Source organism: Tauraco erythrolophus, chromosome Z (assembly GCF_009769465.1).
Source record: "Tauraco erythrolophus isolate bTauEry1 chromosome Z, bTauEry1.pri, whole genome shotgun sequence".
NCBI classification, from domain to species: Eukaryota; Metazoa; Chordata; class Aves; order Musophagiformes; family Musophagidae; genus Tauraco; species Tauraco erythrolophus.
This window is the reverse complement of record NC_141496.1, coordinates 497052-566840: the sequence shown is the minus strand read 5'-3', so window position 1 is coordinate 566840 and position 69789 is coordinate 497052. Positions and strand designations below refer to the sequence as shown.

The 69789-nt window shown below is 47.8% G+C and overlaps 3 protein-coding genes across 5 annotated transcripts; all 3 read right to left on the bottom strand.

The window, feature by feature from the left end:
* Nucleotides 1-9898: 9898 nt before the first annotated feature.
* FECH (ferrochelatase) lies at nt 9899-27494 on the bottom strand. Of its 3 annotated transcripts, XM_086629117.1 has the most exons (12): nt 27448-27494; nt 27320-27363; nt 25304-25409; nt 23947-24066; nt 23432-23580; nt 17447-17581; nt 16904-17010; nt 15757-15855; nt 14935-15042; nt 13849-14013; nt 13359-13418; nt 9899-12906 (listed from the first exon to the last, which is right to left on the bottom strand). In XM_086629117.1, exons 1-12 carry the CDS (start codon nt 27492-27494, stop codon nt 12772-12774), a joined length of 1275 nt encoding a protein of 424 aa, XP_086485243.1. In that variant the 3' UTR covers nt 9899-12771. The 3 variants fall into 3 exon arrangements, with proteins under 3 accessions (XP_086485243.1, XP_086485242.1, XP_086485244.1); XM_086629116.1 differs by lacking the exon at nt 27320-27363 and having other exon boundaries at nt 27440-27494; XM_086629118.1 differs by lacking the exons at nt 25304-25409; nt 27320-27363; nt 27448-27494 and adding an exon at nt 25000-25040.
* A 1675-nt stretch (nt 27495-29169) lies between these two features.
* Nucleotides 29170-41435, bottom strand: NARS1 (asparaginyl-tRNA synthetase 1). The gene is made up of 15 exons (XM_086629355.1): nt 41376-41435; nt 40697-40779; nt 40521-40586; nt 40319-40411; nt 39809-39898; nt 38560-38638; nt 37485-37555; nt 37119-37205; nt 34922-35143; nt 34353-34552; nt 33772-33907; nt 32628-32741; nt 32117-32248; nt 31177-31308; nt 29170-30575 (listed from the first exon to the last, which is right to left on the bottom strand). Exons 1-15 carry the CDS (start codon nt 41416-41418, stop codon nt 30444-30446), a joined length of 1680 nt encoding a protein of 559 aa, XP_086485481.1. The 5' UTR covers nt 41419-41435; the 3' UTR covers nt 29170-30443.
* A 1198-nt stretch (nt 41436-42633) lies between these two features.
* ATP8B1 (ATPase phospholipid transporting 8B1) lies at nt 42634-68215 on the bottom strand. Its single transcript, XM_086629985.1, has 27 exons — nt 68035-68215; nt 64776-64873; nt 63377-63490; nt 62738-62836; nt 62569-62630; nt 62057-62129; nt 61891-61961; nt 60356-60438; nt 59048-59206; nt 58784-58872; nt 58037-58227; nt 56936-57144; nt 56042-56085; nt 55751-55907; nt 54787-54975; nt 53928-54040; nt 53347-53511; nt 52890-53001; nt 51724-51799; nt 50783-50915; nt 49333-49618; nt 48369-48592; nt 47338-47421; nt 46003-46248; nt 45604-45742; nt 44349-44479; nt 42634-43697 (listed from the first exon to the last, which is right to left on the bottom strand). The coding sequence occupies exons 1-27, from the start codon at nt 68213-68215 to the stop codon at nt 43467-43469; spliced, it is 3759 nt and encodes a 1252-aa protein (XP_086486111.1). The 3' UTR covers nt 42634-43466.
* Between the last annotated feature and the right edge of the window lie 1574 nt (nt 68216-69789).

Sequence of the window (69789 nt, the reverse complement as noted above, 5' to 3'; positions counted from 1 at the left end):
CCTTCTCCTTTATCACCTTCTTCTTCCTCCTTCATCATCTTCCCCTCCTCGTTCTTCTTTCTCCTTCTTCGCCATTGCCTTGTCCTCCTTCTTTCTCCTTCTCCTTCTCCTTCTCCTTCTCCTTCTCCTCCTCCTCCTCCTTGTCCTTCTCTATTTCTTCATGGTTCCAAAGCTTTATTATAAAACTGGGCATGTTGGCAACGCAGACCGTGCAATCCCTTACCGAATTTTCTCAGATATACCTCATAGAGAATAGTTGTTTAGAGTAATGTTATTATAGCGTATGTAATAAATTATTCACTGTTTCTTTTTGGTAACTGTGATTTAAAAAAAAAAAAAGAAAAAAGCTTTATACGTTTTAGGTTGTGCTTTTGTAATAGACGGAAAAGGTGCGCTTAAAGATGTACGTCAGTCTTTCTTCCCGTTGGGTTTTTTCTTTTGGTTTGTTACGGATTGGGGAAAAGTTGCAGAACGAGCCCAAAGTTTACAGTTTCATATTTTGCTGAAGAAACAATCTGTGTTAATTTGCTCTGTTGAAAAAAAAAAAGAAAAAAAAAAAAAAAGAAAAAAAAAAAAGATTATTTTCTACATTTGTGCTACTTGGTCTGAACAGCTAATTGTTCTGTGTGACGGTGTAGTATTATAATTAGCAACTGCCAATCAGCGCTACCGTTTTTATGCATGAGGCAAAACCTTAGCAGTGTGATGCATCGTGGTTCTTAATGGCAACTTCTTTTTTGGGATTTGAGAGTAGGTCTTTCTGTTGGGTGGTATTTATTTGTGCATGGAGCCTGGTACCTGTTAGCCGTCGTGGCGCCGTGGGGGACCCACTCCAGCTGCGAAAACACGCACAGTTTTGCCTCGTACAATTAACTCCTGCCAGGAACTGGTGCTTAGATCAGTCCTCAGCGATCCGTGTTCTAAACAACTGAATTCCCATTAAATTACATTTTTATTTGAGGAAGAGCATCCGACTGGCCCCAACCCATCGGCTCCAGGAGTCGGGCGCTCGGAAATACCCGTCTTGCTCAGAGCGGAGCCAACTGTGCGTTTTTTCCCAGGGCCGGGAGTTCCTTTGGCTTTGTGGCAGCGCCGCGGGCACGGCGCGGGGGTTGGCTGCGGTGGGCGCCTCGGGACCCTCGCGGCACCCCTCGCCCCGGCCAGCCGGCCCCGCGGGACGCCGATGGGCACGGGGTCAGCGATGCTCTCCCAGCCGCGTCGCCTGGGACGAGCCCACGGCTCCCGCTGCCACCGTCCTGCTGAGGGGGGAGCCCCCTCGCTCCCTGCCCACCCCTCTGGGTTCAGATTTATCGACATGTTTTATACCCCCTTTGATTTATCCCTCATGCCCTGACCCGGTGTCACGCTCAAGACCCCCCGGTTTTACGGTACCGCTGGCAGATCCATCGTCTTGTTACATCCGAGTCCGGCCCCAGACTCCGAAGGTACCGTCGGCTCCCGGATCGCACCGGACATAGAGCCAAACCAACTGCTAAACACACTTCACTCCGCGCGGAAAAGTGCCGCTCGGGGAACCGGAGTCGGGAAGTCGCAGTCTTCCACCGAGGCATGGGAAGGACCGGTGGCAGAGTGTTGATATTGTCTGTCATTAAGGATAATAATGAAGATGTGCTTTCATTAGTGCAAAGACATATTTTTATTTGGCCTTATCAGTAGATGGTGATAACGAAAGCTTTGTAATGTAGTCAGTTGATTTTTTTTCTTACCTGCCAAAGACAGCAACGGATACAAGAATTTTGAATAGTTTTGGGTTTGGTTTTTTGTGGGTTTTTTTTTTTTTTTTTTGTAAGACAGTTAATGATTGTAATAGTGGTTAATCTTCCAGAAAGCTTTATATGTTCTTCCGCAATAAGCAGACCCGACACTTGTTCCGGCAGACTCCGGCGCCCCGACACTGCTCAGCCGACGCGCGGTCGGCGTGGCACCGATGCGCTGAGCCCGCCCGGGCGTTTCGGGCCAGGGGCCAGGGGGGGATGTGAGATGATGGCAACGTTGGCTGCTGCGGCCAGCGGCAGCTGGTCCAGCTCGCTCCAGTTTGCCAAGGTACTCGCGTTAGGAAATTCCAGGTATATTTTATTATGTCATTTTTTTACCTTTGTGGAAGGTGGTATGTCGAACCGAGTGTAAGCTTTTTCAGACAAATGAAGTAGCTAAAGAGTGAATGTTATTTTATCATTAAAGGGTTTTTACTCGATGATTTGTGCCAATAGATGTCCTTTATCTTAATGACAAGTATTACACTGCTTTCAAAGTTTTATTTATAGCTATCGATGTAAACCCGCCCCCACACATATGATTTGCCAAAGTTCAATAAAGGAGGAAAACAATGCTTTTGCTTCCTTGTGCCATGAAAAGTTCCTGTTTTGTTTCCAGGTGCCTTCCCGGTGTCCGGCTGCTGACCACAGCCTGATCCTGCCCCGCGGGGTGGAGCGGAGCGGAGCTTTGCTGCCCAGGGCTCACGCAGCTGGGGGGGGACAAGTGGGGGCTCCAGACTGAGGCAGGACCACGTCCCGAAAAAGCCACGTTGCACGTAGGATCTGGCCAAAAATCAGCAAAAAGTGCTTGGAAAAAAAAAAAACAAACCACCCTGACACTTTCTTCTCTGAAGGCAGCCTTTCCTTCTCTGAAGGTGTTCCTTTCCCTGTTCCAGTGGCCTCTGGTTTTCCCAAGAACATTCCAAAAGTTGGTTCAGTCGGCTGTAACTCGCCGTCTGCAGTACAGCAGTGATGTTTGTTAAAGAAGAAATCACCTTGTATTTATGTAAATCATGGAATTCCATGATGCAATGCATCTCAAATTACCATAAAATGCAGTAAATTACCAGCCTTTTGTTCCCTGAAGTGGCACGACTGGAGCGGAGCGGGCAGGAGGTGCCTCGAGCCGAAAGTTCAGGGCGGGAGAATGTAGCGGGTTTGCATTAATTCATTCCTGTAATTCCAGCCACGGGCAAGGCTTTTTTTTCCCTTCCTCCTTGAGTAATCTCTTCACCAGTAGATGAAATGCAAAACTAAATGAACGAGGAAAAGCACTTTCCCATGTTTATTTCTTAAAAAAAAATACACCCTGGAAAAACGGCCCTTTTGGGCAACGCTGGATGCCATTCCTCCCTTGGCCCACCCCGATGGCACCGGCTGGGCACAGCCCTGGGAAGGGGGCACAGAGGCGGGGGAGACGCCGTGGCCCGGCTCCCGGTGAGCGCCGTGGCCGGGGAAAAGGCGCTGCGGGTTTTATTATCTAGAATCTGACCTCAGCACCGATTTGTAACCTTGGGGTTAATGAAAACACGGAATTCGTTTTCCTGCTCGTTCTCTTCGTATCCCTCTCTCGACGCCGAGCCGGATTCTGCCACTAATTAAATTCACGCTGCTTCGTCTCACTTGGCTGAGTGGCCAGCGGTGCCAACGACGGAAGCGCCGCCTCTTCAGCGTTTTCTGCCAAAGAGCCCAGAACGCTGCTGTTCCAGCCTCCTTCCCACCTTCCCCGGCCGGCTGGGGGGCGGTGGGGACCCCCGATCCCAGTGCTCCCACCAGCTCCTGCACTGCCTCCGGCCAGGCGCGGGGCTGAGCATCTCTCCGAGAATCCTTTAACAGCGAAACGCTAAAAGCGACGACGCTGAGCCTAATGCAGCCCACGGTAAGTCATTCCCATTTCACTCGCGGCATCGCTCCCCCGGGAACGCGTTTTCCGGGCACTTAGCGGTGGGCACATCTGGAAGGAGGAAACGGGGCCGTTTCATTCCGGTGACAAGAAGCTGAGGGGTGACCTGGGCGCGTGGCAGGACCTCAGCGGGCTGCAGCGCCGTACCGGTACGGCCGTTCCCCTTCTCCTGCTGGTGTATCAAAATCCCCCAGGCACAGGGATGCCTTCGGCTCTGCCGGTGCCCAGCTGTGCCGGCTCCGAAGCCACTGGGCAATGCGGGAGCTGCGGTGAGTTGGCGCAGCATCCCCGGAGCAGAGCTGCTTCCGTGCCCCCACTGTACCACTCCTGTTCCCCTCCACAGCTGGAAACCTCCCGAGACAGGAATCGCTGCCCTCTCCTTGTGTGGCTTTTCCCCGTGCCAGGCTGTGACTCCGCACCCTGCGGTGCGGGGATCAACCTCCCAGTCCCTCTTGGAGTAGCTCATTCCTGTGAATTCACCTCGACTCGCTCCTTCCTAACCCTGCCAGGGCTCACCCCATCATTCCAGCCTAAAATGCCCTTAAAAAACTCAGTTTTGCCACCAATGTTAAAAAACTCCCCCAAAGCCCCACACTTACACCATGGGGACACCCAGGCCAGGCTGGCTGGTGTCCCTGCTCCCTGGCTGCACTCCGTGGCACAAGGGGGGGAATCCTGGGGTGCTCCCCAAAACCTCACCCCCACCTGCAGGCAGGGCAGGGCAGCCCGGCCCCAAGGAGTGGGTGCCACGTTCCTCTCTTCCTCCTCCTCCTCTTCCTCCTCGGGCTCTCCGGCACGCAGCAGCACTGGGGTCAGCAGTGCATCCATCAGCCCGGACTCGACAGCACCGATCCGCGGTGCCGGAGCCGGCGGCGATGCCAGCACGGGTCCCTCCTGAGCGCAGATGAAGCGCTGGCAACGCGGGGTTGAACTTTTAACTTTTTCTTTTTGGGGAAAACAGCAGAAGCTTTGGCAGTGCCACTGATGATACATGTTTTTAGCACGTGTGGCACGGAGGTGCTTAAGCGAAACAGGAGGAAAAACCACTTGTGACAGGCAGCCCGGTGGGATCGTCGGCGTTCGGGGGGGGGAAACAACCGGCATCAGCGCACAGACACCCACAGAGAGGGGAAAAAAACTCTGCCTGCCACAAGATGTACCCACTGGAAAAATGCCTTTCAGCTGCTGCGCATAAAAAACCTCCGCGAGCGACTCCGGGGTCCATCTCGGAAAGGCGTAATGGCAGGAAGCCAGAACATCTTAAACCAGTAGATTAAAACAAACGGGAGCACTTTGGATCCTATTACACATCGCTTTCCTCACGCCTGGCACCGGGAGAAATCCAAGGCACTAAAAGACGACCGCCGACCATAATGGCCTCGTAACTGGGCGATAAAAGCGCGTGTGGGAGTTGGCTGCAGCGGCGGGGGCGCAGCCGCCCGGAGCCCGCGGCCCCCCAAGTGCTGCTCCACGGCTTCCTCGGGAACGCAGCACGGCGGAGACGGAATCGGGCCTCGTCGCGGGTGATGTTCACACGTTAAGAATGACTGAGGGCTCTGGATTCTTGCTCCCTCCCCATTGTCCCCAGGGAAAAACCAGCTCCTGGCAGCACACCCGCCCTGTCCCCCCTGGGGGGGGCCGGGCTGCTGGCACTGGCAGCGAGGGAGGGGTCCCCGATGAGCAGGAAATTATTCCAAGACTGTTCTGCCAACCAAAGGACAGCGGTCGCTCCGCGAGAGCAGGCGGCGGTGGAAACTCAGCCGGAATCACGACACCCACGGTGCCAACCCAGCCGCTCCGGTGGACCGGGGCCGGTTTGCGATGGCTGCCAAGGCGGTGGCAGTGCCCACCGTTCCGTACGCGCTCCTGAGGGCTCCTCAGGGACCCTCCCGTTCCGCTCTGCGTGCAGCAGTCTGTGCTCCATCTGCCAGTCTGTCCCCTCTGACCACGTGTGTTGGCATCACGGATTTCTGTGAAGCCCTGACGATCTTTCCACAGGTCCCAGTCCACGTCCCCTTCCTGCCGCCCGCTCCTGGTCCCCCCCCGGTCCCCGTCTGGTCTCTGAGCAAGGGCAGAGCTCACAGTAGATCAATCCGAGGCCATCTCCGTACGGAAAACGGGCTCACGTCACGATCCCCCTCTGTTTCCCATAACCCACTCGATGTTCCGCAGGCAAGACCTGCAGCTCCCACCAGTTGCCAGGCAGGGAGGCACCAGCGCTGGGAGCGCTGGGAAGGAATAAGCCCGGAGCAGGGCGTTTGCCCAACATGCCACTTCCATGCCGAGCACAGGGCGTTTTCCTGAAGAAACGTGGAATATGGAAAATGTTCCCGTGCGCGGCTGCCTCAGGCATCTTCTGAAGGGACCGGGACATAACGTGGATCGTCATGAAGGCAACAGAGGAGACAGACAGCAAAATCCTGGGATGTGCTGTCAGGCACCAGTATCCTCCTTGATCTTTTTGTGAAAGGAGCGTGTTTTGTCCATATGAGCATCCGTGTCGGAGGGAGCGCGTATGGCTCTAAACAACGCTGGAAACTACGGAGCTTGTGACTTATTCCCCGCGACCCCACCCTGACCACAGAGCCGTGGGAAGGAAAGAGCTCGACCTGCAACACCCCTTTGCCATCATCCAACCCCGCGCTCCTCCTCACCTCGGGGGCTGGCCGGTGCCCCCGGCACGGGAACATCCATCGATCCGGCAGGCGGCAGCCCGGCTCTCAATCCAACTCCTGGGAGCTGCAGTTAACCAACACGTTTTCGGGGGACGTCAGGACGTTGTTTACTGCAGGTTTAAGTCCCACCTGTCCCCGCTGCGTACCCTGAGCCCACCCCACACGGCGGCAGAGCTTTCCCAGGGGTTTGCCGTGTTTCTCCGCATCGGAGCGCGTGACGCCCAGCGTAGCAGCGGCTGCTCGGACCGACGCAACGAGGCTGCCGGGAAACAGCACGATGCCTGGCAGGATAATGTGAGGCACCGTGAGCCTAAACCATGTAATAAATCCCAAAATCTTCCTGAATATCCTGTTTTTCTCCAGAGCTTTCAGCTCTGCCCGAGTATTTCTGCTCTCGGCCGCTGTGCCAGGTTTTCCGTGCCACCACGGAGGGTAAACGTGCCTCCCGTGCATTTCCCAGATGCTGGCAACCTCGCCATAAATCTGCTCTTCGGTGCTCCCTGGATAATGTATTTTGACATCAAAGGTCACGAGGCAGAGGTTTGACTTCGCACTCCGCGTCCTGCGCAGCGGGTCCGGTGCCGGCAGGGACGAGCCCTCGCAGCCGGCTTGGCTCCGCGCTGCACCAGCCGCAGACGCCGCTGCACCCAGTTTGGGGCTGACCCCCTCCCTCCTGCAACACCCGGCCCTGCGCCCGCCATCGACCAGCATGCCGGCCACTTTGAAAGCAGGAACAGCACCAGTACAGCACTTGGCTTTTTAACGTTACTTATTCCAGCGTGGGATGCAGATTCCCAGTTACAAACACAGTGGGGCATCCTCATCCTCATCCCCATCCTCATCCTCATCCCCATCCCCATCCTCATCCCCATCCCCATCCCCATCCTCATCCCAGCTGGCCCTTTTTCCTGCCCCACGAGCGACGTGATCACGGGCACAGTCCCCTCCTCCGAGGGCAGCGGCAGCGACACCTTTAGCACTTTCTCCCCACGTTATGGCCTCGTGATCCCTTGGCCTTTGGGGTTCAGGTGTCAGCGGGCAGCTGCTCCCGAAGGAACCTGCAAGCCCGGGGGCATAAACGGCCACGTGTCTCAGAGACCATCTCCAGACCATCCATCTCCAGACCATCCATCTCCAGGCAGTCACGTAAAGGATGCCGTTCGGCCAGGCCAATGGATGCAAATTAAATAACCTTTTCCTGGCACTTCCTGATGAGCACAAATTTAGCAGGAAAACAAAAGGCAGATTTTAGATCTGGCCCAAAGTTAGGAATCCCTAACGAAACGAGAAGGGAAAAGCCAGCAGGGAGGTGACGGCCACAGGGGAACTGATCCGTGGCAATTTTATAGCCTACTGCAGCTTCCTAAATCTCCATTCCAAAGCCACTGGGCTGCCAAACGGCAGCGGGAGGGACTGAAGCACCAGAGGAAAGGAAGTCGAACCGCCGCTCTCCGTCCTTCTTCCCTCCTTCCATCCCTTCGTCTCTCCCCATCACGACCCAGTAATGAGAGCTCACTAATGGATCAGCTTAAGTATCCAGCAACTCTCATCACTGCTCTAGAAAATAATCAATCAAGCACTTAATTTTTAACATCAGAAATAAGCTGCCTAGAGACTGTTAATAGATAAATGAATAAATTAACGATCACAGGTGGGATTCAAAACCAGCCCAGGACATGCCCAACTGAGAAAAGGAAAGGAACAGAGAGGACATCAACCACCACCGTGTAGGGCTCTTCCTAAAGACACACAGCTCAGTTATTTCTTCCGAAAAATTTAATTGCAATTCCATCTTTATGGCAAATGGTACACAGTAAGATTATACAAATTGTGTTACATTAAGTGGAAGTCCTTGTTCAATCTGAAATACATACGTTGGACTAAAAGCAAGTATTTGTACACATCTGGCATTAAAAAATAAAAGGAACTTTTCTCTCTCTCTTGCATCTCACACTTTATATCGATTTCCAACTCTCTGGGTGTGGTAGAAAGGGAAAATAAAGGGAGCTTCTAGATATTCCTGGGAAAATCCCAGCCCCAGTGATAACACCCTGTGATCCGGGGGGAGCAGGAGGTTTGCTCACGGGCACGACCCACACCCCTTGTCAGATTACAGCACCACTTCTGGAAGCAATCACATTTTCTAAAATGCAGCCAGCAGTAAGGGAGATTCGATAAACTCCAAAAGAGGAAAAACTTCAACCAAAAAGAAAAGAAAAAACAAAACCTGCAGCGTTAAATCAGGAGGACAGCCTAATCATGAGCAAATTCTTCAAAACACTCCACCTGCAAACACCTTTACTTCCCTCTCGATTCCCTGAGGACTCCAAGGGCTCTGTTTCTCAATTCCAATCGATATCCTCAGGCCAGAGCTCCGCAGCACTGGGAGCACTGGTGTGAAGATCTCACCCCCTGGCTCCCAGTCCTGCTCCGAGGTGCAGCCGTTCCCCAGCCAGCACCGCACCCCGCACCCAGTGCCAGCAGCAGGGACTGGGCACCCTGGGCAAGGGGACAGCGGCACCGTGCCGTCCCCGGAGCCAAAGAAATCTTCAGCTACAACACTGCCTCACCACATCACTTAACGCTCTCTTCCAACTGGTCACTTTTTGTTGGGGCACACACATAAACGATCAACACTTGCAAAGGAAATCAAGTACTGCAACGGCTGATAACGAAAAAGTCAAACTGGATTATTGCCCGAGGACTGGAGTCTCCCAGATGCTGACACCCCTGTACGCTCCGGCCACCTCGGCCGGAGCAGAAAGTGCTCAGGATCTGACGAGACGGGGTCCTGAGTTAGTAGCACCAAACGTTTCAAACCTGCCAGAGGGGCAAACCGAACGCGTAGCGGTGGGTTCAAGCCTGCAACGTCCCAAATGCAGCGGCTACACGTCGCTGGCAGTGTGCTGGAGAAGGCACATAAATGGGTGGGATTCATCTCTCCTCGTGTCAGACACGCGCACAACGTCGCCAACCACCTCCGAGTCCGCGCGCCGCGCTCCCTCCGCAGTCGGGCAGCAACGGAGGGAAACTCATCCGACCCGTTGTGGGCATCTGCTTAGAGAGGAGACGAGTAATTTCTCAGAATCCCATGTTAAAACCCATCTTTTGACCATAAATAGTACCTAGGAGACCAGCTCAGACATCGACATCTACATCGGAAGCATCTCAAACAAGGTCAGCCCAATTCCACTGTTAGTGAGCGTAGTCAGAAACGCTCCCAAACGGAAAACCCAGGAGGAGGAGGTTTCAATGGCAGCAGAATTCCTGCTGTTACCTTTATTTCTATTCAAAATATTAAGCAGAGCTGCTGGCTGACTTGCTCAGGCAGTTTTTCAACGGGCTTTCGCTGCTGCACTAAGACAAAACGGTGAGTAGCGGGACAGAGCGACGTTACAGATGTGCTCAGCGGAACTAAGAGCCTCACCAACTAGGAGACAAGATCCATTTGCTAAAAGCTAGAAAATTAAGTGATTTCTACATTATGGCCTAATAGCAGCAACAGGCTTAGTAATTATCTCACTTGTGGTTAGCATACTAAAAAGTGAATTTTAAATACCTTTTATTAATGGGGACAAACATAATGCCCATAATTAGTGCCGGCTAATATTTTCAGTACTCTCTCCAGCATGGAAATAAAAAGCCAATCTACGTTTATAGCATCACAAGGTTCATATAAAGTTAACCTTCAGCTTCCAGCTTCAGCCACACTTCTAAATGTGCTGGTCACAACCTGGATTGGAAGGTTGGGAGGAAAGAGGGGTGAAGTTGAAAGATTTTACAAAACAGACTGTTTTCCACCGACCCAGAGGTGTCAAGCAGAGAAATGGGAACAGAGGAAAGAAGTTCTTTGTCCAACGAGAGACATAAGGCCAGTGTTCCCTTCCCACACATATTGCCGACATTTTTATTCTTTTGACATTGATTCAAAGCTTTTCCAGGAAAATTTCACCCTTCACACGTGATAACCCCACCTACTCTCCCTGAGCAAGGGCAGGAATCAGCTCTGTGTTCCTTTTTCCTGCCAAGGCAGTGAGCAGAGACCAGGAACGGAGCAAGAAAGGGAGCAGGGAGACGCACAGGGCGAGCTCCCTGCAGCGCTGACGAGGGCTGCGGGAATTCAGGTACCCTCCGTGCCCAGATGGACAACAGGACAAACTCAAATGAGAACTCAAAGACTTGAAGGCAACCAAAAGTCCTGGAGGGATCCAGCTGTGGCTAGGTAGTGTCGTGCTGTCACGCCACCGCTCCTGTTCCACAAAAGACAACAGCCTGGTCTCCGACACCTGGAAAAGTGGAAAAATTGTCCTACGGATTCTCCTACTGTTTGCAAACCATGTACCTCTGCTAGTCAGAGCGCGCTACAAACCCAGCAAGGTTCTGGAAGTGAAAGCCCTGGCCAGGGAGCCTGGTCTCACACGGCTGGCAGACCTGCCCCGGCTCCCTGCCGCTGGCAACAGGCACTGGTGCGAAGGAGGAAGGTGCCTTGAGGAAGACTCAGCTAAAGCAAGGGGGGACTGCAGTAACGTCGGGGTGTCTGGCACTGCAGGAATCGAAGTCCGTCTCCCCACAATCCCACTCGGAAGCTGCAGTACGGCAGTGGAGACGCGTCACCCAGCGCTCGGGACGCGCGAGGCCGCGGGCCCTAAGGGGGCCGGGCAGCAGGGCTGGCATCGCTCCGTGGCAGAGCTCGGCCCGCTGCCTGATCCCCAGAGCATCCGTCCGTTTCTTCAGTATCCCCTGTTTAATTCTGTTAACACAAACCAGACCAAGATAACCCCCTGCTGCACCAACAGAGGCACGTTTTCTTCCAAACAACCCTGTCCTTGAAAGATTAGAGGTTCAAACCTAGTTACACGAGCGAATAAAGCTGTCTGAGCAGCATGGCGTCTGCTCCTCAAAAAACAACCAGCATTGCCAAAGAACTGGCATTTCAGTGCTAATCCTGGCGAGTAAACATTTCCAGCCACGAAGCCGACGGCCAGACTAACGACGTATGGCTCAGGCCCACAGAACGGTCACAGCTTGGCTCCTCCGCCCTCCCTGCCGGGAGGAGAGGCCCCTGTGCCAGGGGACACTGCCCTGTGCCAGGGGACCACTGCCCTGTGCCAGGGGAACACTGCCCTGTGCCAGGGGAACACTGCCCTGAACTACTTCAAGTGCCACGCTCGGGCACGCCGCGTGGTGACCGGCCTTTCGGAAAAGCCTCCTCCTGGCCCAGGACTGACCCGGACACCGGTGCTGACAGTGAGGGAATACTGCCCCAAAAAGGTTTTCCACTCTACCCCTACTTAGGAGTGGAGTGGGCAGTGCTGGTGCACCCCACCACCTGCCAAACGAGAAGTCTGGCTGGGGTACGGGCGCGTGCTCCGCTCCTGACTTATCATCTCGGTTCTAGGTAACACCATCAGCTAAGCTACATCAATCCTGCCTATGGAATTCCATAGGCATCCCAAAAAACCACAGCACGGCGGCACAGTAGAAAGCACAGAGCAGATCTATAAACCTGCTGGAGAGCAAGTCTGACTTCCTAAATTTCCTTCACCAAACAGAGAAAGCCCTTCTTCATAATAATTTTACAAAGCCATTGGGCTTCAAGGATAATCCTGCGTGTTTCAGCGCCCGCTGCCGATGGCTCCTGGCTTTGGAACACGCACAGTTGGTTTCAACGGAGCGTTTCCTTCGGCATCGCCCAAGCAGACATTCATTTTATGCTCTTCAAAGGCAGAGGCTTTCCTGCAGCTGAGGAGTGGTTTTTCTAGAAAATGTAAACAAATCTTGTGCATCCTACTATGCCAGCTGAGCTTTCGCTGGAAGTTTCTGGCAAAAGAGAAAAATCAAACCAAAGCAAAGTCTTATCTTTATGGTCTAAAAACCCACACACATTATTTAAAAAGCATGAGAAGTCACTGGATCTTCAAACCCAACTGAAAAATCTCTCTCAGAAGGGACAACCGGTGACTATGATGGTTATAATGTACCTTAAGCACAAACAAACCAAAAAATCGTACGCTTGACCTGGAAATTAATGCACTCATGACAAAACTGCATCCAAATAAATCCCTGCATAGGAAATAGAAGCTAATTTGTAGAAAAGGTTTCTAAGTTTTTCAGTGCATACTCATGGGCTCATGCCAAGCTCAATGAGACTCAGACGAAACAAGATCTTTTCACATTTCACAGGATAAACGCCCTTATGTCCCTGCTCTCTACAAACTCTTCTCAAACAAAGAAAACATAAGGAAAAAAAAAAATCAAAAAACTCAAGTTCTCCGCAGTGTTACATGAGGTTAACATCACAGACTACCAGCCTGTCAGTACGTAACGGGAGGGTTTGGAAAAGCAGCTGCTTTCCTTTGCACTGCTTCCCCAGGGCAATTTTCCTGCAGAATCCAGCGGCGCTCTCCCAGTCCGCCCATCACAGCTGCTGGTTTGTGAAGAAGGCTTTGGTCTCCCTGCAGACAGGATTCACGCAGAGGGGACAGCAGAGGGTTAACTGCCTGGAGCAGATTTCGTTCGACTGGATATGGGAACAGACCAAGTCTGCCAGAGCCTGAAAGTTAATTAAAAATCAGAAGTGAGCAAACCTGCCTGCACGAAATAAAAACACGCTTTAAACGCGTCACACTGACTAGCGAGATTTCCAAACGGTGCATCCATCACACGACACTTTTGAAGCACCACCCTCCTTTCCCTTTACTTCAGGGGAAAATCCTGCTTTCAAAGTGCACTGCCATAATATCTTAAGAGAACTATTTCATTAAAAGGTTACCACAAACAAACACAAAACTGTTTTTCTCCTTTGTCGAATCAAACTTCTGAACTACTTTTTAAAACAAAGCACAAAGCGTGCTAAAAGCAAACACTTGGTGGCATACAGATTCAGTACAAGGGTTTCCCTTTTTGCTCTTAAGCTCAAAATACTTAAAATACTACAAGAAGACGTCCATAATCTGGTAGAAAACACACAACTGCAAACTTTCACAGCTATTGCAAAGAAGATACCTTGGAGAACAGTGGATTTCCATTCAGAGACTCTGCTCTTCTGATATTTTCAACTCCACACTGAATCAAAAACAAGGAGGAAAAAAAGTTAAGTCTGCTAGATCCTTCACTAGGTAGCCTTCAAAAATCTTTTCTACTTCATTCGGAAGTTGCCCCAAAATGACGGAACTAAATGCAATACTGTTTTTCAATACAGTAAAAATAATGATAACGCAAAATTTCATTTTGCTGTCAAAAAAATACAATTCTTTTTTAGTAAGGAAAATGGTGGCTTAAAGAGTTAAATCTAGAAAAACAAATTCCCACCTCTTTTGTGTAGCTAAAAATTAATTTGAGTTAAGCCGGTTCGGATTAATTTTCAGTTTACAGAAAAATAAAATTGACCCCAAATCATTTTACAAGAAGCAACTACAAAGCAGATTTCAAAGCAGGAAAAGTAATTTCGGAGGACCCTTATCCAAACAGTTATAAAAACTGTAAAAACATTCACCTCATTCGCTAAAACTTGGGCATACTCGATATCCAGTTCATAAAGCGTTTCGATGTGGTCGCTTGTAAATGCTATTGGGACCAACAACATGTTCTTCTTCCCTCTTTGGCACAGCCCTTTAATGGTCTCATCTGTCTGCGGACCGAGCCAAGGCATTGGTCCAACCTTTAAGAAATGCAGGAAGGAAATAAAATTTAAAGAAAAAAAAAAAAAAAGAGAGAAAAGAAACTTCATTAAATCATTCTTTGGAGCCAGTTATTTGTATTTCCCTGCATTTGGCAGCACCTCTTACTTTCTCCATTAAGTTTTTTATGAAGACATACTGTCCCACCATTTAAGTCCCAAAGAAACAGGACCTGGGCTGGCCTAAATGAGACTCTCACTAAAATAAATGAAAATTTAAATAAAAGCCTACTATTTTCAGTTCAATAAAACCCTGACCACCACTGCACAGGGTCTACCTGCCTTTCGAAGAAGCCAGCATTATGTCACAAACTGTACTTACCCTTTACTATCCATGAAGTATCCCGTGCTGATGTACCATAATATACAACTTTATGGACAAGATAACAATGGCATGATAGGTGGGATGTCCCTGGGACATCAGTTTACTCGTACTACATAATTCTGGTAAAACTTACATTCCTTGCTCTTGGCAGTAGTAACAGTAAGTGCAAAGTAAAGCAGTCTTTGTCAAGAATTACGAAGCCTGTTTGGATTAGGCTCATAAATTACTAAGAATGCCTAATTCCCAGTGATGACTTTGGAAAAATTGCTCAGAGATCCTCAAAGAGCAACACCTTAAAAATCCTTCCTTCTGACGGAGAAAGATAAATGCCAAACTAGATGTTATGAGAGCACAGGTTTTCTAACAGACATATGAAAAAAAAAAATCTACTTTAAAATGATGAAATATACAAAAAAGGTGTATAAGAAATGGTGGATAAACTTTTCTAGGAGAAATACTGGCTGCAAATGGGAAAAAGGCAGTGAGGTTATGATCTCCTTAAGTTGGAAGATCACAAACTCCATCACCTGAAGAGCTTTACAGTGGCAGGTGGCTTTACAGCGTCCCTGAGCACATACCTTGGACTGCCACACCAGCCTGTAAGGGTTGGAGTAGTTCAGCTTCTCCATGACTCTCTGGACAGTAGCTCCCACTTCTTGAGGGTACGGATCACCACGGTTCACTACCTTCAACACAAAAACACCAGACCTTTTGCTTCCAGCGAACACATTTGGGCAAAGACCACCTAAAGACGGGGGAATCATAGAATGGGTTGGGTTGGAAGGGACCTCAAAGATCATCTAGTTCCACCCCCCTGCCATGGGCAGGGACACCCTTCACTACACCAGGTTGCCCAAAGCCTCATCCAACCTGGCCTTGAACACTGCCAGGGATGGGGCAGCCACAACTTCTCTGGGCAACCTGTTCCAGTGCCTCACCACCCTCTGAGTGAAAAATTTCTTCCTTATATCCAATCTAAATCTGCCCTCTTTCAGTTTAAAGTCATTGCCCTGTGTCCTGTCACTACATGCTCTTGGAAAAAGCCCCTCTCCAGCTTTCCTGTAGCCCCTTTAGGTACTGGAAGGCTGCTGTAAAATCACCCCGGAGCCTTCTCTTCTCCAGGCTGAACAGCCCCAACTCTCTCAGCCTGTCTCCATAGCAGAGGTGCTCCAGCCCTCGGATCATCTTCGTGGCCTCCTCTGGGAAGGTGGCTCGTGTGCTGGAGAGTCACTGCGGCTCCGCGTCAGCCTTCCACCTGCAGCTCACTAACTCTCCTCCGTGCTTCTCTATTCGCTCGGCACCTCCACGGCTCCGCAGGCGTGGGAGCCACGTCCCTTCCACTCAGCCCAGCCAGCCTGACTCTGGTCTAACAACGACGGCAACGACCTGACGTAACTCACAGACATGGGCAGCGAGTGAGCGGAGAAGAGGATGACGACGTCTTTCCTTTTGTCAGGTGGAAACAGGTTCAGTTCCTTCTGGATGTGATCGGTGAAGCACTGTTCAGGGAAAAAAAGAGCAAAGACCTGAATCAGAAACACTGAGAGGCATCGTGCGCCCTCAAATGACCTGAGACAGGCAGCTCTCATGTTCCAGGTGGCCTTAAGAACTTGAGAACGTCCCTTTCGGTATGCGTGGGGCAATAAGGAAGGACGAAGAAGGCTTCCCCCAATTGCTCCTGCACAGCCAGTGCCGTGGCTAGAACCACCTCGGTGACACAATCCCAACGTGTGCTGACCACAGAGCTGCTCCGAGCAGGACTTTGGACTAATGACCTCTCGAGGTTCCTTCCAGCCAACACGGCTATGATAACGTGACTATGCTGTTCAAACAAGATGTGCACGGTGGCCACGGTCACTCATCGTCCTGCCAAAACATCTGGCGTGAAATAACCATCCTTCTGTAATTTCATGCTTAGTGGACAAGACACGTCATTACTGTAACTAAAATGTGCCCTCGAATTGAAGTATTCCTTTTATTCTTCTCAAAGTTTTTTGGTGTTTGTGGTTTTTTTTTTAAAAAAAGAAACTATATAATACAGCCTAAATCAGCAAATAGGTTTATCTTCTTTTAGTACATTCTATAGCTAAAAATCTTGTAAGGTTTGTAGGAAGCTAAGACTTGATCTCAGTGAAGTGTTTCCTCAGAATCTTTCTGTTGCTTAACATTGTACTGGTGTACAGTCTTTTTACTGGTAGCAAATATTTCGAAAAAGGAAACTCAATAAACATCCTTCTTTACTTAGTTCTTTGTTAAGTCAGCTGGCAATGCAAAGATACCAAGTTTCTCCCACATCAACCAACCTAAGAAAATCCCAGGGAATTCCCATTTGATAATACATCAGACCTGCTCGTAGAACAGAATCACGGAATGGTTTGGGTTGGAAGGGACCTCAAAGACCGTCCAGTTCCAACCCCCCTGCCACGGGCAGGGACACCCTCTACTACACCAGGTTGCCCAAAGCCTCATCCAACCCGGCCTAAACGTGCTCGGTTCACACCTCTCACTCTGACTGTGAACTTCAAAGGCTGTCACGCAGGTCTGTACCTGGATAAGAAGGGGATGTGTTGGCCATCGGTCAATTATACTCCACTTCATCTTCGGCTTCTCCCCTTTTTTATGATAGTAGCGATAAATGGCATTTAAACTGCTTCCTGAAACAGGGAGAATTAGGAACAGGAGTTCAGCCAAGGCACTGGGAACCTGTCAGATTAAATCAGTTTGAAAATGCTGCATGTTTCAAACGCGACCATCAATCAGAAGTGAGAACCTCAAACGGGGATGATTATATCCAAGTTCCAAGAACAATTTGCTAAACCATTCTTTAACTGAAGAACAACTATTGTTCTAGCTGCCACGCAGAAAGCTTAGTCGTGTTCCTGAGCCATCAGTTTATGTCATCTCACAGGAACAACCGTACCATAAAGCTAAAAGGTTTCTCCTTAAAATTGGGAATTATGGTACATCCAAAGGACCTGGAGCTGGCAATGGAGCCGCCAGGAAGGGGCTCTGTGAGGAGGAGGGGACAGCTGGCTCTGGCACCCCAGGCTTGCAGCCAGGTGCCCACGCTGGCCCGTGCCCCGGGCTCACCTGTGGTAGAACAGCTGTACTGCGGGTACTGCGTGAAGGCGATGGCCCTTTCGATCCCGTCCTTCTCCATCTCCTCGATCGCTTCTTCCGTCAGAGGATGGACGTACCGGAAGCCAATGTAGTATTTGTGAGGCGCTGCCAGCCAAAGCATGGGAAAAGAAATTGAAACAAAAAAAAAAAGAGAACTCTTAATAGAATCATAGAATGGTTAGGGCTGGAAGGGACCTTCAAAGGTCATCTAGTCCAACCCCCCTGCAAGGAACAGGGATATCTCCAACTAGATCAGGTTGCTCAGGGCCTCATCCAACCTTGTCCAACCAATTGTGTCCAATAAGCTTCCAGCGAACACATTTGGGCAAAGACCACCTAAAGACGGGGGAATCATAGAATCATAGAATGGTTTGGGTTGGGAGGGACCTTAAAGATCATCTAGTTCCAACCCCCCTGCCATGGGCAGGGACACCCTCCACTACACCAGGTTGCCCAAAGCCTCGTCCAACCTGGCCTTGAACACTGCCAGGGATGGGGCAGCCACAGCTTCTCTGGGCAACCTGTTCCAGTGCCTCACCACCCTCAGAGTGAAAAATTTCTTTCTTATATCTAACCTAAATCTCCCCTCTTTCAGTTTAAAGCCATTGCCCCGTGTCCTATCACTACACACCCTTGTAAAAAGCCCCTCTCCAGCTTTCCTGTAGGCCCCTTTTAGGCACTGGAAGGCTGCTATAAGATCACTTTATCTATAAGATAAATCAGAATGTTAAATATCAGATATTTAAATACACCGGCGTGATTAAAATGCCAAAACCTTAGGCGAGGCTTTCTTCCTTCTGCCATACAAAAGGAAACGCAGCGCTGAAGCGGTTTATTTACCTAATTTACCTCAACTTTCCAATATAATTGGGCTGCAATCTTCTGCGCCAGCACGGAGATGTTCTAAAAAGGCCCCGCGCCTCACAGGCGTTGCCTGCCTATGGGGCATGTCAAGAGAACCCGGGAATTTTATCCCTTTCGTGCTCCACGTGCCAATGGAGCAGTCACCAGAACAGGATGACCTCGGGCACGAAGGGTTCCTGCGCCTTTCGGGCTCAGGCGCTCGGTCCCAGCACCGCAGGAGTGGGTCAGGTGTGATTCCCGGGCACCGACCCTTTGCTCCACACACTCTTCCTTGCCCTCCAACTCCTGCTTCAGCTCCAGCAAACACCTGGCTCCCTCCCGTTCCCCTCACCCACTCTATCTTTTCCTCCATCATTTTTTGCAGACGGAATTCTATTTCCCTTCTCTCCACCCGCTCGCCTCCAGTTAACCACATTAAAAACACAGCTAAAGCCATCCAAGAGGGACCCACTGTTGGATGCAACTGCTCTGGTCACCATCCTGGTGGGAGAAGATGCCTTCCCGCACCCTGCTAAGCCTGCCCTGTTGGCACACAAACCCCCAGGGACTGGGACTATTGTCTGGGCAGGAGACCAGTGGCACTGAATAAGGGACGTGTGTTCTTTCATTCTGGTTTCTAGGCTTTTCTCGTGCCTTTAAACACTTTATTTTGGAGGCAACATTATTCTCTCCAAGGACAACGTTTTAGGTTTTTCCATTTTCCGTCTCTAATCTTTTGGGGGTCAGCTTCAAGGTTTGGGGAGTATGGTTTGGATAGGGGGAGGGAGGAAGGGCAGGTTTGCTGGTTTATTTTTTTAAGTAGAGGACAAAGGTTCTCAGGAGAACAAAAGCAAAGTTTCTTTTTCAGAGTTTCCGGGTCACTAGCTCTGAAATAACATTTAACAGGTTTCTGAAGGAAGCAGATGTCCCGTGCTCGGTCTCCGCTCCGTGCATTTATCCAGGATTCAGAAAACAGTTTTAGTCAGCCCCAGTTCTCTCCAGGAGGCAAGAGAGCTCCCAGCTGGGAGCAGAAGCAAATAATAACCCAGCTTCGGCAGCCCTGCGAGCCAGTAACCTCACTAACATTTTTAAATGGTGTTAAAAACCCAATTTTGACTAACCAGAGCAAAGACAGGAGGAGCTGAACCTGGGAAACGACGTACTGGGCAAAAAACATAGAATCATAGAATGATAGAATCATAGAATGGTTTGGGTTGGAAGGGACCTCAAAGACCATCCAGTTCCAACCCCCCTGCCATGGGCAGGGACACCCTCCACTCCACCAGGTTGCCCAAAGCCTCATCCATGGACAACTTGGAAACTTCTTGCACTACTCTCGCAGTATTACGTTTTGCCTGGCTCAGAGGCAGCAAAGGAGAGATTTTCATGTCTGTGTGCAAACTCATTTTGTTGTTCCAGTTCGAGTCACAGCTACTGGAAACAGCGACACCTCCTTCCGTGAAGAGCTGCCAAGCTAAAGAGACAACGCGGCCCCCTCATCCTGGGAGCTTCCATTTCGCTGGCAAGGGAATCTCAGCTAAAATACAGCTTGTAAGAGACACTAAGAACCGTTTTCATTAAAAACAATAAAAAAGCAAGACCTGTGCTGCCTTAAAATCTAACTAGTGCTGCAAGACATTAGCCTATTTGATGTCAGCACTCAAAAAAAACGACGATAGAAATGGATTTTCCTATCATCACGTTGGTGTGATTTATTCTTACAGCCTACCCGGCCCCGCTCACTCAGAAAGCAAGAACTCTGGTTCATTTTCAGACGCTGCCTGCGACAATAAAGCTCCAATTTCAAATTATATTGTTACCAGATGACATGGGTGAGGCTGTTCATTTACTACGTTAGTCCCATCGCCAACGTGTAACACGCCAAACACGTACTACAAGTCATTAAATCAGGATTAATTCCCACAGGAGGGAATTTCACAGGTGGTTATTGATACTGTCTAGCATGAGCTCTTCACCAAACACATAGCAACTAGAAACTCGAAGCTCCACCAGTCCAGATCAAGGTAAAAGGAGTATGCAGAGTCCTCCTTCTCTGGCATGTGTTTCAACAAGCCCTACCACTACAACCTGGGAGTTACTCATTAACAGAGCTCCCAAAGTGCTACCTGTGAGCACACGATATTCCAAAACACGCAGCTCGGTCTGGAAGAGCATCCAACTCTTTCAAGCTGTTCTGAAGTAAGGCAGTATCTCAGCAGGGTTACTAGAAATGCTGAAGGAAACGGTCAGCACTCAATTCAACTGTTAGCAACAGTTAGCTCGTTCAATTTTTAAAACTGCAGCTACTGTTAGGTAGAAAAAGAGGTCTCTGAAGGACTTATCAGGGGTAAGAACTGCACAGAGGCAGGCGTGACAGCACAAAAAGTGGTCACCAAACAGAAGCAAGTGGGAGTGGTACACTGAGGATAGCAGATAAACTTTCCAAACTTTATCTTCAGAACCTGTTGCAGGCCTGCCCCTTCAGGGGCTACTGCTGCTAAAACCAGTACTGCCTTGGATGCCACAGCCCAGCATGGTCTGGCTTCAGGATTTGACTACACTTGCAGGGACCACAGCTGGAATTAAGCTAGAGAGTAGCATCTGTAGGAAAAAAAAAAAAAAAAAAAAATCACCTTAATGAAGGTATCAGTGATGCGTTATGCACTGAACAAATGAAATAAATTTGGTTCTAGCCTTCCAAGAGTGTTAGTTTTCACCTTCCAGAGGCTTTTACCAGTCTTCTACCTCCAGCCCTTTTCTACACAAGTCTGAAGCAGGTGCCACAAAGAAATACAGAATAGCTGGGAACCAAATAACACTGTCATACATGGAGAGGATGCCCTGACACACCAGCACTACATCAGCAAAGGTGATGGAAAGTGAAGGGAGCTGGCAGCTTGCAGCACCACGCACTGTAAAGCTGTGGAGCTGGAGAGAACAGAGCATGCTCCTCTTTGGCTTCTCTTACTCGAGCAGTTTTTCTGTTAAAAATGTTCCGTGTTCCTACCGGAACAGCAGGATGAGAAGCATCATCTGCAGCTGACACATCGGTGAGGAACTCAGCAGGCAGCGTAGTGATCTTGTTAATTCCTTCTGCTCACAAAGGCAGTGAGCTGCTTCAAGAAGAGAAAGCATAATGAAGAGAAACACCTTCCCAGACCAAAGGTGACCCCCAGACAGGTCATTTCAGACAGACCAACCACCACCTCACTGCTCCTCCTGGCTTCTGCCAAAGCAGGGGTGACCCACTGTCTTTTTTGCGTGGCCCATGACAGGCAAGACGTAGAAGGTGGCCACCACCCTTGAGCTGCCACCTGGACGTGGAAGTTTGATTTCCAGTGCTGCCACTCACATTTAAGCCGTGGTTTTAATGTCACACAGCAAGAAACCGTAGCACAAAAGCGACTGTAAGCCAACGATCTATCGCTGAAGAAGAAACGGGCTTCCAGTTCATCCCAGCTGCTAACTGGGCAGCAACATGAGCTCCAGTCAAATTCAAGTAGCAACCAATCTGAAAGCAGTTTAGCTAAACTGGTGCAAATTACACCATGAATGCGTTTAACCTGAGTGAAAAATGACTCATGCAATAATTTGGTTAGAGGTTTTAGGAGAGAGAGATTGAACACGGCTGAATCACGGCAAATTGGCATCCTGCGAACGACCGCCGCGGTGCCGGCACCCCGAGCCCGCTGCAGCTGCAAGGTGAACTGTTTCAGCTGAAGCCCTCAGTAAAAAGACATTGGCAGGAGCATCTGCACCCCTTTCCCATCCCACTAGTGCCAGCAGGTAGCCTGGCACAGGGCAATCCATCCAAGGCATGGCTCCTTGCTATGAGGGAGCAAGGTTCAGGGATATTCTGTGATCCGGAGAGAAGGGAGGGAGGTTGTATTCTCCTTTCAAGTTTTCTCATCATCAAGAAAGAACTGGCAAAGAGGCAGCTCCTGCCACCCAAGCCAAACTGTTAGGCTTTATCTCCTGCTGTGTGCTCGGGTGGGGCTTGCTGCTATCACTCAACCAAGCCCCACCACCTTCAGCCACAAAACCTTGTCTCTTCTCCCAACTGGCCGCCTCTTCAGTCCTGAAATGTTATCTGCTATGAACAGTTACAGATTCAGACAAAGTTTCAAAAGCTCTGGGTACATCCAGGCAATGATTGCAGAGAGACATTTCAGAGGAACCGAAGACACCTGCGGCTCTGGAGAACAGTCGGGCTCCTGACACCCTCCCACCCAGTTTTACCTATTCCTCTGGCTCAGGCTGGCGTAACAAAGGCAAATACAAAAGGCTTTACAGAGTTAAGTTCTGGCCTCAGAGCTCTTCTACATCAGCCAGTCCCTGCACAGTGTCCCTCTTCGTAAAAGATAAGAGAACGACAGGAGATTATAGTGCCAACACATCTCGTGTGCCACTGAGAATGCCCCTCTGAATGCCCTTCTCCCCTGCCTGCCTTATTTGTTCACGTGAAATACATTCCCCTTTCTCATCACCTAAGGCTCTACCACTAGTCTTCAGTGTGGTCTTCCTCAGGCTGAAGCAGGGCTCACAGGGCAAGGTATGGCACCCTGCAGTCGTACACACCGACGGGGACTCCGGTCACCCAGCTTCAGCCAGCTGAAAATAAGACACTTTGCCTATCGCAGTCATCTAGACTTCTGCCCACAACCAAAGGAGAGGGAGAAGTGGACCTTTAGAAGGTGACCCCTCCATCTTTGATCATGACCTTAGGACATCACCTTCTCTCCAAGCCCTACTCTCTCTCAAGGGAAGAGGGAGCAGAGGCCACCAGTTCAGGCCAGATGCCCAGCTTCCCGATGGCCGAAGTTACGCACCAACAGCACTCTCCAAAATCAAAGCCGCTCTCCAACGCAGCCACAGCCACGACCACAGCTCAGAAACAGATTTGGGTGCGTGAGAACCCCACGCTTTTGCACACGCTTAGTTTTCAACGAGTAAGAACTTCTGCAGTATCTCGGTCACGATTTCCTGGCAGGGCTGAGGACACTGTTCACACTCACAATCAAAATGGAGAAGCAAAAGCTGCTTTGCAATTGTCTACGTTCGACACGTGCAGCAAAAGAAACTTTTAACAAACACGGGAGAGTAAAGACGTACCGGTGCGAGGAGACATGCTGTCCAGCAGCTTCACCATGCCTTCCCCCTGCACCGCCGTCCACTTCTTGATGGGCGACCCGCCTCCAATCCTGCTGTACTGCTCCTGGATTTTCGGCGTGCGGCGTTTGGCAATGAACGGGGCTAATTTACTGAAGCATTCGAAAGGTACGCGCGTTAACGTCGCGCCCCAACTCGCCGCCCTTCTCCCCACATCCCTCCGCTGCAATGGGTTTCCCAGGGCGACCTTCCCAAATTACTGCAAACCAGCATTGCACGGCTTGTTCGCCGCCACGTTCCATCACCCTTCCCAAATTTACTGGGTGACAGGAAATGGCAATTTGCAATTAGAAGAGAACGATTTGGGCACGCCTGTTTCCAGAGAGTTGTAACACCCTTCCTGGCACCGACTGGTCCCAAGAAATGCCGAGATAAACAGAAGTGAAACGTGGCAGCCTACAGCCACGACAGCAACACCCAACACCGGCTGTAACCCAGGAGTTCCTGGGGTTTCTCACTTTTGAGCTGGAAGCGTCATTAGATCCCTGTCCAGGAAGAGGCGAAGTAAGAAATCGTGCACATCATCCAGCCGTTCCGGACCGCCCATGTTTAACATCAAGATTCCCGTTTTAGGTTTCCTGTGGAAGCAAGAGATATTTCAAATCCTGGTGACCTCCTGCTTTTATTTTTTTTTTTTTTTATGATTACAAAACAATCAGCTTATCCTCCTGCACTTGTCTTTTGCAATAGCAGCATCGCATTCAGAGGCTCATCCTGCTTATGTAAAAATATGAACTACGAGCATGAATAGCTGGAGAACAAGTATTTACACGATCTTTACTTTTGTTTTTTTTTTTAAAAGTAATCCCTTTGCAACACAGAGTTTAACTGGAAATACACTGAGAAAATTATCTCAGGGCTGGAGGCTGTAAGGGAGGTTATAAAACAGGGTTCAAGGAACTCTCTCAGCTGAACGCCAGCTGCAGATTCCAGCCGAACCCAGCAGCAGCTTCCGCAGCACACAGACCACACAAGTATTTATCTTCCTCACTCTGGACACACATCTCAGCTGCTGAAGCAGTGAAAGCAGCAAGGAGCCATCCTACACATAAAATACATGCAGGGTTGGTTTTGCTGAGGTGGTTGGTTGTTGGTTTTTTTTTTCCCCGCAACGGGTTTTCCATCCAGGTGCAGGTCTGGCACACTGTTCTAAGGATAACATCCCTCCCAGCGCAGCAGAGTGGAGCAGATGGTGGTACCACATTTGACAGAAAGGGCTGCTGATCACAGCTCTCACCCAAGAAGTGGATTTCCCTGTTCTCCCTGCCCGAAGGAGCCCAGCGAGCAGGATCTCTCGCCTCCTCAGCAGACGGAGCCAAGGCTGCACAGGGAGCTTCGCCCTGCTCTGGTTAATGCCAAAGTCTTACAAAGGGGCACTGAGAGGAGCCCAGGCCTGCCCTGATGGGTCAGGACCTGTTTCCATTCCCTTCCTCCTGCAGTGTCTATCAGCAGAGGGTTGCTGAATCAAACCCAGGAAGCAGGAACCAGAATCTCAAAGAGTAACATCCCACCGTTTGCTCTTCTTCGATTGCTTGTGCCCTGCCTCAGGCCTCCTGGCGGGCCACTGCCTCGCCGCGCTCTGCGGAGAACAGGGCAGGCCACCCTCGCCCCGCGGAGCTGTGAGAACGAGAGGCTGGCCCAATGCAGATAAAAACAGCCACACCAAGCGCAAACCAACGAGATCAAGCCCCGTGACTGCCACGTCCTACCACCTAACCAGCTCTGCTATGCAAAGCAAGCGGCACGCCGTATCGGAGAGGGACAGCGGGCACTGGGAGCGGGTGCCACCCACCCCAGAGCTCCCGGCAAACTTACCGCACTTGGGGCTGAATTTGAGGTTTGGCGCTTTCCGTCACCGCGGCTGCAGTCGCTTGGCTTCTCCATCGCACCGGGCCCCTCAGCTGACCGCTGCTTTTTACGACTGGAAGAAAGAGAACAGCACATCCATAACCCTGCGCCGGCCCCTGCACCAGGTCGGCAACGAGCCCTCTACACCTACACAAACACCCGTGGCAGCATCGTGCTGCTTGCTTTTTTCTCCCTTAAGCTCCAGGTCCTGGAATCAAAGGCATGAAATGGCAAGCTTCTGCCCTTCTTTAAACACTCTGTATGTTACCAGCTTTTCAGATACCAGGCAGTAACCTAAAAACCAAACAAAGGCCTCGCTAATCTTTAATCTCCAGTCATAAGTCCAAAATAACTGGTGACAACACAAAAGACACGGCGAGGGCTGACACGCTAAAGAAGTAACTACGGCAAGTTACGGAACAACTCGTGTACGGACGTACCTGGGCTAACGCCAGAGAAGTATTTCCACACCACCCCTACCATGTAGGTCAGACTTTTGTCAGTTTAGGGTCCCCAGCAAACTTCAGCAACGTAGCTCAGCACCCACGAGCCAGCAGCACCCAGCTCTGCAGTTTGACCCTGTGCCGGGTACACTGAGCAGCGATTTCAGAATCCATTTACCCAGGGACGTGGGCAGCCTTCTTCCTCACCACCCAGCCAGGCAACTCCTATTATTCCTGGATTTCAGCATCGGCCAAAAACCAGGAGACTTTAGAAGTCAAATCTTCCCACATGCTGGTTGCAGCCTGCTTTTTGAAAAGCACGCTCTGTTTTCCTCAGGAGTTCATAGTCATTACATGATATTTTTTAGCGTAACAATAGTGTGAATTGCCCAAGATGAAAAAAAAAATTGTTAAATTCTGCATCCCCAGCTCTCCAGCAATTGTTTGGAGCGACACTTCCCTCGTTAGACTGCGGGAGTTCCAGCAGCAATTGAGCCCCAACAGCACAGCCCTCCTCAGCAGCCCATCCACCCGCTGGGAAGAGCATCTTACGGTTCACAGGTCCCTAATAACATCCCGAACGGATGCTGAACGCCCTCAAAACCTGCTGAAATCAATGACAGGGAAAAGCATCTTGCAAATCCAGCTTCTTGCTCGGGATTAAGAGTGGGTGGCTACGGATGCTTGTGTCTGCAGCGATATAAAGGGCTGCAAAGGAAAGAACTTCAACTCAAGCACCGCTGACGCCTCAAAGACTCTTTTCAAAGAATTACATTCTTCTTCTTCCAGTGCTTAGGTTATTCCTTTCTGTATGTTAATTATAAAGAATAATAAAAAGAGTCGTTTCAACGGCTGTATTGATCCCTCTGCGCTGTAACTACATCCTGGAAAGCGTTTGTTTTGGGCAAGGTGAGGTCTGACCACGTTCCTCCCCGCACCACGACGCGGGTGACGCCGCAGGGTGCGCGGCGAGGAGGATGGCGCACCGCTAATCGCGCTCTTTTTGGGGTTTTAGAAATGGCACTACGGTACCAGCCGCCGCAGCCGGTCCCCGGTGTGTGCCACCCTCCCAGCGCCCGCGGGCCGCTTACTCCGCCGCTGCAGCCGCGACCGGGCACGGCGTTCGACTCGCCGAGCGCAGGGCAGGCGCGGCGGCTGGCGGAGCGCGCGGGACCGGCCGCGCACGGTGAAACCCGCGGCCGCAGGCGGGCGGTGCACGCTGGCAGCACCGGGATGGCGGCCAGACTGCGTTTGCCACCGAACCGGCGGCGGCCTGCGAAGGGTTAAACGCGGATCGCTTCTACACACGCGCGTTCCGACGGCGAGCCCCGCATCCCGCATCCCCGTTCGCCCGGAGGCGCGAACCGGCACCAGCCGGCCCGCCGCCGCCCGCCCGCGCGCGCCGGTACCGCCGCCGGCGGCACCGCGACCCCCGGGGCGCCGCGCTCGGCGCCCGCCGCTCCGCCAGCGAGGCCCCGGCGCCGCCGGCAGCGTTACGCAAAGGCGACTGGGCGGGCGTTGTGTAACGCGCTCCCGCCGCCCGCCCGCCCGCCCGCCCTCCCGGCCCCGGCGGCGCCGGCAGCCCTCAGCGCCCCTTCCCCGCACCGGCCCCCCCGCCCTCCCCGCTCCCGCCGCTTGCGGACGGCGCCCTCGGACTCACGCTGACGCGCCGCGCGCCCCGCGGCGGCGGCCATCTTGGCGGCGGCCGCCTGCATTCCCTCAGACGGCCCCGCCGCCGCCCGCCGCTGTCCCCCGGCGCCGCCTCCGCTGCCGTACGGAGGCGGTGCCGCGGATAGCGGCGGGGGAAGCGCGGCCCCTCCCAGTTTGCCCTTTCTCATGCAAATGACCCCAAATATCCCGGGATTCCCGGCAGCGCCGTCCCCAGAGCTGTGTGTGAGCGGCGATGGCGGGGTGCGAGGGGTGTCAGCAGGAGTCGGGGATGGAGCCCCGAGGAACTGCCGCTCCCTCACAGGCGGGGAGACCAGCGAGCTGCTTCGCTTCCCCCAGTATCGGACCAGTACTGCCCACACGAACTGCAGGGAAGGGCTGGGAATGCAGCCCGAGGGACACGGGAAGCAGCGGATGTGGTTAAAGCAGCCCCGGGTAAGGATTTGGGATCAAGAATGCTCTGGAACGAGCGTTCCAGACACCCCCCGGATCATCACCAGGTGTAATCACCGGAGATTTAGTCAAACGCAGCCAATTTCGCAAGAACACGGTAATAATAAAAAAGAAGGCACGATGCAGAGACACAACTAGCGGGACACGAATCAAACCAAGCGCGGGGCTGTTTGGCAGCAGCATTCCAGCGGCTGCCTAAGGATCCCTCCTTCATCCCCCCAGGGAATCCCTGGGGAATTCCATCCCACAGGGATCCTTCCCACACAGGCGGTGTGCCCAGCACCACGAGCAGAGCACGGAACTGGGCGCCAGTCTCCGTTCATTCCACTCGACGGAATCTTCCATCCCAGTCACCTTTTAAGCTCCTTATGGGATCTGCCCCTTCCACGAGCACCTCTTAAGTCCTCAGACCTTCCTCCAGTAGCTCCCCTGGCACGGCGGCTTTTAACCTTCACCAGCAGCTCAGCCCTGCCAGTTTAAGGACAGAAAACTGATTGCCAAAAAGTGATGTTTTTCTGGTAATATCTTTTCCCAGCCTTTCTCCTCCCCATCACTTCAGGCCCTCGAAGGAATTTTTTTTTGGTAAAAAGTCTTTATATATTCATAAATTCCTAAATATTCTGAATTACAAAAGCCTCTTGAGCTCCCTTCCCCCTGGAAAACCCCAACAACAACAAAAATCCCACAAAAGCAAAGCCCCGACGGGTGTGATTACTACTTGGTACCATGTTCAACTTCTGGTCTGGGGTGACTTTTCCTGTAAGTCATCAGGTACGTAAGTTCCAAGTAAGAAATTGTTAGCGTTTTGGTGCAGTCAAGCTTGTGAATTTTGCTCCTCTTCCTCTAGTTCATGTGTTTAACACATCGGCAACACCACCCCAAAACCACAGGAAATTTACAGCTGACAACACTTTTGCAGGTATTTTTCTCTTTTACATTCTCTGTTCAGACCAAGAACAACCTCTGAAAACCGGAGCAGGGAGAAGAAAAGGAGAGCCAAGGCATGTCACCGTGCAAGCTTTTCCTCGGGTGTGGTTATTAATGGAGATTTAGTTGAAACAGAAAAAAGCTAGTTGCTTTTTTTTGGAATATGGGTTTACTGTACTTGAAAATTCACTCTTCCCATGCTTTCCCCACATAGATCCTATAAAATTTCCTAAGCCAGGACAGACTGTATCAAGCAAGCGAGCTGTAACGACTAAAAGAAAGGAAAGGAACAGACATTGCAGGTCAAGAACTACTGCCTTGCACACCAACGTACGTTGCCATCATTTATTGGTTGCTGATTTAGACCAGTTCATGTATGTTGCATGCAAGATGAAGAAAACCAGTCATTTATTACAAAAATATGGGTATTGAACAGCTCAACGATTCTATGAACGGCAAATCCAGCTCAAGTCTCAGTGCAGGTAGCAAACAATGCACCTATTTTTTTTTTCTCTCTAGTAAAAGAAACTGCTTTATTTATGAGACTAAAAAGCATACAGATGACTCAACACATTAAATATTTAATTAATCCTACTTGATTACAGCCGGAGAATCTGCTCAGATGCAGTAGCACAAGAGAACACGGAGCCAGCTAGGAAAAATGGAACTGCTCTACTATGAAAACACTCCAGCATGAGTGGGAAAGCACTGCTTGAACGACGTCAGAGAGGACAGCGATCCGGTCAGCATACAATGCTGAAATCCAACTGTATTTCAAAGTCACCAGTTTCTTTGGGGCTTCAGTCATTTCTGGTTTGAAACAGATGGCAGAACCTTGATTTGAAAGGCACCACAAACATCCCAGTGTCTAACAGACAACGCTCTGAGAACAGGTCCCCTCCTCCTGTCGTTCAGCACAGGGCGGGTGGGCATGGTCCCACTGCAGCACTTCATCCACAGCTCTAAGGAACGAGTCGCAAAGCCTACCTCACCAGCAGCCTCATCATTTCAAAGCAATAAATAATCCAGGGGAAAAAAAAGCCACATCTCTCGCCGTGGAATTTTGTGCTCGATACTATGTTCCTTGCTACTGAATAAACTCAAACGGAACTCCATTCCACCAGCAGGAGCTCAAAAAGTGCAGCGCTTTATTCCCATTTCTGTATTTTGTGGAGCTATTCAGATGATGTCTCTTCATATCATTCTCAGAGGTCGGTATTTGGGAATTTAAAGAGCCTGAACTCCACATTTCTCCAGCAAGAAAAAGCAGGTTACAATTAAAACAAATTTTAAAAAAACAAAATTCAAATGCCCAGTGTATTTTCTTGGAAGTCACAGAAATTAAAAGCAGATGCCTACCTTGTTTTTTAATCGACAGCTTAACCGGATTTTTTCTTATGTTGACTTAATGCACCTAACAAATTCTTTCTAGGGCTTCTTCCAGTTAATTAGTAGCATTTTCCTTTAAAAAAGTGGTTGGTTTATTTGCCTTTTCACCCCCTAAATTAGTATTTGTATTAGCAACAGATTGCAACAAGTCTTGTTCGCCGACAGGCCGTAGTATAGCAGAGTGTATCATTCTTTTCCAATTTCCTAGGAGTTTATCCCAAGGATGGCTAAGGTTTGCAGCGCTGGACAAAGCGTGGATAGAGGCAGACATCTCGGATATGGTGTCTATTCAGAAGCCAGGTCAGGAACCGTTCTAATCCCAAACCATATCCACCATGAGGGCACGTACCGTATTTTCTCTGTAAAATTAAAAATCGGAGACTAGATATTAAACATTTGCTTGTTCTTTGTATTGCAGTTGCAGAAATACCACACAAAACCGACCCAAACCCTTCCAAGGCAATTTTCTGGATGTTGAGGAAAACGGACTATACTGTTTTCAGGTAAGACATTTGTGCTTGGTTGTCCTGAGTTTCCTGCCACAGCGTAAGGACCAGAAGAGGAAAAAGGAAGGTGAAAAAGGAAGTCTTAACGCTTCTTTTCCAGCCACCTCCTTTTCTCCCCTCACGCTAGCGAGAGCTTAGCCATTCGAGTCTGTGAAGACCAACCTCTCTTCACCTAACACCAGACACTGCAGAAGACATGGTAAGAGGAACACACCTGCACAGACCAGCCTAATGAAGGTGATCTGGTAAGGGCAGCAGGCAACTGCAGCCAACAGCAGCAATTTTAATGCCATGGAAACTGTTACCCATTGCATTCTGCCAATGGTTAAACGATCAGCTACGACAGGCCACCGAAAATACGTTTCCAATCTAGACTGCATCACCGTAAGATCAGTTAAAAAATAGATTCAAATATTGTATCTGACAAGCAGCACATCCCATCTGTTCTACAAACCTGGTCGGTGTACCAGTAGTACGGCGTGGGATCAATGCCCTCTCTCTTATAGCCTTCGAGTAGCTCCTCGCTGTCCCACATACGCATGGAGCCTCCAACAATTTCACCAACGTTAGGCATCAACACATCCACCTACAACAGACAACGTGGGATCAATCCATTGGAATTACACTGCCTGTAGGAGGGCGAGGAAAACCAGCCCAAACTTAGAACTGTATCTTATTTCTGTAACGCGTTTTACCACATAATTTTAATTCTCCTTGAGGGGAAGGAAGGCAATTCCTTCCAGGCTCGATTTACAGATAGAATAAACTAAATGATGAGTTTCTCTAATTTAATCTCTAATGCTCTTGGCCACACTGAACTGTAACCACCCACCCAAGAAAAAACCACATCACAAACCAGCAACCCCAGCAGCATTCCTAACAACCACCACTCTTCCCAGCTGCCAGACAGGTAATGTTTGGACAATTTTTCACTCAGAGGGTGGTGAGGCACTGGCACATGTTGCCCAGAGAAGTTGTAGATGCCCTATGCCTGAAAGTGTTCCAGGCCAGGTTGGATGAGGCTTTGGGCAACCTGGTGTAGTGGAGGGTGTCCCTGCCCATGGCAGGGGGTTGGAACTGGATGATCTTTGAGGTCTCTCCCAACCCAAACCATTCCATGATTCTATGAACAGTGTCTCCAAGAAGTGAGGGAAGTTTTGTCATCAGACTAGCACTTATCTAGGGGCAGTGAAGAGTGTGCTCACCATCATCATCTACTGATGTTTTATTAGCACTTCAGAGCTGCTTCGTTTATTTCTGTAGGGTCAACAAGCCATGCCAAGAGACACCCAAACCAAAACGTGGAGCGAATTCTCCCAGATTTTCCTGTGGTACTCCTTTGCTGACACTCCCCACTCTAGAAGCCTGCAGCACCACGTAAAACACCAACTTACGGATTCGGTAAGCCGGGAATCGTCGTGACAGCGCTGCATGTAGAAAGACTTGATCTCTGCAGGAAATCGGCACAACAGGATCGGCTCATTAATGGTGTCTGTCATCAGCCTCTCAGGAGCTTCAGGAATATCCTAAGGTTAAAGAAGGCTTTATTAGTATTTGAAACCAAAACCACTCCAATACCTTGAGTTCCACATGTATCAGGCCTGAAACAAAGTTTCAAACCACACATACCCACGCACTTGTCCTAATGTACCTAAATTTTTAAAATGAACTTATCTTAAATTATATTTATATACAAAACCACATATGGGGGGGGGAATCTGTTCAATTACAATCCAAGTTTTCCCAATGTTTCAGACAGAAAAACTGAGGAAAACCAGATTTTTTTGGTAAGCTCAACAGCATCATGGTCCAAACACACTGTTCCTCAAGGGATTTATACACCCTGAGGCAGGGCAGTGGGATTTTGTTTGGCTTGAATTCCTAAAAAGCCTCAGAAAGACTTACTTCCCCAAACTCATAATAAGTGCCATCTTCCTTCTTCACATCGTGTTCCTTTAACCACTCGATGGCTTCGGTATAGTCCATTCGGCGGAAGGGCCGTTTAGGCGGCGTGAAGCCCTGTAAAGAACGACGACAAAGACAGTTGGAAGAGTACCACTTCTAAAGAAGAACACCTTACCAGTTGACCAGCAAGTCCACGACCAGACTTCAAGCACACATTACTCTTTCCAGCCCATACATCAACAAATTATTACTTTAAAAAACATATTAAAAAAAAGTCAAGCTCAGTACTGAAAAGCTAGAGCCAAACACAACCAGCTTCCAAGCCCAGTAAAGCTCCCAGAACAGATGCTGGAAAAGATGGCAGGAGAGAGAAGGAAGGCAGTGTTTTCAAAGCTCTTTCCCTTTCAGTACGAATTCACCGGAGCTGTTCAAAGTGAGCCATCAGCAGAGGTTCCATGCACAGGGCCACAAAAGAACATTTTTGGCTTCCCTGTGCACAGAATGGCTTCAGAACCCACCTCTGTGTGGGAGGTCGTGCCTCTGCTCTTTCCTACCTCCTGCCCCCCGTCTCAGCCCAAATTTAAAACAGCATTGATCGGGGAAACAGGTCAAAATGACAGGGATGACCGAGTCTGTGCGCGCTCCAAGAGAAGGGCTAGTGATGGAGATAAAGTTAGCAGTCTCCTAAAGCCATCTGCTTTGCAAAGGCAACAGCAGACAGAAGGTCCAACAAATGAAAATGGCTTTTCAGAGCTCCACGTTCCAGGGCGGAACGTAAAACGCCAGTTGTTTCATTGCTCCCTTGTGCTCCATCTGCAAGTACCGGCCGATCAATATTACGAGCTCTGGGATAGAGCTTTGTATTCCACTGGTACAGCACACATTACAATAAATCCCAGCACGTTGCTGGCTCCTGGAACTTGCTAGCAGGGAACATCTCCCCCTCACAGTCCCCTGCTTCTGGAAGGGTCATTACCAGCCCTGCAGCATTTTAACTATTTTGATATTATTTAATATTATTCTTATTAATAATAGTAAGCAAGCAGAGCTCACTGCCATGCCCTGCCTTCTCCAGATAGACATGCTGATCTGGAAAGGCCAAAGCTCATCTTTTCTTGGCTATTCATGCCCCAGTGCTGCCTACCGGGTTTAGGTCATACAGTAAGCTCGATGCAGGTGATTTCAAGACTCGGTCGACTACGTCGCAAACCAAGCTCTCCACACGGTCCAACAAATCCTCAAAACTTATAAAAGGACATTCAGCTTCAATGTGAGTGTATCTGAAACACAAATTCCTGCCATTACAAAACCACACACAAGCAACAAATCTTTAGCTGAAATGAAAAAAATTCTCGCGAGGAAAAAAAACAAACAACCCAAGAACACACTTTTGTTCCCTTTTTCATTTCTCCCACTTCTACACTGTAAAGGAAATAAAAAAAAAAAGAAAACAACAATATGAACTGCATTTTCTAAAAAGACGAAGCTTCCTAAAAATATACCAGCTCTGTCCTCTGTTCCGCCCAGCTCTCCCTTCACTAAGTGTCAATGTGTGATGACCAGCTGGACGTTCTCCGAGACAAGGTATTAACTCCAAAACCACTTTTGCTCAGTCCCTCCCCATCAGCATTTCGCTGTCTGCACACTCTGCCATCCAAGTGCCTGCTACTCCCCTGCTTTATAAATTCCCCCCCACGTAAACAGCAAAGAACACTCTCTCCATACTCTGCCAAGTGTCTGCGGGTCCGAGATTGCTCGGCTCTGTAGGACTGAGCGATGCAGAAAACGTCTCCTAACGCTGGAATGCAGGTCTCCAGGTAGAGCTGGGACGATTGCGTTAAGTATGCCTCTTCACCAAAATAATCCAGTTTGAAGAGGGTTGAGCCTCCTTCCACCTGCGTCTGGACTAAAGTTGGTGGCGTGACCTGTTAAAGAACAAGACTGCTGTTACTTGGTGAAGAATTCGGGACAATGATGACAACGTGGAGGAGCAGAGACGTAAGGCACACTCTTCCAGAACTCCATCTGCAAAGTTTTTGTACGCACGCGCACCAGTACTCGGGTCTGACATCCTCCAACGCCCTAGAAGAATCAGTCTGTGAATCGCACGGCAACGCTTGCACGCCCCCAAGATCTATGTCTATGACAGTGATCAAAACTTCATTCCCTAATAAACAGTTTTTCTTTTACCCCTTTCAGGTCAATTAGAAAGCCTACACGGTTTTTCCAGGAAAAAGATAGCCTCGAAGTCAGGACATTGAAGTAGTCATTTACTCAGGGGAAAACATACTCACTTCATAGTATCCGTTGGCAAAGAAATGATCCCTGAAGGCCTGTACCACCATGGAGCGCACCTTGAAGATTTTGGACATGTTCTCCCCTCGAATCATCATGTGCCTGTTGTTAAGCTGCACATCAACCTCCGAATCCTCATTGAGGAGATTGTCAGCCCCTCCTGCCGGGGCCAGACCAATGAGCTCCCAGTAGTCACAGTTCAGCTCGTGGCCTCCTGGAGCCTGCCAGTTTGAACAGAAACAAGTATTTTTTGGAAGTCCACTTTTTGCCCCTTGGATGTCACCACCTGGCATCGTGGCAACTTAACGCCGTACGCTAGTTTTGGCTGCGATAGTTACTTCTCTTCATAGCAGTTTGCATGGTTCTACAACGCACCACACTGGCACGAAGAACCTTCCCACATGCCTTAAGAACATCACACACACACAGAGTGAAGAGTCCTCCCATCCATGAGAAGAAAATGCAGACCCAAGACCACAGTACGACATTGAAGGTATTTTGGTCCTTGTACTATTTGAGCCACATTCTCCTGCCGGATGGCAAACTTCAAAGAAGTTGAAGAAAGTTCCTTAGACCACGACAGAGGAAGAGCCAGCTCACCACGGGTACTTTTGAGTTTGCTTGTCAGAGACATCTGAGCAACCTTTCTGTGCCAGGTAGCACCCTCCACAACGTGAAAGTCAACCCTTCTGCGCCAGGTAGCACCCACCACAACGTGAACATAGCAAGTTTCACACTGGCTCATGTCCCTGGTCCTGTTTGCTGCCATACAGTGGGCAGAAGTCGGGTGCCAGGGCTCAGCCCTGTGCGGCTGCAGACCAGGCTTCATTTCTGGTCGCACCAGCTCCCCCGTGTGGGTCACAGTGGGCTTCTGTCCCCTGAAATGGTATTTTTTTTCATTCACAGTATTTTCAGGGTATAAACGTAGATTTTCAAAGTTTCATCAACAGATTTTTAAAAACCTGGTGGTTTTGCTCACTAAAAGCATTGCATCGTTGTGATGAGACACGAAAAGCAATATAAGACTCCAAAACGTGGGGTTTTTTTCCAGACATGCCTCTTTTCCCTATTATCTTACTAAGAGTTAGTGCACTTACTCAAAAGACCAGGCAGGAGAATACAGATTGCCAATCTACACAAAAAAACCAACTCTCACTGCAAGAGTTAACGACAATTTTTAATACATATCTAAAGGAAGAAGTAAGCTTACTGACCAGCCAGATTAAACATACATCTATCCTCTAAATCTCAACATCACTGCTTTGCTTTCTCCTTTGGAAAAAAAGCACATCACTACAAGCAGCCATCAAGAGCTCACATCTTCCAACGGACTCCTCCAGATTTAAATGGAACCACTGCAGCCGGAGCTCGCTCACCTTCCGCATCATGAGTTTTGCGACACAAACACAACTTACTTGTGTCTTTCAGTCACCTCTTCACAACTAAGACAGAAGCCTTACACTGATTTTTGGTAAATATTCTGACATAGGCCTGCATGTCCTGATAGGTGCTGTCACAGATAAGGGTTCCTGAAAGCTTCTCTCCTGCCTCCAGTGTGAATCCTTTTTATCGGCCGTTCTTCATGCACAGCTGCTCCACGTGGCTGTAGCCCTAGGTCCACACTCAAACTATTTCCTAAACAGTTATCAGCACACAGATCTAGACTGGAATGAGAGGCGCAAGGCGTAAGCAGCAGAAAATCCCACCTGCCCAGTCTGAGACCACCATTATAAACAAAAGTTTACTCTAACTTTAGTAAAACACGAGTTCATACTCCTGCTAAGCACCAGAGGACAAATACAACATGGTGAAGAGAACACAAACCCATCTCAGTAAAAGAAGAGCACGAATCCCGAATTCTTAGCTTCACAAAACAAAAACCAAACAAACCTCTTGCTAGGGAAAATAATGTTTATTTAACCTGATTTTCCTCTCTTGTATCCTAGGAAGTATCTATGGGACATACCAGCAGAAAACTGTTTCAGCAAAAGCAGAACAGTCACACAGTTCACTTGTCACAAACTGAACAGTGGGTGACAGCAGCAGCTCTGGGAGGTTTGTTCTTTTCTCTCAATCAAATTCCCACCAAAATAATCTAGTAATTATTTCCACTTCTGCCTCCCCTTCCATCAGGAAAATGCTAAACTGCTAGAAAGGAGGGGAAGCCGAACCCACAGCCAGATCTAACTCCCATACCTGCTTGCCTTCAGGAACAAGGTTCAGCACACCATACACTGCCACACTGCTCTCCGTGGAGAGAATCAGCCCGTTGTAACACTGACACTACAGAGAGAAACGAGACAAAGGCACAGTTAGGGTCATTTTTCATTTTTAGTTTTCCTGTGGCACCTACTGGAGTCACAGACAAGACTAACTCAGTTACTTCTAACTAGTTCTCACACTGACAAAGAACTCTAGTGGTAGGAGACACAACCTAACAATAAACCAATTTAATCACCAGGTTTAGGGGAACTTCCAGTCATCTATAGAAAAGAAAAACAGACGAGGTATGAACACTTCACTGCTTCAGTGACAGAACAGAATCAACCCATCACAACTCACCAGTTCATCCGAAAGGACACACTGAAGAAAACCTGTGCCATCTCTCAACACAATGAACATCAAATTTTTTCCTGGTTAAAAAGAGAAGAAAAAAAAAAAAAAACAAACAGGAGAGTCTCAGCTTTATTCATCAATCCATTTGAAGTGACCCGTTCCCAAGACACATTCATCACTGACGTGCAGATTTTACAGCAGGACTGTGATCACATTCTTCCGTTTTAAAACCCAGAGATGCTCCGGGTAAGCACGGAAGCATCAGTGCAGTTACAGAAGCCTTTCACAGAGCTGAATTCTGTGTAACAAGTCAAAATAAGTGTCGACAGAGATCAGAGCAAAGCCTGCTCCACCCTCAGCAGGGCTGCGACTGCAGCGCCGTGCCATGACCTCGGATTTCCCTCTGGTCCTCAGGGCCTACAAGCCTGTCTGCAGAAACGCTGCACGCACGGGCCCAAGGTGCACCTAACAGACAAAGTGGTGTCACCCTGGCCACCCACATCTCCACAAAAGCGTCTAATTACAACAATAATTTGCTAGAAACTGCTCTTGATAACCAGATCCACCAGCCCTTCATCGTCGTTCAGTGAGCATCTGACCAGATAACCTGTGGAGCTGGAACCACCTCCGCCGTGTGCTTCCAGGCTCCGAGCGAACCACAGCATCAACCATTTCCATCACAAGTATTACTCGCTAAACTGATTTTAAAAAGTTATACTGCTTCACAGAACTTCAAAATTCCCATTTGCTGATTTCATTGCGAGCAGATGCTAGTTAGCTCTCAGTTTGCAGGATTAGTTTCAAACACAACACCAGTCTTCCGCAGAAATTCCGCAGGACTGACCTCCCAACCGAAAATCCCACAAGATTCCAGCTAAGAAATGTGGATACGCTCATATATCACGCAGAATTTACGGTGTTGTGACCACTGTGATAAACCAAAGAGGACATCTAACTGACAGTTTAAAAATTTAACAACAGGTGCTCTCTGATTCATTGTAAGTGCCCCAATTTTGGCTGCTACTGCGTTTGTTCCACCTCTCTGCAGAGGTTCAGCAACTTGGAAAAGCCTGTGCTTTACCTTGCCTCCGTAATCTGTGAATCCAGCCAAAAATCTTCACTCGCTGGCCTCTGTAAGCCTCCAGAGCACCGATCTTGACCTGTAAAGCAGGGAGTAAAACCAATCAAATGGAGAAACGATTCACCATGCCGATGGTGTTTTCCACAGAATTCCTTAGAGTACAAGTGCATATGACACCTCCCAGGAGCAAAGTTCCATCCAAGGTATATGCACAGCCGTCAACACGGAGTAGCTGTTTAGTAGGGAAAGAGCATTCAGTGAGTTACACTGCAGGCAGGAAGTCCGGACAGCATTCCCAGACTTCACATGGAGCCCTTCCTGTCTAGCAGGCTGACTTTGTCATGGAGAAATTAAGGACTGTAGGAGCTTTTGAAGAAGCTCACTCTGCATCTGACCGAAGGGAGAAGTGGAAACACGTAACAGCTCACACCTTAACACCAGAACACTCAGGTACTACTGGAAGCCTGAGGTGCATTAAGTCACCCAAAAACTCGGAAAGGATGCCTCGGGCACATTTTATGGCACTCGGAATGGACTCTGAGTTCATTTCTAAAGACATTCAATGGATGAGCTCAGTCAGCAGCCAAAGAAGCAGAGGACCTGGATCTGACACCGGTACATCCAGACACGCAGCTGAGGCACTGGCACTGCTCTAGGCAGAACGATTCATCCAGCAGGTGCCTTCAAACCGGATCACGCCTCCGGACTGCCACAGAGCATCAGTGCAGAAGAGACTGATTTCAGCACAGCTGGGCCCGGGTGCCCCTTTCCCAACGAGCAGCCACGAGCGCAGGGCTCCCATCAAAGTCATCTTCTACACGTGTGCACAGAAACCCCATCTACCCGGGGTCTACCCAAAAACCCATCGCAGAGCAGCACAGGTAACACCTGCTTACTAAGTTAAAGACTGCACCAAGCCCAGCAGGACTCTACAAACACTACAATAATCTAATTAATGAACTAATGAACTTTTTCAAACCCAAACACGGTCTCTACCAGTCGACAAACACATACACAGAGAAGTCTGATGCGTGAACTAAGAAGGTTCCGACACCCATGAAGTGCACGAGAAGGGTCCAAGTCTACGTACCAGAGGATGTAGATAACCAGAAAAACAAAATTACATTTCTAGACAGCAAAAGACAGCATCTTTCAACAGCTGCCAGACCCACGAAGCCGAGACAGACTCAATCTCTGTGCAGACACCACGCTGTAACACAGGTCATGTATCAAGTGTGCTAGATCTTACACATTTTGGCTCCGGAAGACTAGGATCATTCTTGATAACAACTTTCTTAGCATCCTCCAGGTTCTTCTCTCTTCTCAAGAGATCTTCTGCCTGGTTTAAAAAAAAAAAAGTATTAAATAGCTGTAACCAGGCTGTATAAGATTGCTACTCTTTATCATTAGCAGAGATTACAATGCACACTTAAGAGACACAGAGGCCGTAAAACGCCTTGATGCTACGCTGCCAGGGGCCGAAACCTACTCTCACTCAAGCCCAGGATAACCAACAACGCACAGATGCATTTCCCACTTTTTCCAGAATTCAGATTGCTCCTAACTTACCCAGTTTCAGCCATTTGCTTGTCCTAATCTGAACAAAGGCGAGTTGTAAATAATGTGTTTGTAAACCAATGCCACAGATGAAGAACAAACGAGCTTTTTTGGAGGGGTGGCAACGACAACAACGCTGGTTTATGGTTTTGGAAAAGAAATGGGATACGCTTCCTCTGACCTGGCATCTTCTACAACCCACCTCCTTCTTCTCCTTGGCATCATTCTTCATTTGTTCCCTGTGCCACAGCTTTTTGACATTCTTCATCTGTGACTTGGAAATGATGGCCCATCTCTAAAGCAAACCAAGGAGAGGGCAGAAGATAAAAAGTTACGTTTGTGTGTAATTTCAGACAAAAGAGCAATTAAATAATTTCTACTCGGAACCTCTAACGCTACAGCACCTCGTTTTCTTTTTGCGAATCCACGTAAATAGTAGGGAACGGCTCCTTTCCTGCTGTCATCAAAGCCTAAAAAGGAAAGAAGACGGCACTGGAAGTGAACCAAAGTCATCCCTAAAGAGGCTGAGCGGACACCCAGTTCACGCTCCCAAAACAACCAGCAGGTGTTTCCCAGTTACCTTTAAAACGGTCTTGAAGGGTTTCTTTTGTGTCCCATCGCCAGTGGAATCGCTGCCCTCTCGTTCCGAAACGTACAGCTCTTCTGGAATGCATGACAAACACAGGCAATTAAAAAAAAAAAATCCATGGAGCTGGCCAGGAAGCAGCTGGACACGCAGAAGGATCGCTTGTGGCTCGCTCCCAGCCGAGGAGTGAATCCCAGCGCGGAAACGCTCCTCCCGCCTGCCCGCACCCGGGCAGCAGCCAACGCCCGCGCACGGCCCCGGCGCTGCGGAGCGCTCCGCCGCCGCCCCACGTCCCCCGCCCGCTAAACGCCACCCCGGCTCCCGCGGGTGCGCTCGGATCCCGCCCCGGGACGGAGCCGCACGGCCGCGGCGAGGCCCCGTTCCCGCCCCGGCACTCCCGCCCCGCCGCACCGAGCCGTCTCCCGCCTCTCTCATCTCCAGCCCTCCTATCGCTCCCGAAGCTGCTTCCCCCGCCCGAAACCCGGAGCCCCCGGGACGGGCACACTGCCCTGCGGCCGCCACCGGCACCGGCAGCGCCCGCCGCCGCCATCTTCTCCCTGCGGCCAGGGCCGGGGCCGGGGCCGGGACCGGCCGAACCGAACCGCGCCACGCCGCCCCGCCGCGGCACGGCCGGGGCTGGACGCCGCAGAGGCCGCCCGGCTCCGCGCCTCACCCAGGGCGAGCCCCGCCGTCCCCGCCAGCACCTCTCCCGCCATGGCCGCCACCCGCAGTGCCGCAGCCACACGCCGGAAATGCCGCCGCCGCGCTTCCGCCGCGCTGAGCCAACCCGCCGCCGCCTTGCATCAGCCAACCCGCCGCCGCCTTGCATCAGCCAACCCGCCGCCGCCGCCTTGCATCAGCCAACCCACCGCCGCCTTGCATCAGCCAATCCGCCGCCGCCTTGCATCAGCCAACCCGCCGCCGCCTTGCATCAGCCAATCCGCCGCCGCCTTGCATCAGCCAACCCGCCTTCGCCTTGCATCAGCCAATCCGCCGCCGCCTTGCATCAGCCCGCCCCTGCCCGGGGATCCCGCCGGGACCGGCCCCCGGCCGCCGGCGCTCCGGGCCGCCCCCCGCTCCGTTGACGCCCCCGCCGCCCGCCCGGTGCCGGCGGGAGCAGAACGGCCCTTCCGCGGCAGCGGAGAGAGGCGCAGGGCCAGGCCGGGAGCGCGGGCACGTCCGGCCGTAGCGAGAGCGGCAGAAAGGCTTCACCGGGAAACGGAGCATCCTCCCTCCCCCTTCTGCCGTTGGAGGCGCGGGGAAGCGCGGATGGCAGTGCAGCTGGGGCTCACGGTTCTGTACTGGACGCGCTGTCGTTTTGTCCCAGTAACAGAACTGGATGACAAAGCAGCCCCAGCGCGAGCCAGAGCACCTTTGCTCTCCGGGACCAGCTGAAGCCAAGCAATCATTATCCATGACAAATGTTTGTCTTTAAGTCTCACTAGAAATAAAAGGAATAGACTCACCTCAATTTGCATATTTAATATTTTAATACCACACCTGGGTTTAGAGTCCAGCGCATGGTGAGGTCTGATTTTTCTTTCTCTTTTTTTTTAAAGACCAACCCTAATCTGTCTCAGTGAGAGATTAATTACCTCCATTTCCTACTTAAACTCCTCTCACGCTCCTATTTTATCCATATCCTTATTAGAAGAGAAGCTGTGAACTTCAGGATATTTATTTGCATTAAATTTTTGAAATGTACATTCCATTAAACAAGAGCTGTATATCAGGATTTTTACTATAAAACCATTTCAATAATCAACCTTAGTCCAGGAGTCAGATAAAAGTTCATACAAAGGATGTGCAAACGTAAAGAGACTCTCATAAAAACACTTTTTACGTTGTAAGAATTCCCTTAGCACACGAAATATGTTCCACCTAGCAGTGACTGCCTTCTAATGAGTCATTATTAACTGCTCTAGCTAAAACTGGAATGACCAAACTTTGGCCAGCTCCAAGGGCAGCTTTCCGGAGGTGGGATCTAGCTGTGCGTAAAAATACTGTATAAGCAGACACCAACATGTTGTAGAGTTGGAGAGAGACAGGCAGAGAAACAGAAAAAAGCTCTGTTAACGGACTCAGATCTCTTCATTCCAGAGGAAATCAGGAACTGGCTATGAAAGGAATAAAGGCATATCATTCCTACTCACGGGATCAAAGAGCTCTCTCGATTTCGTGCAGTGAGCTGTAGTCAACTGCTGAGGAAAGAGAAAGAACAGAAACCACACCAGTGTCAGAATTCCTCATCAAATCTGACACTGGCTAAGATTTATCGCCGGATGGATCTCCATCTCAGCCGCGCAAGCTCGGATGAGAACATCTGCTTTGCCGTGACGGCTGCAACGTCATGAAATGGTGCACACCAGGTAACCGCTGCTTGGCGGTTGGCTTTCGACGACAAAATATGAAATGTAGCTGCAGTTTTATACCGACATGTCATTAAAACGTGAAAAAAGTCTGCAATTCCAGGCGTCACGAAAAAAACCCCAGGCCACTACGATGCTGGGTTTTCCTATCCTCGCACGCACGCCCTTCACTTCTGCATTCAACAGAAACCAGCTGCCCAAGGCTTAGTAGCTCCGTAGAGAACTCGTGGCCTTTCTGTGTTTCCAGTAGTCCAAACCCAGCAAGTTCTGTGATAAAACATAAAAATCTTCATATCCTCATGCCGCTTGGTTAAAAAAACATCCTGAGTTTGTCTTTAAAAAAAGGGTTTTTGTGCAATCATTGGGATAAAAGCTTCTCCCCCAAGCGCCGTACATCAGCTCGTTCCGCGGGCGTTTCCGACTTCCGTCACGCCGGCGCCCAGCACCGCATCCAGAGGAGCCCGTTTTTTCCGTATGCTGCGCCCAGAGGCGATGAGATCAGCGTATCCCCGCTGGTGGGAGAAAGCGTAGGCGGAACGACGGCCGGACACCCCGCGGCGGAAAGCGCTCCGGCGGCGCTGCCACTGGTGCTGCTCTGCCAGGTATTTCTTGCGGTTCCTCTGGATCTTCAGGCATGCAAAGAGATGGGTTGGTGGGTTACAAGGGAAAAGAGCTCGTGTGCACCTGCTGCCCGAGGAAATAACCTGATACTTTTCCACATCCTTAAAAGGAGGGTGCTCTTGTAAACTGGGTTTTGTTAGAAACAGGATCTATGCGGTAGCACGTCACTGTTTCAGGAAGCCTTACTGCGTTATTTTGAACTCCGTTCTTTTCACGTACCTTTCAATGTCTGTCTTTGAAGCGGACTGCAGATACGTAACTGAAAGCTGCTCCTGTACTCTCATGCTGAGACTTCTTTAACATCTTTTCAAACAACACTAAACTGCAATTTAAACTGTTTTCATACCCACATGCCATCTGCCAGCTCCAGGCGGAACAGAGGCGAACAAAACCAGGAAGATACTGGGAACTAAGAACGCAGCAACGTGACCCTCTGCTTTGGGGAACAGCGTCGCAGCACCAGTCACGACCCAGCTCGCAGGCAGGAGCAGCCTGGCCTTTGGAAAGCCCTCTGCCACCCTCCCTGGCCACGCCACCCGAGCTCCAGTCTCATGTAGCTCTCCCTAGGGCACACTCACTCACTTATCTCTCCCAATAGCACCAGCACTGACTCCTGCAAGTCAATTTATACCAAAATAACGTAGGGCTTTACTCACTCTGTCGCTTTCCGAAGGCCAAATGGTCGTGGATAAGAAACGCTGTGCCACTACAGGAAGCAAGCAGACAGCAATTGATAAAATCATGGTCAGCCAGAGGTACGGCTGCCTCAGAGCATTCGGAGCAGTTCCTAGGAATCAAAAGAGCACCAATTAGTTTATGACAGGATCAAGTAAACTAGTTCTAAAACACAAGTAAGATAGTAAAAGCCACAGCTTCTTTCCTGAGGACCTAACATTCAGGTATTCTGTTGTGTATCACATCAAACTTTGACAGAGACTCTCTTCATAGCAGAGCACAATAGGAAAGAATTTTAGAAAGCACTTCTATGACGACACGTCCATATTCATGTCAAAGCCCTTTGAAGAGTTATGGGAGGCTGCAAGACAAGCTTGGCTGAGATGCATGGCTTTTGTCCTGCTTTAAAACATGCCAAGCAAGAAAAACTCCTCCCAGTATCACTGGTATGTATGTGGTCTAGAAAGCAAGCAGTGTTTGGTAGCCAAACACTCCACCTCATGGAACTCTCTATCAAGCTAAGTACCAGTCACATCTTCATAAACTTCTGAAAAGCATAAAGTATTCAGGTAGGAGGAAGTTATTAAAAAGTGTCAAACATTACTGAAGGTCAAAGAAAAACATTATATTAAAAGCAACTTCATTTTTTTTCAATTGAGTCCTGCTTAAAAATGAGAACATTAAATTGAAGGTGTTTGTTATTTTGGGTGGGTGGATATTTAGATCCAAGGCAACGTAAGAAAGATTTGTCATAAGGAAAATCAGGAAGCACACTTTTCCTCAGAAAAAAATTCCTAACAGCTACTACTTACACCTCCCTGGTCTTACCAGCAAAATCCCAAGGAGCTGCTAACAGCATTTGGCTCTGTCTCACTTTGGGCTTTTACCTTCCACTGATCAGTTGGAGCAACTTGGCAAACACCCACCCTGCCAGATCACCACATCCTCTTTACTTTGAGCTGCCCCACCGATTTTAACTCAGTTTTCATTTGCAGACTCCTACTGCTGGGCAAGTTTTCATCAAGTTCCAGCTCGTTTTCATCGAAAGAAAAGAAATACTCCAATAAAGCAACCTGGCCCCAAATGTGTAAGAAACCCCTCCTTGGAAGTGAATTAGTGTTTAACACAGTTTCCTTTCACAGGAATCAGGTTCACGCCATGACATTTTGGCCACAGTTCTGCTCAAGTTCAAGCTGTGTGAGACAGGAACAAGAAATACAAAACGGAAGGACTGACCTGTGAACTGAAAGCCAGAAGGAAAGAGAACGTGGATTCCAGCGCTGTGTAGGTCAAACGTGATACCAAAGTAAAGTGCAATACTGCCAAATACTGAAAAAGCGTTAACAAAAGTCCAGTAAGACGTATCCAAGCCAATCTGAAAGCAAACGAAGGCTCCAAATGAGTTTATTAACTCCAAATAACGTCAACTGCTCTGAAGACTGACAGCATTTGAGTCAAGTCACCTCTCAGTCAGAGAGCAAGCATCAACAGAGAAGAGAGGAGGCAAAAATCAACCGAGAGGAGGCAAAAAGGGGAAGCTTTTTGCATATTGTTAGGCTTTTAGTAGCCAAATTTAGCAAGATGACCAGAAAGTGTTTTCAGAGCAAGAGAGATCAGGAAGCCAAGCCTACTTGCCTGAAAATTGACGACGAATATCAGAGAGGATGCTGCCGTGACAGCGAATGACTGATAATCTGCAGGAGCTTCTCCATCTTGGCCCATAGTTTTAAGGTAAGCTCCATATGGTATGAAGAAGATGATCAAGGAAGTTATAGCTCCATGAAGCAAACTTAAGAAGAATTTCTTGTAGTTAAAAAGTGAATCTTTCTGGCCCAAAACATACAGTCCAGGGAACCGAAGACTCAATCTGTCGCTCACATCCTTAATAAAGGGAGGGAGAAAAAGAAAAAGAGTTGCTGCAATTTCTTGTTCTCAGTGTGAGCTTTGAAGAGGAAGAAGTTCAATTACATAACAGCCCAAAGGAAATGGCAGATTCCTTTCCCTCTACTAATAGCAGCGTGGGCAGCAGGACTCTGCTCAGAGTAACACCTGCAACCAGAAGTACCAAGCCTGGAGAACATCTCTCACAAAGCCATCACATACCCTGTTTCCAGGCTTCTACGTTTTTAGCCCATTATTTGCAGAGACAAAAGTGTCCACAGCTGCACATCTCTTCACAGCTACGTGTCGTGTTGGAGTCCTTGGTGAATACGCAGAAGATGGAGGTATCATTGCGTGTCCTGACTTTAAGTCTCTACCAAACACTCAAGTGAGAGCTTAATTTGGTACTGAATTTATTTCTTAGCTTTTCATAGATTTTCGAGGTTGGAAAAGACCAGAGATCATCCAGTCCAACCGTCCCTAGTCCCCATTAAACCATATCCCTAAGTAGTTCATCCACCCTATTCTTAAACACATCCAGGGATGGGGACTCAACACAAAGTTGGGGATGGGGACTTTTTATCACAAAAGAAAGCAGAAACATGGATTTGCCTAATCAGCAGGTAAAAAACCAAAGGAAAAACAAGTGGAGAAGGCCAAAAGCACTTGTCCCACTGAATTAAAACAAAGACCAAGGCTTCCTGTTAAATACAGTCATTGAAAATGGTGCAGTCCCTGCACCTTCAGCTCACAAGGGTAAGCACGGACTATCTTTGCCATTAGCAAAGCCACCCAGAGCTGTGATGTGGGAATGATGTTACAGAACAGCAGGCACCTAGAAATATTTTTAACAAATTTGACACTGAAGACTTCTGACCTGATTAACTTTGGCTATTTCGGTAACGTTCTGCTTATTGTCTCTTGTTACCTCACACACTGGCAAGAGGAATACGTTTTTTTAAAACCAAAAAACAGAACAAAAGCCCCCAAGTGTCTCGTACATAAAGTAATGCAACCAGTTTCAGTGTAATTAAAGACTTGATGTTAGATGCCTTTGGATTCATCTGTTGTTCACGACATGGGGAATACCTGGTCAAGCAAGCCAACCAGCAGAACCGGGAGACTGGAATACAAGACGTTGTAGAGCGTGATGAACCAGTCTTCATATGCTGTCTGCAAGAAGAGGAGGAATTTCAGTAGTTAATGATTTCTTTTTGACTACACCTTCCCCTCCGATTCCCGAGAAAACTCACACGTACTCTACTACAGCACTGAATTACCTGCCTCAGCGTTTACCCAAGAGGCAAGGAGCACCTGAACTCAAAGCTGTGTTGAAACTATTTTTAGCCTGTATTAAGCTGCCCCACTCCTTACAAACCACCAGTGCGACCTGACCTGGAACACTACCAAAACTGCACCCCTCACCCAGTCAGTCTGGCTCATAGCTGCGCTTGTGACTGTGATGAGCGCTGGGCATCTCCCGTACAACTCTGGGAGCCCTGCTTTCTTTTTATGTTCTTTTTCTGCTCAGTCCTAGGCATCCAGTTTCCCTCAAGCAAACAGCATCCACCTCAGGTAGGGCTGCTTGTCTGTGACTGGGGCCCTGACCCTCCACGCTGGTCCGTGCAATGTCATTAACTACTTCTTGCCTGTCTTTTGGTTATACCCCCAGAGATGCATCTCAACTCTTCATCAAGTCCTTTCAACACTATGTGAAGTTCAAACACTGCCAGTTACAACAAGCACATTTCAAGTCATTCTAGCCAGCAGTTCAAGACAAAAAAATATTGGGTTTGGTTTCCTACTGATACATACACGAGCCATCTCACTTCACCTACAAATATCTTACGTAGCAAGGTTGGGAAAGGTTTCCCAAACCACTACACAACAATCTCTTCCTCCCTTCCTCGCTGTACAATCATGATACTGACTTCAGTGTCCTGAAATCATAACCAAGTGCTTAGCTTGTAACTAACTAGTTTAGTAGTTATCACCTATTCTCCTGCAGGAATTATTGATGACAACTTCATCCATCACTTCCCAGGTTAAGCCTTTGCTCCTCTGAACTGAGAGAAAGGAAGATCTGCTTGTTAGTATTACACATGAGCGTGCCTTCTTACCTGAGCAGAAAAGCCATTAAAGAATGAATACCAGATGTGGACTAGTGTAAAAGCAAAGTTTTTGTAGAAAAAATATCTTAGAAACTTGCACATCCTAATGTAAGACCATCGTCCGTGGACCAGCAGCAGTCTTTGGAGGTAGCGGAACTGCCCGAAAGAGTAGTCACTTGACATGACGGCTTGCATCCCTTCTTGGCCGCTGATTCCAACTCCAATGTGGGCAGCTAAGTTAAGGAAACAAACACCACACACTCCATTGGACAGAGGCAGAGGAACAACATGACCGAGGGCGAATCTTCTACCGGTTCCTATTCTCTGCTCCAGGTTCTCTGCCCCGTTTTGTTCCCACGCACCGCGCAGAGGCTGCGCTGCAGACGAGCACAGCAGTGCAGAAGCCCTTCCTTGCCCTGTGACTCACTGCTCATGTCTCCACCATCGCTTGGATTCTCTCTCAGCGCTTGTTCCATCAGAAGGGACACTGGGAGATTTGCCCAGGGGAGAACTACGCGGTGAGACAGAGCAAGCGAACCGCTGAGCAAACTGGCCAGGCAGTTTACAAATACGCTCCTGATATAAACCATATCCCAGGAGCTTCTTTCTCAGGAAGCGGTTCAAAGAGCACCAGTTGCAATATAGCATGGCTAATCCCTCCAAGCACGGGGCAGCTAAGATATTGCTTTGTTCTCTCTATTACACTTCCGTGACCCACAACACGATAACAGATGTAATTCAAGTTCCTTCCCAGGGAACATCTCCAGAAAAAGCTAAAATATATCAGCAAAACCCACTAACCATTTCCTAAAGGGCCTCCTCAAAAAGGGAAAGCACAGGCACGGGAGCTAACAAACCCCAGGGAACGTTAACGTGGGTCGAGTCTTCTGAACAAAGAGCGACAGCGAAGAGACTGCAGAAGAAGGCCCAGAAGAGATCTTTCCTACCAAGAGAAGCTTCCCAGCTGCCTTACTTTTAATCATGTTTACATCGTTGGCACCGTCGCCAATAGCCAGAGTGATAGCTTTCTTGTACTTCTTCACCAGCTCGACCACCATGGCCTTCTGCTTCGGAGTCACTCGACAGCAGATCACAGCCCTGCATTCGCAGGCCAAATCAACAAAGTTCTGCTGCTGCTGCTCTTTGTAAGCGTCGGCCCTTCTTCTCTTTTCAGTTTGCCTTTTTTCCTCTTCTGCTGTTCTGGGGAATTTCAGTTTAAGTTTCTTTTTCTTCTTTTTCTTCTCCAGCAGGATTTCATTCTGTGTTACAAAAAGATGTCATGTTCCGCCTTACGCCGTTTCAAGTCGCGCTCCGAGTACTGCCCATACAACACAGTTCACTTCTCTGCGCTCCCATCGCCCACTTGTGGCATTTTAACAAAATGCTCGTGCAGAGGAGTGAACAAAGAGCTACGGAAACAATGGAAAGAATTGGTGGGATTGGTAGGATTTTGGTAATCCTACCATTGCTTGGTAGGACCACCAAAAGCAAACTGCTCGCGTTTAGTATCACAGCACTTCTTGCGGAGTTCAAAGGATGAGAACTAATTCACTTCTGAAAACATTCTGGTATTTAAACTTCCCTCTCTCCTATTTCCCCATTTCCTAAGGGAAGCAGGGCTATGCCCAGCACCTGGGGAAGTGCCCTGTGAATACCAGGTTAGCTCTGGGGCAGTTCAGCTAGAGTAGCTGAGCTCCTGCTCGGTTGCCTTTAGGCATCCCCAGCCTGCTTCCCATGCCGTGCACACAGATGTACACTTCTTGACACAAAATAAAGGTTTAGGGCTGGAATACTGAACCATGGCAGATGGTCCTGAGCTGTTCCTTGGACTTTCTCCTTTACAGGTGTCTATGAGAGGGGCCTGCGAACAGGGTGGGTAACAGTCACCGAGTTACTGCTAGTCCCATCTCTGCTAAAAGCTCTTTTCTGCTTTCTAAGGTCCCGTGAGAGCGCTGTATTGCAGGACTGAGCAGGAAACTTGTCTTTTGTTTCTACCATTTCACTCTCATCTCTCATTTCAAGCATGATTTCTGTGCCCACACTCAAGCCGTGCATCCCATAGTGCTGGCAGTCATCTCTCACTTTTTTCCATTAGACCAGAATCCCCATGAAGAATAAACACTCTGAAAACCAGACCGTGCTTTTGCAAGGGATTAGCTTTACTTTGACAGCAGCTACCAGGGTGATTTGAAAGGCCCAAGCCATTCCTTATTTCATTGAGCACTATTTTCAACCTTCAAAACCAAAAATACTTCTGAACATAAATATCAAACAGATGCGTTCAACTGATAGCAGTCACCAAAGAATTTTCATTGACTGGTTTAGCAAAGCAGACAAACGAACTGAGTCCTCAGTGAAGGACACTGGGACTTGGTGGCACCCCCAAAATCTCAAATGCACAGCAGAACAGCTTTTGTACATACCAGCCAGGAGCCAGTGATTATTAAAGCACGATCTCTACTACCCTGGAAGAAGGGCTCGTTCATTCTTAGGTAGGAATGCGTACTGGATCCAGCTCTGTTCCTCTGGTTTTCCAACCTAGTTTGGAGAAGAGCACTGGAAAGAGAGATGGATACTATTACAGAAAAAATCAAGGATAAACTTTAAGCTAGATCTCTCCCAGAGTGGAAATCTGCAAGAAAGAAACGCAACAGATGCTGCGTGGACTTTTTTTGCCCTATATTAGGTGATGTTCTAAGCAGTGCTAGAGCAATGGTGCAAAGAGGATCACACCGGTTTGATACGCTTGCTGTTTTGCAAATAAGGAAAAACGAGTCAGGAATAACTGTGACTTTGTTACGAAGCCCTAGTTCTTCTCCCAGTCTGAGAGAAGATGCTGCTTCCCCTTGTGTCTAACCATTCTGACAAATCCTTTATGACTAAGCTCTGAATGCCTTATGACCCATTGTGGTTTTAGAGCACAGGTCTGTACTGCGTAGAGGAGCACAGGACAGGGTGAAAGATCGGCTAGGGTAGTGCTGGAGTTCAGGGACAAGCAGCAAGAACAAAACTTGGCAAGTCCAAGATTTGGACTGAGGAGAGACCTGCTTAGCCCACTCCAGGTGGGCTCCAGACTTGTCTGCACTATGGGACAAACTTAATGTCAACAGTTGTTGACCGAGAACGTATAACCTCCTGCAAAGAGGGTATCGCCACCTTTACCCACAATTAAGAGGTTGTCTTGTAAAATTACAATTTTGGACAAAGCAAAGAAACCGACAACATACAGCTGCACAACTGCCAAAAAATACTGTTCAGTCGTTGAAGAGTCACTGGGAGACAAACCAATGTTACTGTTGGGTCAATTTTAAAAAGGGAACGTTTTTCATTCCCACAAAAGAAATCTTTTGTGCTTTTCACTTGCCTGATATCTTCTCCATAGCAGATTGTTGTTTCATCTGTTAAGAGTTCACAGGAGAATCCAATGTTTTCAGCAGTTTCTACAATAAAAAAAATGAGAGGAAAATATTTACTCGAAGTTCTGTCATGGGTAACAGCCAGGAGCAGCCAGAAGTACCTGAAGTCTTCTTAAGTAATTTTTGAAGTTATCTTTCACTATGAGAAGTTCCCTTTCATTACCACAGCGTGGATGAACAGGAAAAAAAAAATCATACATAGCACAGAGAAGCTAGGGGAATGCTTGTTAATTATTTGTCGTACAACAACTGCGTGGCAATGAAGGCACACTGGTGACGGATTTCAAGTCAACAACAGGGAATTTTATTTCCTATGCAACATTTCCTGTGAAACATACTGAATGCAAACAACTGTTCTTGACCTGGAAAAGTCTATCAGCCAGTTTGTGGAAGAAAGATCCACCAGGACCTATTTAACTTGATGGTGGAGACGGTGTCTCCGTGTCAGAGAGCCAAAGGCACTGCAGGAGTCAGCCACAGGGTATGCCACACTATCTTTCCCTGTGCTTACTCTGGATTCCTTGAAGCAAGGCTGTTGCCAGCATCAGACAGAAGCTAGTCTGGCTGCACCTTGATCCAGGCTTTAGCAGAGCCATTCTTACTAATTTAATGCCATTTTTTGATCCAACTTAACAAAACGTGTTGCCAGACTGCAGACTAGCAACTACAAAAAAAAAAAAAAAAAAAAAAAGCCAATCAGTCTCTGCCAGCAGCACTTGCAATTTCTTTGAAAAGTAAATTTTCACTGTAAAAAGACAAGTTTTGGTACCTGCCCTCAAAGCCAAGCAAGCCTGGTGTTAAAAGCAAGCTGCCCTGCGTTTGCTTTGCATGTAGAAAAGCAGTAGCTAGGTATTTCCCTACAGAGGACAGTGACACAATCAGTCATCTAGGCTCAGCTGCTGGAATAACAGAAGTTACACAGAAGCCCATTCAGTAACTCTGGACTGGGAACAGCTGGTAAGAAATCCTGCCTGTTGCAGAAATTTCTCCACTTTTGATTTAAAAGGAGTCTCATACTGAGCTGTTCTAGAAACATATGCTTTATTTCCAGTCTGCATTTGCCCCAGTTCATGTTCACTGTTTCTACCAGCTCTTTGGCTGTAAGTACACCCACCTTTTTTGTCACCAGTAAGCACCCAGATTTTAATGTCTGCTTTTGAAAGTCGGGAAATAGTTTCTGGCACTCCATCCTGTAGTTTGTCTTCAATAGCTGTCGCCCCAAGCAGCTGGAAGATAAGTGAAACGCAGGTATTTGGTAGGAATGTATAGAAAACTGATTCATTTCAGTAGAGAATGAAACTGTTCTGGATGTGTCTTCAAGCCAAGGTACAGCTCAAGCCAAGAATTCAGGAAAGAAACTTGCGTATAGAAGCGACCGCACTGAAACACATGTACTAAAATACATTTCCCTTCATTCTGTTAAACTCTGAAATTTGGAGTGGCTCTAAAGCCAATAAAATACTGAAAAGATCTAAATCAAAATGTCCTAATAAACAAGGATAATTTCTTTTCAAAAATATTTCTTCTTATATAAGAAGATAAGTACACTAAAAATTTAAAAGTTGACTTACAATCAAGTTTTTTTCTATTTCCTCATACACTTTGTCCAGAGCTTCATCACGATTAGTTGTAGCTACACTGGCCTCCACAAACTTTTTATTCCATGCTTCAAATTCATCCTGGCTAATGTCTCTATAGCACAGGCAGAGCGTCCTAAGAGTTTCATTTGCGAAAATCTGGAAAAGAATTTTAAAAAACGAAACAAACCAAAATATATCCCCAAAACCACACTCTTCATTTGCAATCCAAACGTAATGCCTAAATTAGAGCTGACGAGGCAGCCTGAACTGAAAGACTGAAAAGGTGACAAATAGAACAGAGTGCAGCGATCTGGAATAATGATAACAATTTAAAAAAGCATGGAGACAAAATTGAAGTTCACTTCTCATGAAAAGACAATGAATGCATTTCTAAGAACATACATCAAAGTTTATATTGCTTTGATTATTTCTCAGGTTTGGGATGACTTGCAGAACTAATCATAGGTCTGCATTTGTTTTAATAGCTTAGGAAAAGGAAATGAATAAAATTAGATTATAGACAGAAATGAACAATTTTAAATTCACAAACAGCATATAAAATGCAAACGTACATCTAGTGCTTCTTCTGTAGCCTCTCTCTTTAGATTCCTTGGGTGCAACCGTTCATAAATGACTGTATCAGCCCCTTTGCAATACAGCCTGATGTTTCCACCTGGTTCTCTTACTGTGGAGTAAAACATGAGAGGTGGGACAAAACGTCAGAGTACATGTAAATAAAGGAATAGTTGCACGTTAGATTTTCCAGTCTACTGCTGTTAAGGACCGAAACTGTAAGATCATGTTTCTTCTTCACCATCCCTAACATTGTTAAGTAACTGGCTGACAAGCACATTTCTTCTCCTCTTTCAGGACAGGAGAGGATATTTAAACTCCCAAGGATTACGTTTTGGATAATGGTTCCTACAGTACTAACATCTCACTTGCCCACAGGAGCTGGGCAGAGATACACACTAGAGATATGATGCACCATAATTAGAACCTTAAAACCAACAGAACTCTAACTGCTTCAAGGCTGGCTCTTTAAAGATAGTTAAAAATCAAAACTAAAGAGCTATTTATACCTCAACCTGCACATCTAGTATTCCAAAAGCTAGAGGAACATACAACTTCCTTGTTCTCTGGGGAAAAGGGGAATAAATCATCTTTGCAGTGTTTCTTCAAGCTTCTACTGAACGGACCTGATTGTCTTCAGCAGAGGTGCCGTCTGAACACCAGGACTGCCTAGTGGACACACTTGCATCTGCTTAAAAAGCCACTTTTTTGCTACGCAGAGCTACGTGGGTTAAAATCTATCATAGGACTGTGTGTTACACAGCTGTAGTTCTTGACTTCTACTTCCCTGGCGTGTCACTTTTTCACCCCTGAAACACAAGCGACCTTTTCTACAAAGGCTGGTTGCCATCAGCTTACCAATGACAGACATCCGTTTTCTGTCGCTGTTGAAATCCAAGATGGCCAGGACATCGTAAGTTCTTTCAACCCCCATCTCACTCAAAGTGATGGTGTTTTGTGTTCGTGAAAGAAAAACGTAGCCGAAGTTTCTGGCTGCTGTCACCAGGGCCCCTTCGTCCGGGGACGCTGCCTGGTAATCGAGCTGACCTGTGCCAGGGGAACAGTGCCAAGAGGAGAAAGGCAGGATGTAGCCCAGCGCTACGGGGGCACTTGGGCACCATGGCTAAAGGATACACACCCACTCTGCAGAGCAACAGAGAGCTGGACCTGCAAGGCCACATCCTTTCCTGCCCTGAAGTGGGGTCCAACCCACTGCTGAGCGCCCGGCAGCAGTGCACAGAGAGGAGGGGGACCAGGGACCCCCGGTTTTATTACGGGAACTTTCCAAATGGGATAAGTCACTGAACCCTCTTCCCTCCAGGCATAAGAGCAAACACTGTAACTTCTCTGTCTCACAAACGTAACTTAAACATCTGAATTTCTCAACACAATCACTGAAGGTTTCCAAGTGTTTGTACTTCCATACATAAATGTAGAACCAGAGATCACGCCAGCATCATTATCATTTTATTTGAGGTTTATGCCTTTGAGATTTTAAAGATGCCTTTGAACAGAGAGAAGACCCGTAACATGAAGACACAAGACCTCTATAAACTGTTCCCCTACCTTTCTAAATCTGCTGCTATTTAAGATGCACACTTGCCACAACTGTCACTGTCACAAAGACAGTTCTCCTTCCACAAAGGGACAGATAAATTCAGCACAGGGAATAGCGCCGGCTCTCGGTTTTGTTTCATCTGAAAGAGCAGCTTAACCCTCCTTCTCGCTCACGGCATCACCATTAGCTTTGGACCTCCCCCTTGTGCAAGTGGATTTGAACTATTGTCTCCCCTTACACAAGAAGACAAACAAACAAACTCACCGTCTGAAGTGTCGACCATGACGGTGTGACAAATGGCAAGCAGAAAAAAGAACTTCTGAATTTCTGCCTCCTTTCCAGACTTTATTTGCTCTATCAGATAGTGATCATAGAACGAGAACTTTCCATCTGCGTACACGTTCCAGCTGAAATCCACTTGCTGGTTAGAAAACAGAAGAAGAGAGAGTTTGAGTCATCTCCTGTGCAGTTGCTTTGTGCCCACCTGCACCTCTCCATACTTCGGTGAGGGAACGTTCCCTGTTCTACGGATCGCACCAGATCAGACCAACCTACCTCCGGGGGGCTCTGAAGCTGCCCTGCTCCATCCCGACAGTCTCCTGCAAGGACAGCACCGTCAGTTAGAAGGCACAGGACAGAACAACAACTTTTTTACAACTCATTCACAAAGATGTAGAGTATCTACCACGCTGGAACAGCTCAGATTTTAGAAAAAGCAAATTCATTCACAGGTGCAGTGTAGACACCTTTGTACACAAGTGACATCAAAGCAAATGTAAGAAAAAAAGCACGGAGTGGAATTATCCTAAAAATCACTGTTGGCTTTAACAGAGCTTTCACTGTCAGCAATTCCCTCGTCAGAGGGAGGATGTTGAAAAAGCACATGGCTTGAGCACACTGTGTTCTCTGGTGCATGAACCCACCAACAAGGATTTTGGAGCACATATGCTGCGTGTTTTAGCTGCTGAAATCCAGACAAGACTGGAAATGGAAGCAACTAACACTGAAATGGAAAACTGCTCTTCTTATTCAATTTTCTTATTTGTTTCTAGATTCGTTTTGCCCCTGAAGCATTTCTACCAAAAGTAAAACATTCTGTAAATTACTCATTTCTGGGAACTCCTACTGGGAAGTTTCCACTCAAGCCCACCAGTTTCCACCTTTTAAAGGGGAAAACTGTGGGGAAAACTCCACCAATGCAATGTTACTGGAGCTTTACTCAATGCCAGGGTGAAATTGTGGAAGGTGAGTTGAAACTAAAAAGATTCGTATGCACCTGATTTCAAACAAGCATTCAAATTCCTGCTCATTTTTCTAGACTGGTCAGGGCTGCCAGCTGGGCTACACTGGGATGTGCAGGGTCTTCCCTCCGTGCTGCTGTCACAAACTGGAGCTCCTGTGCTAGCCATGGTTTTCACCACGGGGCGCAGCAGCGTGTCACAGACTTACCGTATCTTTGGCCGTTTATGCAACATTTTTTAAACGTCATGATGTTCTGCGTGAGTGTCCCTGTCTTATCCGAGAAGATGTAGTGGATCTGCCCCAGCTGCTCGTTCAGCGTGGTGGTCCGGGCCTTGGCAGCCGTGTCCTTCTCAGGGTAATACATCTGCAGGTCCCAGTTAATAAAATAGCTTTGGCCCAAACGGATCACTTCGACACTAAACGAAATAAAATGAATGCTCTCACTCCCAGCTGCACCTCTTATTTCAAAATAACAACATGTTACTGGATCCAGAGGACACTGGCAATTTTCCGGGACTCAAATTGCTTATATAGCCCAGGAGCTGAAGACAAAACAATTGTTTCCCAGAGCACCATCACCACTAAACAGGAACAGGGGCCACTCAAACTGATGTCAGACCACACTACCCAGCTTCAACACCCCAGTAACTGGGGAAACGCCTCTACAGCCTTATCATGCCAAAAGGATCGATGGTGCTGCTCCCATACCAAATAGAAATCCCACTTGGGAATGGTGTTGCAAATCCAGTTTGGAGAGAGCCAGTAGGAGGCTGGAGGATTTCAAATACGTTACAGACAGGTTTGTCAAAGGCAAAATTATTCATACTTCATGGAGCAGTAAGACTGCACCTTTTGAGGAATAAAGCTGGAAACTATGATTCTTCTATTTTATTTTTTTTTCTTCAAGTAGTTTCCTTCACGCACTGTGACTGCAGAATTAGACTAAGAAGTTAAATACTAGTAGGACCTAGTCTCCAATTTTGCCAGGGATCACTGCTTGGAGAATTTTTTTCCTTAGTGAAGTATAGAGCAGACATGCTTAATGTTGTAAGAAAAGCTGGATATCTTGAAAATCCTTGAGCGATGATTTTATGCGAAAGCAATACAGATCACTTCCTTGTAAAACCTCAGCGAAGAGGGTGAGTGTATCCAGTGGCTTTTCAGAAAGACAGAGAATACGCTCTCCCATCCAAGGTGAAGCTGCACCTCTTGCTGCCAATGGGAAATTCTGTTCTCCATGAATCCCTAAGTGCAGTAATCCAACCCTATCCCCAGTGGAGCTATTTAAAGGTCAGGGTATCTACCTACCTCACGTAGAGGGAAATGGGAACCATGGTGTTCACAACAATGATGTATCCCCAAAAGTTGAGGAAGCCACGGTATGGAGGACTGAAGTCCTGCGCATCGTAGAGGTACCAAGAGGAGTTGCCAATCTGCTGCTCCCAGTAGGTGTGTCCGATGGCGAGGCCAGCCGACAGCAGGATGAGCACGACGAAAATCTACAGCGTACACAGAGAGGCCTGTGACACTTCGGAAGTGTTTTCTTGACATAAATCCCAAATCTTCATGTTCAAACCAGAATATTACGCATGTTTGTAAGTAAGAAGGGGAGCAAATCTCTCCCACAAAACGATCACGCTCGGCAGAGCTGTAGGACAGCAGGTATTCCTCACACCCCCCCTCCACGGGTGCTGACCAAGGACAAGAGCCATGGGTGTTGAACTTTTCAGGCTGAACGGACCTCTGGACCAGGACCTGGGTCCTCAGGTCTCCGTCCAACGGTTTAGGGTCGCAGACAAGCAGAAGCACTTGCAACGCTGGGCTTGATGCACTTGCCTTCATCGTGCAGGCTGTCCTACACCTGCAGGGTCGCACATCCCACCAACAGCGAGGCACTTTTTTACAGCCCCTCCTACTTCATCCCAAACCATCAGGTCAAAAAGTGGAAACATACTTATTACACCAAAAGAAAAAAAAAAAAGTTTCCTAAATGTGCATTCACTCTATTCACTTAAAAATGAACTCAAAACCTGAATTTTCAACAAAAAGGCTTACAGTATAAACCATGTAGTTCATAAGGGAGTCAATTTTTGTCCTTTTAAATCTTGTCTTTCCGCTATTTTTCATTATTTTTGTATCAGCGCCTAAAAATAAAGAAAGAAAAAAAAAAGGAAAGCTACACAAACAAGTACTAGTATTACTATTTTACAAAACTGAGACATAAAATACAATCAATGTTTGTAAGATAAAAAAGTAATTTCACTCTGTAGGGCATGCTTTTAGTTGGTAAACGTTAACACGTGTTCAATTCATAAATACCTGCAAATATGACCACTCCATGGCAGAAGTCTGTATTCCTGATTTTACATCCACGTAATAAAATCTTATCAGCATCCAGTGAATAACTCATATTTCTCCAGAATAATGTTCCTGCAAACTTATCCAGTCGGTTATTAGGTTCTTCACATTCAATCAGACCTGAAGGATTTGGAGGAGAACGTTTAATATACTACAGTTAAATAAAAATGCATTAATTGGTACCCACCATACAAGTAATTTTACTTCATAAGGTTGAGGGTTTTTTGAGAATAAGCAATTTATTCGAAATTTAGAGTGTACAAACACACAGTGCTGTATTGGTTTTTGTGGGCAGGCTCTCCCTCCATGTAAATTTGCTCGAGAGACATTCTTTGAAAGCACAAACTTTAGACATCCACAACATCTTTTGGCAAACTGAATTTTAGCTTCGCTACGTATTGTGTGGAAAAGCATCTCCCTCCCGTTTATTCTGAATTTGTCAGTTGCTCATTTCACTTTGTGTTCCTCAGTTCTCATACTGAAGGAAACAATGAACAGTCCCTGCTTGCTTACTTCTCCATGTCATTCTGTTGCAAGTTGTCCTTTTTTTATTTTTTTGAAGTGTTTGCAATTTTAGGATTGCTAAAAGTTTCAGTTTGAGACGAAACTTTATGTCAGATCTCAGTAAGAGAAGGCATTCCTGCCCTTCGAGTTTCCATGACACGCACAAAAAGCAGCCAGATCATAATGATAAATAAGAAAAGGACATTAGAAGATGTTTTCCAGATCCAATCCCAACAGCACACATACTTTTTTTCCATGGAAAACAGGGCGCCAAATACCAACAAAGCGCCCCATCCTCTGTACTCAGTGCCATAGCTCATAGAATCATAGAATCATAGAATCATGGAATGGTTTGGGTTGGAAGGGACCTCAAAGACCATCCAGTTCCAACCCCCCTGCCATGGGCAGGGACACCCTCCACTACACCAGGTTGCCCAAAGCCTCATCCAACCTGGCCTTGAACACTTCCAGGGATGGGGCAGCCGCAGCTTCTCTGGGCAACCTGTGCCAGTGCCTCAGCACCCTCAATGTACGGAATTTCACTGATGCACACACCTCACCCTCAGACCACGCTTGGCTCAGCAGCGCCATTTCCTCGCTCCCCTAACTTGCCCACGCTGCCTCATGGCGAAAGCCAGGAAGCCACCAACTCCAGAATCACCAGCACCACTGGCAGCACTTCCGTCCCCACCCACGTTTTACCTACTCGTACCATAAACTGTGTGAGTAACGCTCAGATAGGGGCAAGAACAGAACCGTACAAACCATTGAAGTCTGCCATCGCGCCTTCTTCCTGAAGGAATCTGTGTGTCACCTCCAGCGCCATTTTGAATTTTAAGTTAGTCTCACTAAGAAGAAAGGATAAAAAGGTTCTTTTGTTAGAAACACAGATACAGGGAAGAAGGTTGAACAAAACCAAATCAAGCAAATCGACATGCCGGCGGTACCAACCTCCTACTTTGAATCAATGGCAAAGCCACCATTTGCGTGGGCACGAAGCACTCGTCAACCATGGGACCAGCTCTCACACTGGTGGCTTTTGTTCACAAGCGCCACCTTACCCCTCTGTAGATCAGTGAAGCTTCTCAGAATCTTTGTTTTACCAATTGTTTTACTGGTGCAGTAATTAAGTTTGAAGTAACGCTCATTTGAAAGCAATATTTAATAACTGACATCGTTAAAAGCTCCAAGAGAGAACAAACCTTTTGCAACGCACACGGATACTTGTTGTTTGGCACGATGTTACAAGGCATTGCTTTTAAGGTTACTACAGACTGAGTGAGGAATACACTGCTCATTCCGAAAAACCAACATTTCACCTCACGAGGTGAAGCCTGTATCATTACACACTCTCCTAAAAGAATTCAGCACTAGTTTTTTCGGACAACATGAACTAAACCACCATTTATAGAGCAACATGACAGAGACGGTAAGATTTATGTTATCTAAGCAGTTTCTGTAAAACACTTCCACAGAAAAATATGCAGTTTTGTTTTCCTACCGACAGGGAACAAGACAAGTTTAAAGTCATAGAAAAGTCCAGGTTAGAAGAGGCCTCCGGTAACCAACAGTCCAACCTCGTGTTGGAAGCAGGACCCGAGATGAGGTTAGCCAGGGCCCTGGCAAGCCAAGCCTTGACTGTTTCCAGTGAGAGAAATTAGAATCATAGAATCATAGAATGATTAGGGCTGGAAGGGACCTTCAAAGGTCATCTAGTCCAACCCCCCTGCAAGGAACAGGGATGTCTCCAACTAGATCAGGTTGCTCAGGGCCTCGTCCAGCCTGGCCTTGAACGTCTCCAGGGACGGAGCATCCACCACCTCTCTGGGCAACCTGTTCCAGTGTTCTACAACTCTCAAATTCCATGTGTCTGGGCAACCTCTTCTAATGGTAAAAATTATCCACCTGGAGAACAATTATTCTCGAATACAGACAGCATTTCCTGTGACACAACTTGTACTCATTGCTTCTTGCCCTGTTAACGTGCGTTCTTGTGAAGAGTATCTCCTCTGTAACCATCTTTGAGACACTGGAACCCTTCTCTTCTCCAGGCTGAATCAATCCAAGTCCTTCTCACCCCTTCTTCATATGTCATGTTCTCCAACACTTTAGACATCTTTGTGGCACTCCAGTGGACCCTCATCAATTTTTAGTGATCCTTGAATTGTGGGAATGAAAAACTGGACACAGTTTTCTAGGTGTGGCTTAACAACTGACAAGCAGTGTCTGAAATACACACTTCTTGCTCTTTTACCAGTAAGTCAAAACTAAATCCAAGAAATCCTTAAATAGAGCCTTACCCATCTAGTTCAGCTGTCTCTACGTAGCAGAGACTGTTTGGTTCTGAGCTGGATAGCAGCAAAATATCAGCCTAGAAAAACAAACAAATAAGCATAAAATAAATCCAAGTCGAGACTCCTACAGAACTCTGTAGAAACATAAAACAAATACATCTGAAGCACTTACAGGAACGAAAGTATTTTTCTTCAGACGAATGATATCACCAACTTTAATATCTTTCCATTTTGTGTTTTTGAACCTAATATCAAGATAGTTTAATAATTATTACTATTTAATCTAGAACACTATGCACTCTATAAATCTTGAAAAATTGAATTTTCCTTAGCACAAAAACATTACATCTTGGTAAGGTGTGTTTTTTCTTTTTGGAAACTGCAACTTAGTTGGGGGTCTATAACTTAGAAGTCAACCTACATCTTCTCTTCCCTCTTCACCTACATATGAATTTCTGTCCTGCTCCCCAAAGAAGCTGCTCTTAGCACAGATTTAGTGCCACAGAATCAAGTTTAAATTACTCCTTTGGGCAATTGTCTTCCATTTCCAATTAGGTTTTCACAGAGACGGCAGAGAACAAGAAGCTGAATTTTCCCTATCACGTATGATTTAAGATGTGTGATGAAACTTAGTAAAACAACAACAAACATTACTTACAAAGTCAAGAAGGGAACAGTACAAACCTCCTATCCCTGATGACTTCGCACGTCCGATTATTGACCTCGTTGTCCATCCTGTGACGAGCCTGAAAACCAGGAGCAGAGAATGTACTCCCTACTGCGTATCACAATTAAAGAAATGAACTGCAGGGGGTTTTTTTGCTTCTCATATTTAACAAAACATGTTTCTTACAATGTCATCCACTAGGTCTTTGACTGCAGTAATTCCCAGCACCAAGAGCAAGGGCACCAGCGTCGTATACCATGACAGGGTAGTTATCTGGGGAATCGACTACAAAAGACAAATAAAATCGGTTCGATGCAGGATTATCAATCAAGCTCAACTGACAGACATTTAATAGTGATCTCACTATAACCTAAGAAAGAAAACCAACACTTCAGAGAGAGAATTTTAAACCAAGTCGTGAAGATGAACAAAACTTTCAGGGGAGAGTTTGCCTGTGCTGCTCTACCTCAGCATTGGCTCCTCTTTAACAATTGCAGTTGCTCCCGTTTTCTGTTGGCACTTCTGATTCACGAGTGGAACTTGAGGCCATCATGTTTTACAGAGTAACTGCCAAAAGAAACAGCTTTTCCCCATGAAATTAATGAGCTCTGCAACAAGCTCACCCTAGCTAATGCAAAGCCAGGTCAGGTCGTTGCAGATTTCTGCTAAGATGGGTTTAGTGTCTGTAGTAGTTCAGACGAAGTTCCTTACAAAGTACCCTGCAATTTCCTAACAGGAGAGCACTGAATTGTGTCACAAGCATTACTCAGCTCAGTAGATCAGCACCTCAGACTCACTTCACAGTATTCTCTCTGTCTTTCTTACCTGTAAAATGAGAAGAACGAGGAAATAGAAGTTGGCTGCTCTTTTGAACTGTTCAAACAGATTCAGTGGTAAAAAAGAGAGAGGGTTGTACTTGTATGTCTTGATTGCATTTCCCTGTTGAAGAAAACCAAACATCATCACAACAGCAGACTCTTCTTACATTACAATTGTACAATGTATATTTTTAAGTAAAGCATTTTACCAGTGAAACCCTTCCTGTGAACTTTACGTTAGAGTTGTACCTTTCCTCAGCAGCTTCACACGGGTCAGTCTTAATGAAAGAAGGGAGGAAAGGCCTGTTTCACTAACATACCCCAAAAGGCAGCTCAGGTCGAAGCTGGAGGACTTCAGGGCATTGCACAGTCACCGTGTGGAAAGGTTGCAGCCTGTCCCCAGGCAGATGGCACGGTGCACGTGGCACTGCCAGATGAGCACAGAGAAAGGGAGGAAACTCCAGCGCTCTCCTCCTCCTAGGCAATCTCTGCAACGCCTTTCGACATCATTTGCCGGATACACAATATCACTATTAGGGATATAATTGTTCCCAGGCATCAAACTACAAGTTACAAATCCAGATACAAAGGACTGTTAATTAGACTTATTCAGGAGGGACAACGTCAGATCCAGCAAAGGTTAACTCTCAGAGTGCCAGTCCCTGCCTAGTCCAAGCATGAAGGATTTCCGTTTGAATAGCTCCAGCTGGAGAAGTTTCACTATTAAACATTCACACTTATGCATGAGATAACCCAAACTGCCTCAAGTCTGCAGGCAGGGATCTCAGCAGGTCCAAGGGAACCACATGAGCCAGTGCCTGACAGAAAGCCAGACAGTCCACATGTAACCTCGCAGCCCAAGGCTCTGTCACTCCCAACCAGCACCGCAGCGTTGTTACTTTGAGAAGTTAAAAAATTAGGAAGAGGAAAAAAAAAATTCAATCTTTTGTCTTGATAAATGAGATTGTAATGTCTCCTTTATCATAATTAGGTGGATTTAGAATGATGCTGTTTACATGACTAGACATTCCCAACTGTCTATTTTTAAACTGTCCCAGTCTAGCTCAATCAGGATATTGCTCAATACTACCCTGAGACTTCTTGTATGAAAGATGACATCTAGGCGGACGGTCGCAACAGTGGTAGCTGAGCAGATAAAAGAATTTGGACTGAGGACACCTGGCTTCTAATTCTCTCTCTCATCTTATACAAGTCTCTTGACATCTTGATTTTCCATTCACAAACCCAAAACCAGTTATACTTCCCACCTTTGTCGGAAATCCTAAGGAAGTGCTAATTGTGGTTTTTACACTAATCAGCAGTGGTTGGAAAGATCTTCCTGAGATTAAGAAAGTATTCACCCTGGCAAGTACTATTAGCACACAACTGAGGTGAAGAAAACTTACTGCATATTTGCTTTTTTTAAAGCACAGAAATATTGTTCTCTTAAACCGGGGCTGTTCGTAGAAGCGTTGATCGTTTGCTTTAACCTGCCAGCTGCAGTCTGGAAGAGACAAAGCCAAACAAGTCAGCAACTGATTGTTATAAGCACGAGGGAACACATCTGCCAGCTTCAGGTTTTCTCTTAAATGCCATCTTTTAAAGGTACTTTAAACTGAAACAAAACTGGTACCTGCTTTTTAGTACACAGTCTACAAAAGGGGTTTCAAGAAGTTTCCAGGCTACTTGCCTTTATTAACAATTAAAATATCAGCTGAGGTAGGAAGAAATGTTGATGAACAATTTGGAAGTTCTATGAGAAACTGAAAGCCTGTCAGAGTAACATTTATTCGTGCTAAACTCTCTCCTTTCGGCTCCTTTGGCTTGCTTTTCTGAAGCACTAAGCACCCAAAACAGGGTTTCTCAGTCTTTCTAGAAACAAAAAGGTCCACTCAACCTTTGAAAACAATTATTTTGTATAACCATACTGTGCAACGGTCTTCACTGACAACAACAACAAAAGTAAAAACCCCAAGTGTCAGTTTTATTTCTTCAGCCATCAATTTTGCTGGACTGCTTGAAACCTCGGGAATATGAATTATGTTTTGTGGTAAAATTTAACAAAACTAAACAAGTAAACAGCCTTCCGCAGCTTTGGACCGTAAGTTGGTAAAATTGCTTAGAAAGCAGCTGAGCAGTGTCACCTCCTTCTGTCACCTTCGGGGTTTAAAACCTAATGTGACACTCAGCCTCCCTACGGAAGAAGTTCCCAGAGGGCTTGCTAACAGACCACCCATCTCCACCTCAAGGTCCCCATCGTTAACCTACGCCTTACGGAGCCCACCTTTGCACGGGCTTCGTCTGGGATGTAGCTTGTGGCCTGCCAGAGTGACTCTGCTGTCAGTTATTTTCCATGCCCCCCCCTTTCACGGGCCCCTCCAAGATCCTTCAGATCCCATCCCTACCCTCACACCAGCATCACCAACAGCTCTATCAACCCTGTTACCCACAAGTTGGGGCGCTGCCCACATCAAAGACATTCCCCGCTGAACTCATTCAGCAAGTTTTTAAGCCAGCTCCCAGGGACGCCTGAGAAGGAGGAGGCAGACAGTGTTTTGAAATCCAGCCTTCCTGACTCACCAGTCAAGCATCTCCCCCTTTTCTCCAGTCCACAGTAATTGTCCTTAATGGGTGCTCTTTTTGGTTTCATGGGATTCTCGCGAGCTAAGAGCATCCAGCACTGCAAAGCATGGATGGGGTGAAACTCCCCGAGGCAGAGGCGTGGGGACTGGCACTCCTACCAGGGACCCCCAGGGAATCACAGCATGGTTTGGGTGGGAAGGGACCTCAAAGACCACCCAGTTCCAACCCCCCTGCCATGGGCAGGGACACCCTCCACTACACCAGGTTGCCCAAAGACTCATCCAGCCTGGCCTTGAACACTTCCAGGGATGGGGCAGCCACAGCTTCTCTGGGCAACCTGTGCCAGTGCCTCAGCACCCTCAGAGTAGAGAAGCACGTGTGAAGGTGCTCCCGGGCTGCTCTAAGGGCCTGCTGTAAGGCAGTGAGGTCTGATAAGGCTGATATTAACTCAAATCCAGACACAAAACCTTTTTTTTTTCCTTTTTGTAGCACTACCTGAATATAATTAGCTACTGAATCAGTCAGCAGATTTTACACATTCTGCAACTTCTGCCAGAAAATTCCATTAACTAGAAGAAGCAGGCAAAGAGGACTTAAACAAAAAAAAAAAAAAATCCTAAAGGGTCTAAGGAGGGAAAAAAAAAAAATCTGACAAAGTTTGTCAACTGCTCTATGATTAGAGTATTGGCCTCCCAAGCCTGCATGGTAACATCTCTTACCTCCTCAAAGCTTTTGCCCTAGCTCAGAATTTAAAGCAACTGTGCCACATCCATGGCTCTAGTTCATATTTTGGATAACTTTTGGATAACTTGGGTAACATTAACTGTGTAGACAGCAGAGCCTGGTGGTTACACTGAACTAGCAGGAGCTATGAGCCCTCTGGAGGGCAGAATCAAAACTCATCTCCCTGCTTTCAGATTTTCTCCAGTTCACCAGGATAAAGGAAAAGGCACGGTACGCTTCAGAAAGGAAATTGAAGGCGTAGGAGGATCTGTTTTAGTTTTGCTCCTTTTTTCTTTTTCTTGTGCTTATACTATGCCACAAAACAAACCTGTGGTTTATGGTGTATTGTTGTCTACAAAATAAAATGCCTGGAGGAAAAAAAAAGAGGAGGGAGCAGGGGGACAGAGAGATAGTTGTGATGAGAACTCAAGGAAATATGACGGATGATGAGAGGCTAAGAAAACTATGTTTATTCTACAGGCTATGTTACCTTAGTCATCATTAAAAAAACCCCAAAACTAAGGATGTAATAGGTGGTTATAAAATGAAAACACTTAATTGGTGGTTATAAAATAAGAGGTGATCAACCGTTCCCTATTGCCACACAAGCAGGAAGAAATCCATACATGTTACACAGGCAGTGGTTAAATAAAAAGTACTCCCATTGCAACACTGAAAAAAACCCCAGAGGTATTTAGGGGAGTTACAGACTTTCCTTGGATAGAGGTTAAGAACAGGTATGTCTAAAACATGCCAGAGGTTCCTCCCATTTACGTTCCTACACTGGTGGCAGCACACAGACTGCACGTGACGGGTTTCTGCAAACTCCTACTCACCCTGCCCTTCTGTAATTCTGACCTCCTGCAAATAAGGAAAATCGTGAGGCTACAAAACTGGCATCGAAGCAGAAGTCTCATCTGCGCAAGACTTTGAAAGCAGAAATCCATGCAAACCAACTGCCTAAACACAGCAGATCGGGCCGTGCTGGTTTCGGTTTCCAGACGATGGGGAAGACAAGCATCTGAAGGTCTGTTTGAGCAGTGCCCAGACCACAGGCTGTGCACATCTAGGGCCTGCCTTAATTCAGACGAGGTCACCCTGCAGATCATTAGCTTTACGCAAGCAGGAGCACAGAACCCTGGCTGCACAGTGGAACGAAGCTGATCTTCGTTCTGCCATCTGTTAAACTGCATTGGCATCGATTACTCCTCCGCAGATTCAGACAAGCCACTCCAAGTCCTACCTCATGAGTAAGTACAAAACCCAAATGGATCCACGCGTGGCTCAGCCTCTGCATCCAGGATCCCTTGCTACCCAAATCAAGTTTCTGTTACCTTTTTTCAAAAAAAGGAACGTTACCTTTTTTCAGCGGCTCTCGGCTTTCCTCAGTGTCTCCGTTGATTCGGTTTGGTTCGGGCTCCAGCGCAGGCTGCCGACTGTCCAACTCGTCCTCTGTTTCATCGTCGCTGTATGGCATCACCTCATCGTTAGGCTGCGAATCCTCATCAAAGGTGGTCTCCGAGTCCCTTTCCGAGATCATGCTGCAAGCATTTTCTACAAGTTAGGGAAAAGAGTTAACGTAGCAAGTGCTGGAAACCACGTCTCTAATTTTACCGTGTTGCTGCTGGTCACCAAACCCCACGTTTGAAAGCAGTTTCGCTGGAACGGCGCGGAGCACAGGCTGGGTTTTGAAGAACAGAACCAGTGACGAGGCAGTTCTTCTTACAGCAAGTCCTTCACTTCTGTTCTGCTGTACGGAATTACAGGTGCTCACGCAACAGACCGAGGAACGCCCGGTGCTCGTGACGCAGTACACCTGGAGTGGGATGTAGGCATTATCTCACTACATTATCTCCCAAATTGGGATCTCCGCTTTCCATGGAATTTATTTAAATTATAGCTGTCGAAAAACTCCCAGCATTGTTGTGACTTGGGCTGCTGCAGTTGGCTGTGATCTCAGACAGAAGCAAGAGACGCAAGAGGCAATCCCAGCCTCCTCTGGCATTTTTACATCACCAAGGCAGTTTCTACAGCATAAGCTACCTGCTGCACCAGACTGCATCCGATTAACCACTTGTGAACAGAATCCAGAAACCATCTAGTCATGTGTAACTCCCCTCCAACCCACACGTACAAATAACGACCCGCACGATTCCTAGGTGGTCTTCATCCACACTTGGCCAGTTAGTCACCTTGCTGGGTGTCCTGGCATTTTAATAACTGATCTGGCACAAGGGTTCAGGCTGTTCTGATGAGTACATCCTGTTCATTTCTAACCATGCAAGACCCAGATTTGTTGTACTGAAGCTTGAATTCTTGTTTCTGAACTACACATCAACTTCCCAGCTTGACCCTGGACCTGCCTCATCACTGTAGCATTGCCTTATGGCCTGGACTCTGGTTGGACCTGGCCACCGTCTCAAGGTCTGTCCTGCTTGCCTTGTGAGCTCTGCTCTTGCTGCTCCCTGGCAACTTCAAATAAAAAAAAAAAAAACAAACCGAACAAATTAAACGATCACTGAAGCCAAGTAGCACAGCGTGCACCGTGGCTAGCTACCAAGGACCCGTCTGTTGACCCATCTTGCAAAAAGAGCCTGGTTTTGTGAAGGAAGGCCAGTGTCACCCTACACCCCATATGCTGTGGGTAACAAAACCAGCAATCATTGGTGCTGACACCAAACCCTGTTGACATCCATGTTAGTATCTATTTTTGCAAAGAGCTGAATTGTCTCCCATCCTTAATATCTCCTATTAAGGGAGATATAAATATTCCATGAGCACTTAATATGCTACTCAAATGAGAGGACTGCTGGCTGGGAGCCCAAAGCATGCAACACTCAGGAGCCACAGAGCTCCAGTGCTCGCCCAGCACACGGGCTCATGTTTCCAGACTGTCAGTTTACAAAATAAACTGAAACCACCACCTCAAACTCTGGCCTTGCAGTTAGGGAATTCACCTCAAGACACAGGAGACTCAAGACATCACTACAGGAACCAGCCCACGATGCAACCCATGCAGCTTCTCGCGCGCGGTGCGGTGCCTGATGAGCAGATCTGCCTTGCCGCGGCGCAGATGCGCTGCGGTGGCACAAGCCATGGCAGGTTTCATGGAGG

What these genes read in the sequence shown, in the direction of transcription:
- NARS1 (XM_086629355.1), bottom strand. Translation starts at nt 41,418, where the DNA reads ATGGCGGGAGAGGTGCTGGCGGGGACGGCGGGGCTCGCCCTGG. An exon ending in ACCCGCAGACACTTGGCAGA is followed by an intron (nt 33,908 to 34,352) that starts GTATGGAGAGAG and finishes TTTGTGTTTCAG; the next exon opens with ATACACTCACATTGAAGCTG. An exon ending in ACTACTGGTACACCGACCAG is followed by an intron (nt 30,576 to 31,176) that starts GTTTGTAGAACA and finishes TTAATTTTACAG; the next exon opens with AGAAAATACGGTACGTGCCC.
- ATP8B1 (XM_086629985.1), bottom strand. Translation starts at nt 68,215, where the DNA reads ATGATCTCGGAAAGGGACTCGGAGACCACCTTTGATGAGGATTCGCAG. An exon ending in GAGACAGCTGAACTAGATGG is followed by an intron (nt 60,439 to 61,890) that starts GTAAGGCTCTAT and finishes CTTTCTTCTTAG; the next exon opens with TGAGACTAACTTAAAATTCA. An exon ending in AGCTTCAGAGCCCCCCGGAG is followed by an intron (nt 55,908 to 56,041) that starts GTAGGTTGGTCT and finishes TTTTCTAACCAG; the next exon opens with CAAGTGGATTTCAGCTGGAA.
- FECH (XM_086629117.1), bottom strand. Translation starts at nt 27,494, where the DNA reads ATGCAGGCGGCCGCCGCCAAGATGGCCGCCGCCGCGGGGCGCGCGGC. An exon ending in GGCTGGTGTGGCAGTCCAAG is followed by an intron (nt 14,014 to 14,934) that starts GTATGTGCTCAG and finishes CATTTCTTAAAG; the next exon opens with GTTGGACCAATGCCTTGGCT. An exon ending in GAAATCCACTGTTCTCCAAG is followed by an intron (nt 12,907 to 13,358) that starts GTATCTTCTTTG and finishes ATTAACTTTCAG; the next exon opens with GCTCTGGCAGACTTGGTCTG.